Here is a 72089-nt window from a genome sequence, read left to right as displayed (position 1 = left end):
GACAATGACGTCTGTACAGTGGCGTGGCAGCACGCTGCCAGACATCCAAACATAGAAGACGGTCGCGCGCCGCCATGATGGCAGGAGGGGTTTTTATGGAGATGTAGCTCCAGCCAAGGGCGGGCGCGAGACGGATGTGACCCAATCATGATCTGTGACGTCCTGGCCCGGCCAGTCAGGATTCAGCACATCACCAGCCTCGTTATCTGGCCGTGTGATACCAGTGAGCGAATCAGAAGACGTCACGTGGGGCACATGCTCAACCTCCTGCCTCTGGGTCATAAAGGCGGGATCTTCGGTTTCACAATGTGCAGAGCTAAGGGAAGTCTTGCTGCTTCCCTGAGCATCTATCCTTTGCACACTGTGCAACCACTCCGACCCTCTGCGATGCTGAGCAGGAGGACACGTGGCAGGCAAGGGATGGGAGACCACTCCATTCCTTACAAGGAGTAAACCACTAGGTGTCACCCTTCTGCTGCATCTAGGAGGAGGAAACTCCTGCAGTCTCCCAGGCCTTTGGCGCTGCTGAGCAAGAGGGCTCGCGGCAGACAAGGAATGGGGGACCACCTCATTCCTTGCAAGAGGAGAGCCACGAGATGTAACACTAACGCATGTGTTATTTTGCAGGATCCTGTCACTAGATGTTTAGGGGCGGGCATTGGAGTCATGTGATCGGGAGTGAGGGGAACTAAACGTGCCAGACTGGGAGCCGGCTTCTTACAACTGCGTAGGTTCGTAAACAAGGTAAACATCGGGTAACTTGCTTGGATACCTGATATTTATCTTGGTTACGAGCGTCTGTACACGTAACCAACGTAAACATCGGGTAACTAAGAGAAGTGGTTACCCGATATTTACCTTGGTTACGAGTGTCCGCAGCTCTCAGGTGGGAGGGAGAGACAGAGAGAGAGAGGGAGGAATGAGAGGGTGGAGGGAGAGGGAGGAGAGAGAGGGAGGAGAGAGAGGGACTGATCACGCGAGGCTGGTTCTGGGCATGCTCAGTAGAGCAAGCAGGATCCTGTCTATCAGCATGCCAGCGTTCACCTGCGTTTGCATGCTGTTTAGTCAGGATCCAGCAATTTGCAGTATTTGGACGCAGCTCAAAAACGCTACAAGTAGCGTTTTTGAAAAATGTTAAATAAACTGCAAGTCGCTGGATCCTCACTATAACGCACACAAACGCAGGTGAACGCATGTTAACGCGAGTCCATTGCAAATGCATTGAAATGAAAACGCATTTGCACTGGATCCGCTTTTGCGTTAAAAAAATGTTCATGACGGATGTTAAAAAAACGTAGTGTGAAAGCAGCCTAAGGCTACCAAGATACACACCTGTGTCCTTATTCTGTCTCTTCCTGGTAGCAACGAATCCAACCGCTCTAATTATCAGTCCCTTAGATAACTGTATGATTTTACTCACTCTACCGGCTTCCACAGATAGTTCAACTCAGCCCAACGATGACTTGTAGAAAGACAAGGAAAAACGCTGTAGTTTTCTTCTAGAATCTTGTATTAAGTACAAAGTAAAGGCAGGTGAAAAGGAATAATCTGTACAGGGTTGCAGACATGTCTCTTCAGCAATGGTTCCTCTACTAAACTGAAGGAGAAGGGAGGAGCTTTCTATACAGAAGCCAACTAAGGGAGGTACATAGGGACAAACTTCATACAGTCTAATCTACCTAGTAACAATAAGGAATTTCCTGATAGGAGGAAAAATATGCAATGCAAGAATTATATACAACAGGTTGTTCCAATTCATGGGACACAACAGTCCTGGTATTAAAGGGAACCAAACATCAGCATTTTCCTATATAAGGTGCAGCCAGTGCAGTACTGGCACTATCAGGCACAGTGTGTACATACCATTAGTGGGCAGCTCGGATGTGTAGGCAGTGAAATCCAAGTTTAAAATTCATCATGTTTTTGATTGACGTGTGCACCTCTGCTGCTAATGTCCGGGCGGATATGCACGTGGATTCCTCCCTCCCTCTGGCTGTATGTAAATTTCTACTTTTCTGTTACACTGTGATGGAGTTAGCGCCTGCGCATAGCGCTCATCTCCGGCGCCATGTTTCTGAAGCCCACAGTATTATTGTGCATGAGAGGGCGGCCCATGCGCTCTCGCTTCTTCAGATCTGTTGTGACCGCGCGTGGTGTCACAACAGGACTTGAGAACAGCTGATCTTACCCCGAATAGCTGCAGCAGACATCTGCTACGATATCGTCTGCCGCAGCTAATCGGGGTAAGATCAGCTTTACTCACAAGCTCAATGAACCTCGCTTACTGTGGCCGGGGTAAGTAGTTCTGGTCATACACACACGGCTCTGCTCCATACACCTCGTACACACACGGCTCCGCTCCGTACACACACGGCTCCGCTCCGTACACACACGGCTCTGTTCCGTACACTTCGTACACACACGTCTCTGCTCCGCCACCTCGTACACACACGGCTCCGTTCCGTACACCTTGTACACACACGGCTCTGCTCCATACACCTCCTACACACACGGCTCCGCTCCGTGCACCTCCTACACACACGGCTCTGCTCCCTTGTACACACACGGCTCCGCTCCGTGCACCTCGTACACATGTAAGAGGTGGACGGACCCCTTGCACGGAGGCGCAGTTTCCCCCCTGAAGAGACCCCACGCTGGGGTAGCTAAAGATGTTAATGTTAATTGTGTTTTACAGTATTAACGGGTTTTCCCCCCCTAGATGTCAAGGTGGGACGGCTGTCCCCATAGGAACAGTACAGGAGAGAGGAGGAGCCGGACAGTCTAGGGGGAGGGTGGGAGGTTGCTGTAGAAAAAATTCAGAAGAAAGGAGTTTAGTTTCTGCTGGGACGGGGGAGAAGGAGCAACGGGGGCAGAGTGTGGGAGCGACTGTGGCAAATAGCCAGAGAGAGAAAAGGCAAAGTGTCCTGATCGGGAACCAGCAGTGTAAAGGTGGGACCCGAAGAGGCCTAGCCGGCGAAGCAGAAGTGTGTGGGTCAAGTCTGCAGTAGCCTGAGTGTGAGCCTAGGTGAAGGAAACGAGAGTAGCCGGGCAAGGCCCCGGAACAGAGAAAACAGGAACAGTTTCCCCGGCAGGAATTGTGATTTGACGCGGCAAGATTTGTGTACCGAGACTGTTTTGAAGTTATGTGTAATAAAATGCCTTTTGGTTCAGCTGATGCCTGCCTGCGGAGTTTTCCTGAGTCTGCCAGCGTGCTCCTGCCATCCACACTCTGCCCCACAAAACATTCCCCTGTCCCAATAGTGACGGCTGTGTCGGGGGTTAGCCTGATACATGAAGCGGCCATCACAACGACTCCCGAGGCCCCCCCGGCACACCGTTACACACACACGGCTCCGCTCCGCGCACCTGGTACACCCACAGCTCTGCTACATCCACACTATAATAACCAGCACAGCAGAGTCCTGCATACACTGAGGAGCTGATCATGTGACCCCTGACTCCTCCCCTCCATGTGACATTATCACAGGTCCTGTAAGCACAGAGCAGCCATATATCTAGTGTGGGTTGAGCCTAGAATGTACAGGCTGTAGTCAGGCCCAGGAAGTAGCCCGTACATTCTAGCTTCTTCAGTAGTGAAGCAGCTAGAATGTACAGGCTGCAGTCATGATCTGGAAGGAGCCCGTACATTCTAGCTGACTCACTACTGAAGAAGCTAGAATGTACGGACTCCTTCCTGGGCCTGACTGCAGCCTGTATATTCTAGCTGTTTCACTACTGAAGACACTAGAATGTACAGGCTCCTTCCAAGTGTATATTACTGAGGATTTCAGATATACAGGCTCCTTCCCGGACCTTACTGCAGCCCGTACATTGTAATACACACTTTACTGAAGACACTAGAATGTACAGGCTCCTTCCAGGTGTATATTATATTATTATTATTATTATTTATTATTATAGCGCCATTTATTCCATGGCGATTTACATGTGAAAGTGGTGTACATAAAAACAAGTACAATAATCATGAACAATATCAGACACAGACAGGTACAGAAGGAGAGAGCACCCTGGGCTCCTTCCAGGTGTATATTATTTTATTATTAGTTACTATTATAGCACCATTTATTCCATGGCGATTTACATATGAAAGAGGTATACATAAAAACAAGTACAATAATCATGAACAATATCAGACACAGACTGGTACAGGAGGAGAGAGCACCCTGCCTGTGAGGGCTCACAGTCTAATTACTGAGGATTTCAGATATACGGGCTCCTTCCAGGTCCTAACTGCAGCCTGTACATTCTAGCTGATTCACTACTGAAGACACTAGAATGTACAGGCTCCTTCCAGGTGTATATTACTGAGGATTTCAGATATACAGGCTCCTTCCCGGACCTTACTGCAGCCTGTATATTGTAATACACTCATTACTGAAGACGCTAGAATGTACAGGCTCCTTCCAGGTGTATATTATTTTTTTATTAGTTACTATTATAGCGCCATTTATTCCATAGTGATTTACATGTGAAAGGGGTATACATAAAAACCAAGTACAATAATCATGAACAATACCAGACACAGACTGGTACAGGAGGAGAGAGCACCCTGCCTGCGAGGGCTCACAGTCTAATTACTGAGAATTTCAGATATACGGGCTCCTTCCAGGTCCTAACTGCAGCCCGTACATTCTAGCTGACTCACTACTGAAGAAGCTAGAATGTACGGACTCCTTCCTGGGCCTGACTGCAGCCTGTACATTCTAGCTGGCTCACTACTGAAGACCGTAGAATGTATGTGCTCCTTCCAGGTACAGTTGTGCTCAAAATAATGATGTGTTTAAAAACATGAGTTAAGGCCAAAATTGTTATAATAGTTTTTATTTCCATGCATTGGGAATGTTGCACACTGTTTTCTAAATCAAAACATGCAGAGAAATGTATAGATTGTTTAACTACTTTACAGAAAATATAAAAAAAATGAACATTGGTTGTTAAAAAAAAATACCAGTGTCTGCATTTGCACAAGAGGAGATGGAATCCGGCAACAAAAAATGTCTTCATTCAGGGAAAATATCCATCATTAAAATCCCGTTTATTAGTGCTAAGTAACCACGTTCCCATGTCTGTACGTGTAATGGATTTTAATTAGAACTAATAAACGGGATTTTAATGATGGATATTTTCCCTGAAGGAAGACGTTTATTGTTGCCGGATTCCACCTCCTTTTCTGCAAGTTCTTTAGCCTTTGTTTTCCATGCGCCATCTGGCTTCTTCCATGGATGAACATTTATACTGAGTGGTGAGATGTATAATCTTGTTTACAGTGTCTGCATTTGTCTTTACATTCGCAAAATCTATCTTTTTATATAGGATTTAGCATTCCTCTGAATTACTAACGTAATATTTAGCTACATAACAATTTTTTTAGAACTGCTTCACATCTATGTTGCATAGTCACCAAAATCTGATGTCGTGCCCCTGCGGCTTCAGGCGCCACAGGGTACTGCATCTCACTTAAGGTTCAGTATTCATCATGGATACGGAGGAGTTCGTCGCCAGTAACAACCACCATCACACTCAACCAACACATATACATGTGAGTCCTGCCACTGGGACCGGACTAGGGTAGGTGCTGGGGTGGCCATAACGAGGTATGGGACCTCATGCCTGCTAGTTCAGGGACCCGGGAGTCGAGGCAACCACAGGGGAAGCGAGGAGCCATCCAACACATAATTGGCAGTCAGCACCAGACACTGTCCGTGTGAGGTCACACTTAGGTGCAGACACCCCCAGGAAGCAGAGACACGAATAGACAGGGGCCCGTGGTCTGGAGCTGGAGGCTCGACCTGGGTTCTTAGGAAAGAAGGGGAATCTCAGGGTATGCGGGGAGTGCAGAAGGCACCCGTGACCCGTGTTAAAAAGCATTAAAATTAATACATCTAGTTATCAAATATTTTATAGTAGGACATATAAGTTCATAGTTCTGTTTATGTTGGAGGGCATAGGTTATTAATAAAGTTTATAAGGAATAAATATTAAAATGCCCATATTGAATATACTTGAGTACTGACATGGAAGGATATATATAAATCCTCTGGTAGCTTCTAGAAGATTGTCACATGAACTATGTTCAACTAGAACACCCTATATGGACTGAGCAGTTGGTATATAACACACGATGGAGGGGGCCACTGGGGGCTCCTCCACATTGCCTGCTGTCAGAAGACTCCAGTGCTGCAAGATGTGACACGCTGTCCGGCCTAAGAGATGACACCCCCTGCTTTGCCATTCAGGACCCAGAGAGAGATGGGTAAAGATTTTCCATTGATCAGTATGGACTAAATGAACTCTTTTTTCCGTAAGCTGACAAAGTATATTGTTTTTCCTTTCTGTAACTGAACCCTGGCAACCATTTTTAAATAGATAAAATACATTTATTTTTACATTTTCGGAAGTCCTTTCTTTCATGCGCTTTTACGTATTTGAAGGAAAATATATTTAAGAGTATATTTTTTAACATTTGGTGAGCCACCCATTCGTGATTTTTTTTTTACATTTTTTTGTTGTTCCTTCACTTTGCATAAGGGGGGTCGAAGTATCTCCTGCAAAGGATCAGGAATCGACAATTTAAAAAAATCACGCAGAACCTAGGAAATACGTATAAGTCAAGTTGCATGAATGTTTTTGTTTTTTTTTTTTGAATGAACTTTAAAGACTGTATAAAGCCACAGAAGTTAACTTTTGACGTATTTTTGAGCAAGAAAGATAAAGTCAGTCCATAAGAAGTATTGGACGTGCTGAGCAAGGTGAATCAAGTCTTACAGGATCATCCATCAGATCATCTGATCATTTCAGGTAAGAAAATGGATTTTATCTCTTCATATGTTAAGCAAAGTAAACTTCAGTTCACTTATTCAGATATTTCTAATGTGGAAGAGCTTTGGTTACGCTTTTATGAGGAGTGTGAACTTGAGAATTCACGTATAGAATGTGTAAGGTCTTTTAATAGAGAGAAACAGAAAACCAGAAATGTCTGTCATTTAGTCTATGATTTTCACAAGTTAATCGTAGAAAAGTGTAAAAATGGTGGAAATAGACAACCTGAATTGTCAGGAGAGTCAGTGATAGAGAAATCCAAAGACTGCTTAGAACCTGGAATGTCAGTCAGTGATATTGTGAATTCTGACTGTAATGTTGGAAATGATAAATCAGGTTTAGACTGTGATTTTTCAAATCAGAATTTTGATAATGGCGGCAGACATGTGCTACATAATCAAGGTCACTTTCAGCATACTGGGAAAGAAGCAGGAAATGACGTAGAGAAGCCAGAAGGGGGAGGAGCCAGAGTGGGAGACGTGCAGAGAGGACACGTGCAGAGAGAAAATGGCGACGATCAGTTTCTAAAAATAGAACAGGCTAAGTTAGGGATTAAACTTAGAAAAAATTTATTGGACATATGCAAATTAATTCCCGCATATAATCCTAAAATACATGTTTGCAGAAATTCAGAGATATTTGAAAGTTCCATTGAGAAGTTAAATTTAACCAATAGTGAGACGAATCAGTTATTCCGTATGTGGATACCTCAGCATTTCTTTAGACAATTGGCATTAAAAAAGTCTTCTGACAATGAGACATTTGATTGTTCAAATGATAACGATATCATAAGGCTGAAAAATCTCATCTTCTGTGCAAGGAATGAATCTGATCCAAATTATGAGATGTTGAAGGAATTACAAATTGAACAGAATGAGAGTATGTTCTCATTTATGTCCGTTTTTGAACGTTTGTATAGGGCGGTCATTCCAAATGTCAGATTGGATGGAATGATTCGTTTATTCATCAAGAAATTTCATTTCCTTGACAATGCAGCCTGTGCGGTGGCATTGAATAAAAAGTCCCTATTCGAATGTACGACATTTATCGATTTTGTTAGAAGTCGCCAAAGTCAATCAAAACAGAAATTAATTAATTCTGAAAAACCAACACGAGAAAGGAAGAGATTCTGTAAAAAATCAACAGTGTCTCCCAGATCCAGATATTTCTGTGACAGGGTGTATGAAATTCGCAGGAAGATGCATACGTGTTACAAACCATACAATCCACCCCAATTTTTATCATCTAAAAGAAAAACCCTTGTCACCAGTGACGGGATCGGTCACTGGGATTGAGGATTCCAGACAAATGATGAGTAAAAGCTTTGAAAGACAGAAACAGGTGTCTTGTGGAGATCCTCTCCCTGGGCTAGAATTTGATAGGCAGCGACAGCTGGGAGACGTTCCTTCTCATTTAAGAGAAAAACTTGAATTACATAAGTTCAGGGATTCCTATAAGTTTAAAATGAATCTAATAAACCGAATCTTTGAAGAAAAATTTAGGTTTGGTCTTCAGCTACATAAAGTGGATTTCTGGGCAAATTAATTTTATTGTTTGATAAATGTGTTTATTCATATACAGTGAATCTATGCATGTGTGTATATATATATATATATATATATATATATATATATATATAAATATATATATTAAAGGTAGTGATAGTAAAACAAGGTCATATTTTCATTTAGTAAAATGATAGTTTAATGTTATAAATTAATAATTTGATCTCTGTATATGAATAATAATATTTAAAATAAAATAAGAGAAAGTAACAGATTTTAAGTGTTTTCATTTTTATTATAAATATGATAATAATTTTATTCTTTTATTTCCCTCAGAATTTATCAGTAAAAAAGATTGATGAAGTATTAATTTGTATCTATGCATTTGTTCTTGTCCTCAATCAGGTAACATATATTTTATTGGGTAAGGTTAATCGAAAGCACGATTAATAATAATTATTTATTTTCTCAGGTACCAATTGCCAGAGAACTATTACTTTATCGTTTCTTTTATGAATATACATACATCCTCTTTAGAGTTATTAGAAATGTAATCTGAGCTTTGGAGTGTAGTAAAACTGCTTGCTGTTTTGGAATGGTGTTCTTTGCACGTACCAGAGCATGTGACTTGAATTACTAAAGCTAATAATAAATGTTTGTTCTATGGTCAAATGTACAGCATTGGAATTTGTATTTTTTCGAGAAGTACTTCAAATTAGTAACATAATTTTTGAAATGCGCATAGAATAATTGGAAAAAAGGGATATGTGTCTGTCAGTTTCTATGTAGAAGTATATGTTAAAGAACCATGACAGTCTTGTGTGCATAGATGTGTCTATGAATGATTGATTGTTTGAGCAGCTGCTAATGTCTATGTTGAGTACTTTGGATCCAGAAAAAAAAAAAGGGAATTTTTGTTTTAACTTCGAGGTTATAATATATGTATATATACTATTAGAATAAATAGGTTATAGTACATAAGTATAAATGAAGGAATTTATATCGGATATATATATATTATTTTTAGACATATTTCTTTAATATAGAGATGTTAGGATCTTTTGTGTTAAGTCACTTCTTTTACTGATACATAGATTGGTAATCATTTTTCTTTTCAAATATGGAAGTGATATTTATAATATGGTCTTGAGGATATACAACACAAATTTTAATTTAATTTAATCTAAACATATTAATTTTTATAATATCATATTTCATGATATTGAAAGGGGGAGGTTTGGTCTCAATCACACATTTTATAGTTGATAAATATATGTGTTTACAGGATACTTTAATAATTAATATTTCAAGTACAAAGGAAGAATTGGGAATAAAAAAAAAAATATATTTGAAGTATATCATAATGTATTTATATACTAAGAGAAGTGTATTATTTGCAAGGTTACATGACTTAATTGCTGATATGATAGGTTTGGTAATCCTATAAGATACTGGTAACATTAAGGTTATGTATTATTAAAGACATAAGTGTGATATACATAGAAGGCCTTATTTTTATTTCAATTTTTATTTTTATTCTGATTTTCATTTTTCCTTTGATTCCTATTTTTTTTTTTTATATTAATTATTATTTAATATTCACATTTTTAATCAAAATCTTAATTCTACAATTTTTATTTTTTCTTCAGATTTTAAATATCTCAATTGAGAAAACATTTTAATATTTAGTTCAGTAATATCTAATATAAGAATATTACTTTATTAAATATGAATCATATTAAAAAGGAAAAGTTCCACTTTTTTGGAAGAAAAGATACTTCCTTCATCAATATATACAATTGTTTACTTTCTGGTAATACATTATTTTTATATTAGTATGTTAACACAATAAGGATGAAATATTACTTATAGTTACACGTTATTTTTATAGTAGATTATTTAATAAATAATAGACAAATCAAATAAATTAAGTTAGAGTAATAAAGATGGAAGATCGAGGTACATTTGGGTTTACCTTTCTAAATTTACAAATAATATATATTATATTTTTAATTAATAATAATTTATAATGGGTATTATTGTGTTTTGATGGAATCATCCAGTCTTTTCTAAAAGGTTATTTGCTTTGGTTTATAATTTTACAAATGATCTAACTAAAAAAAAGCCACATTGTTGCCTTTCATATTTATAATATGATACATGTTATAGGTACACATTATATTATTTCATATTTTATATATTATATTTTGGTTACATTCAACACATTGCCACCTATGGGTTTGGAAGGGTAATACACCAATGACAAAAAAGGTCATTACATGAGAATACTATTGTCTATACCATTATGCAGTATTATTACATCATTCTAAGTATCAATTATATTAATACTTCTACGATAATAATAATGACATGGTATTATAGTATTAGAGTTATGATACGCTGTGACATTTATTAGTGATAGTTATTGCCATATTTGGTATTTAGATTAGGGAATGAAGTCTTCAATCAAGATTATAGAAGATAAAAAGACTTTATAATTATCCTAAAGTTAAAAGGGATTCTGCAAAAAGGTCCAAAAGGTAACGTCTCAAATAAGACTGTGAAACATACAAAATACACTGACCGTGTTTGCACCTCAGAAACACAATGGTCTTATGGTTCAAGGATGGACAATGACACATGGTCTGTGCATTAAGACCTCCCTACAGATACTAAGAAGAGCAATGACGTGTTAAAGTTAACCCCTGTCGTGCTGACCAAGAACGTCTTAACATCTGTTCCAGGATTTGACAACAGGCAGCATGGAGGATAAAGGTGACTAATGTAAATTACACTGCACAGACATCAAAGACTTTTGCTATTCTTCTACACTCATGAACTGTGGTTTATCAACATTGGCTATGGACTTTGTAATAAAGAATAAAGTTTATGGACTTTGATCTAATGATGATAAACGCAAAACGGGACTGTATTAAATTGGTAACCATTCATTTTTATCAAAGGATTTATTTCTAAGAGACTGTGTCTATGCCGGATTACATCGGAGATAAGAAGACATCAACTCAGAGGACATCATATGGTGACCGGATTTGTTTTTTTTGCATTTCTTTTTAGGTCTAGCGAAGTATAGTTATATATTTTTATATGATTGATCAGTCATGGCCTATCATAACATGAATTCACATTATTATATTATTGAACTTACAACATGAATAATGCAAATTAATTATTCATCATTATTATTGATATTAATCCATTATCACCAAATAAGGAAAGAAGATTTGTTATTTTAATGATGTATTAATTAATTTTCGGGGTTGCTCCACCCGCTTCAAGGGGGGATTGTTAAAAAGCATTAAAATTAATAGTTATCAAATATTTTATAGTAGGACATATAAGTTCATAGTTCTGTTTATGTTGGAGGGCATAGGTTATTAATAAAGTTTATAAGGAATAAATATTAAAATGCCCATATTGAATATACTTGAGTACTGACATGGAAGGATATATATAAATCCTCTGGTAGCTTCTAGAAGATTGTCACATGAACTATGTTCAACTAGAACACCCTATATGGACTGAGCAGTTGGTATATAACACACGATGGAGGGGGCCACTGGGGGCTCCTCCACATTGCCTGCTGTCAGAAGACTCCAGTGCTGCAAGATGTGACACGCTGTCCGGCCTAAGAGATGACACCCCCTGCTTTGCCATTCAGGACCCAGAGAGAGATGGGTAAAGATTTTCCATTGATCAGTATGGACTAAATGAACTCTTTTTTCCGTAAGCTGACAAAGTATATTGTTTTTCCTTTCTGTAACTGAACCCTGGCAACCATTTTTAAATAGATAAAATACATTTATTTTTACATTTTCGGAAGTCCTTTCTTTCATGCGCTTTTACGTATTTGAAGGAAAATATATTTAAGAGTATATTTTTTAACATTTGGTGAGCCACCCATTCGTGATTTTTTTTTTACATTTTTTTGTTGTTCCTTCACTTTGCATAAGGGGGGTCGAAGTATCTCCTGCAAAGGAGTATATTTTTTAACAACCCGTTCCACGGCCCAGGAGCTGGGGTAAAGGGAAAGCATCGAAAGGTGACGCATAGAAGGAAACACCGTCCTCATCCTCCGAAGTATCCGGGATCGGCTGAAGCCCATCCCAGCGTAGCCTGGTGCTCCAAAAGCGATGTGCTACTACAGAGTAAAGACCTTGAACTGCATCGTCTGTGTCGTCCATTTTCTGCCGGAATTTCCAGCATCGAGCTACTGCATCGACAGAGACTACTACTGCCATCATCCTCCCTGGGGCATAGCTCTGCCTGTGGAGAGCTGTACCATCTGAGCTGCGTAGTCATCCACCCCAGAAGAGAGAAGCAATCCCGCAGCGGCGGCTAATAACTGGCCGCACACCACAGGTGGCTTCACAAACTACTACTCCCATCATCCCCATCCCAAAGCTTTATTGACAACGCCGGGGTCACGGAGCCGGGCGAGGCATCCCGGGAGAAGAACCGTGGCCTGGTGACGAGTAAGCACCCAACCCCACGGGTGCATCACTGGCACCTGTCAACTCTTTTTCCAGCCCAGAATGCTTTGACTACATCCCACAATTTATCTCCATTTGTTGGCTTTGCCTCAGAAACACCATTTTTGATGTCACCCCACAAGTGTTCTATTGGATCATGGGCTCATTCAGACGACCATTCCGTTTGTCCTGCTCAGTTCCTTTTTTTGCGGACCTACTGACAAGACTATCTTTTCAATGTGTTTTGTGTAGGATCAAATGCCATATAGAAGCACTTCTGTGTGCCATCAGTTCGATAAAAATACTCATCGGTGTCCGTATGTCCGTTCCATTACTATGGAATATGTCCAATTCTATTCCACAAATGCGGACCGTGACACAACACAAGTCAATGGGTATTCAAAATCCCCGTAAGATACACGGAAGTACTTCTGTGTGGCTTCCGTCTATCGGTGCCCCTGCAGTCTGTCTCACACTCCCCTGCCAGCCCCGCAGTGGCTCACAGCAGTATGCAAGCAGTTGAGGGGATGATAAGCACTGCCGTCTCAAGGTTAGCAAAGTTCATTACCTGTACTGATGAAGTCCGTTGAACTTGTGACGTCAGCGCTCATCATTGAATTCCATGCTCGCAGTTATATCACCTCAAGTCTCATGAGCGGCCCGAGGCTGTGAGTACCGGTGGGATCACAGGCTGCTCGCCATACTTTGCGTGCCAACGCTGCGGTCATTGAACTCAGTTACGAGCTCTAACATCAGAAGTTCAGCGCAGTTCATCACTGCAGCTAATTAACTGAGCTAACCTCACCTGGCCTGACCTAATGATGTTAGCTCAGGTCAATACACTGCTCTCCCAGTCAATGGTGAACATTCTGTTCTTCACTGACTGTGACAGTGAGTATGGATCGTCGTAGGAGACTCTTATTGGATTACACCTGACACGGATTTGTTTTTTTCTTTCAATAAATTGATGAAAGAGGGAATGTGTTGGGGATTGTTTTTTCAATAAAAAATTTGTTTGTCCTTTATTTTTTTCATTACTGACTGGTTTAGTGATGTCGGGTATCTGATAGATGCCATGACATAACTTAAATCTGTGCTTGATGCCAGCAGAGCTTACACAGCTGGTATCAACCCCATATATTACCAGATTTGCCACTGCACCAGGGCAACAGGATGAGCTGATGCAAAGCAACAGGATTGGCACATCTAATGGATACGCTACTTCTGAGGCAGCTGCGGCCTGCTATTTTTAGGTTGGGGTGTGTCCAATAATCATGGACCTCCTTAGTCTGAGAATACCAGACCACAGCTGTCCTCTTTACCTTGGCTGTTGATCCAATTTGGGGGCACCCCATAATTTATTTTTTTTTTAATTATTTATTTTTTGGCCAAGTACCAGGCTAAACACCCTTTAGTGCCACATCAAAGGCACTAAAGGGTGCAAGATTACAAAATGCAGTGGAGTGGGACATTATATGTCTTTCTCATCTATCTTTCTAGTTTTAGACTGTATGTAGCACTTCCGTGTTTTTTGTGGTCCGCAAAAAAAAAAGCACACAGACCGTATATGGAATGGAACGGAAGGAATGCGCTTGTCACATGGATCTTCCAATGGATGCATACGTTGAAACATAGGACCTTTGTTTGCAGACTGAAAAAACGGGACGGTCGTGTGAATGTACAGTACCCTAAGGTCCGGTATTGGACTTGCTGCTCCATAACCTCCATTTTGTTGGACTGGAAACAAAATTTTGGTTAAGGTTGTTGTCTTGTTGAAACACCCATTTCAAGGGCATTTGCTCTTCAGTGTAAGGCAACATGACCTCTTCAAATATTGTGATATATGTAAACTGGTCCATGACCCCTGGTATGCGGTAAATAGGCCAGTATCATAGTAAGAGGAACATGCCCATATCATGATGCTTGCACCACCATGCTTTACTGTCTTCAGCATGTCCTGTGGCTTGAACTCAAGGCCACTTTATACGCAGAGATAAATCTTTGTCAGATCTGTGGTTGCAGTGAAATCATGGACATATTGTTCCATTTGTACACAGCCACAAACCTGGCACTGATTGTCCACAATTTCACTGCAACCACAGATCTGCCGCAGATTTATCTCTGTGTGTAAAGTGGCCTTTAGAGTTTGGGTGTCGTCTGACAAACTATCTGTGGCCCTTCGAGCAAAAAAGAACAATTTTACTTTCATCAGTCCACAAGATGTTTCTCCATTTCCCTTTATGCCAGTTGAGGTGCTCTTTGCCAAATTGTATCCACTTCAGTATATGTCTTTTTTTTAACAGTGGGACTTTGCAGGGGTGGCACACCTCAAAATGCCTGGCGTCACGAACAGGATATGAGCAGGACCTACTTACCTGGGTGATATGCGCCTTGAAAACCGAAAACCGCGAGTTTCCTGCCAATTCCGCCATCTTTTCGCCGCAAAACGCCATCTTCTCCTCGAAAGAGCGCAAAGCAAAAGCCCTGCCCTTCGTCCTGAGTGTGAGGCCGGAACCGGAAGTTCCCAGAGGGCCACAGCATCGAGAAGAGTGCTGAGTGAAAACCAAGGGGGCGTGACGGCATGTAGCAGCAGCGGAAGAGAAGCAGGGACTCCAGTACTCTGCCATAACGTTCCTGGACAGCGCTGAGGCAAGATGGCGGAGCAGAGCTGGTCACCGGAACGTGCTGTTCCCGGGACCGCGACTTGGATCGAAGAAGAGATGGAGCAGCTGTGCAGGAGAATGTGGATGCAGTTCCTGTTTATACTGGACCACTTGAGGGAAGAGATGAGGAGCCTGGCGATGGCGGTGTGAGCCCATGCGATTGAGATCCCACGTGAAGAGAGGGTAAGCAGTTACCCAGTCCCTGTTGATTACCCTAATCCGGCCAATGCAGCTGTGGTATCCAGACTGCCCCCAACCCCGTCCTCGGTGGACGCCGAGCTACCTACTTCCATCCCGTATATAACATAAAAATCCAGAAATTATAGGCAACAACTCGGAAATAATGCATTTAAACTCAGAGCACAAGAGTCTTTAAATTTACCAAAATATAGAGATACCCCAGAGACACCGTGATGCAAATGTATAAAACATTTTATTTTATAGCGCACAGGGTATTACAATACATACAAAATAACAATCAGAAAAAGCCGGAATGAGTAGGTGAAGGAAGAGGGGAGACCCCACGTGACCCAGGAAAATATGTGAAGAATTATATCGGACCTGCTAGACCAGATAAATATATGTCTTATTGTAGTAGCCTCATGTCCATACAAAAGGCCCCACGTAGGGGCCAAAATGCCATTGTGCCGCTAGTTAGTGGCCCCATAACCTAAACCTATGGCCTTATACCAGATCATGACTCCAAAGGCCCATATGTAAAGCTGGTACAATGGCCAAAATACCCTCTGAGGCGAAGCTATAACCTCAAATACAATTAGGAGGTGCCCAAGCAGTGTCACATTGGTCAGTCATTAATGAGGCATGTAGGCTTACCACAAACAAGTAAAGCGTCCGGGAATCCTGGAGAACACGTGGGGACCGACGTCCCTTAACACGTGTTTCGTCAAGTGCTTCGTCGGGGGACGATAGTTAAAAAGTGCCAAGAGTGGAGCTTAAAAAGGGGGCCCTGATTAATGACACACCTCCATTTCCCCATGTGCACCGGAGTGAGTGGCCGCTGCAGACAGCGCCGTGGCTCAGTATCGGCGGCCGGAAGTCGACGGAGCGAGAACTTCCGGTGACGTCACCATACGATACTTCCGGTTCCCCGCCGCAACGAGCGTTGCCACGGACGCGAATCAACAAACGGAAACCACTGCAGTGCTGGGTAAGATGGACCTGCCCCTGATGGAAAACGCTAATCCAACCTCCATAATCCCATCAACAACAGTATAGTATATAATGTGCAAACATATGCTAGGCATTATTGTATATATAGAATGTCCCCTAATGACACCATCAGGGGAATACATGTTATAAAGCACATACATATAATGCATTGTTTATATACAGACACCATGAATGGTGCATAAAAGAGAAGGAAGAGGAGGAGGATAGGTAGAATAAATAGGCAGACGTCTGCAAAGGAGTAAGGGGTAAAGACATAGACATAGATATATAATCAGCAATTTCAGCATGAAAACAATTACAGATATTCCATGTCCATGTACATCGCAGTTCAATAGCCTCCCAGTTTCTGGTTCTGTAAATGTATACGAGTCTCCATTTCTTCCAGACCGGAGTTGATAACAGAACCCGAATGAGGGGGGCACTTAGACGGGAGGGAAGGGAGAGGGGAGGGGGGGGGGGAAGGGGTTTTTGGGGGGGGGGGCCAAGAAGGAAGGTTCATGACAAAACCAGGTCCCTTAAAATTGAACAAAAGAAAAGACACACTGTTAAAAGAGTCATAAGACCACCGATAAATACAGCATGAAAAGATAAAATACGAAATCCTAAAAACACACACAGGGGGCTACGCAGCTGTTCACACCTCTGTTGCATGGCCAGGGTGTACTCAACCACCCTGAAAGCAAACTTTCGAGTTTAATTGAATCCGACTGGGAGGAGCTCAACCTCCCTCTTTCTTCTCCTCAGTCGGACTCACTCAAGATACCATTATTATGGGGATAAAGGCGATGGTCACAGAAAAGGGGCAAAGGAAAGCCGTTCATTCAGCCCATCTGGTGCCTGAGTACCCAGAACAAAAATCCAACGGCACTCCATCTGTGCCAGCCGTTTTTTGAGGTCCCCGCCCCGAATTCCCAGATGTACCCTGTCGATACCGCGGACCTGGAGGGATGTAGGGTCACAATTGTGAACCTCCCTAAAATGTCTGGGTATCGTTTTTAGGGATTCGGGGTTGGTGGCCTCTTTGGCCGCCAGAACATCACGCACATGCTCCCTCGTGCGAATTCGGAGCTCACGTGAGGTCAGACCGACATATATCTTGTTACAGCCACACGTGGCGTAATATATTACGCCAGATGTGCTGCAAGAGATATATGCCCGAATGGAAAACTCCCTCTTTCCGTCCGCTGAGCAGAAGGTTGTGGCCCGAATGATGTTCTGGCAGCCCCGGCAGCTACCACAAGGGTAGCAGCCGACGCGTTGGGGACCACATCCAAAAAGGGGGGTTCTCTTGACCACATAGTGACTATGCACTAGTGCATCCCTGAGACTCCTGCCCCTCCTTGCCGTCATCAAGGGGCGTTCCGGTAAATAGCCACGAAGAGAGGGCTCAGTATGGAGGATGGCCCAATGTTTATTTAGTACACCTCTGATTTGGTCCCACTCTCGGCAATAAGTGGAAATGAATCTCGACACTGGACTGGATGTAGGTTTTGTAATTACATTCCCAGATAGGAGCTGGTCCCGCTGGGAGTGTTTCGCACGCTGGTAGCCTTTTTTAATGGATCTCTGGCTGTACCCCCTCATTATGAACCTCTCCCTCATATCCCCTGATTCAGATTCAAATCTATCATCCGACGAGCACAGCCTGCGTAACCGCAGAAACTGGCCCGTCGGAATGGCATTCACCGTCGACCTGGGGTGACCCGAGGTGGCATGGAGGAGGGAATTAACCGAAGTGGTTTTCCGGAAGATGGTAGTAGCGACAGCCCCGCTAGATTCCACCGAGATTCGAATGTCCAAAAATTCGATGGTCCTTGGTCCGACCTGATGAGTTAAATAGATGTTATAGCCGTTGGAGTTAAGGTGACGCACAAAGTCCTCCAGCTCAGAGCCGGTTCCCCCCCAGACGACCAAGATGTCGTCAATATAGCGCAGCCAACACTGCGCATGGGAGCTCGCCGGCACGCCGTCCCCGAAAACCTCCCTCTCCCAATAGCCGAGAAAGAGGTTAGCGTAAGACGGCGCGCAGGCCGCCCCCATCGCAGTGCCGCGCCGCTGGAGGAAGAACCGGTCTCGAAACACAAAGAAATTGTGCGTCAATATAAACTCCAACAGCTCCATGATAAGGGCGGACAAGGACCCATCGAGACTACTCGAATCCAGGTAGAATCGCACGGCAGCCAGCCCATCCCGATGGCCAATGCTGGAATATAGGGCCTCCACATCCATTGTTACCAAAATCGCCTCCTCCTCCAAGATAAGACCCTCCAGTCTCCTTAGGACGTCCGCAGTGTCTCTGACATGAGAGGGCAGCGTCTCCACCAAGGGGTGCAAGTAGTGTTCAATAAATTTGCATGTGACGTCGCACAGCCCTCCCATGCCAGAGACAATGGGACGCCCAGGAGGTATCTTTGGGTTTTTGTGAATCTTGGGGAGGAGGTAGAAAGTTGGAACAACAGGTGTTTTTACTAGGAGGCCCTCATAAATCTTTTTAGGGATAATCCCCTCCTCAAATGCCCTCAGTAAAATCAGCTCCAAGTCACTGGTGAAGCCACGTATGGGGTTGTGGTGGAGAGGTTCATATGCCTCCCGGTCCCTCAATTGCCGCCATGCCTCCCTCTCATACAGCTCCACTGGCCAAATTACCACATTCCCGCCCTTGTCGGCGGGTTTAATTACCACCCCATCCAATAATTCGATCTCCCGTAGTGCCTTTTGTTGTTGTCTAGTAAGGTTATTTTTACCCCCTCTCCGTGGGAGTTGCTGGATATCTTTAGACACTAATTCACAGAAAATCTGAATCGGGGGGCATAAAGACAGGGGCGGAAATGTGGCAGACCTTGGCATAGTGTGACGTGGGAAATTACCTGATTTGTGGTGGGCCGACTCCTCCTCCAGCTCCTCCAGCGCAGCAATAGCCTCCTGTTCCCGGATGGAAGTACTAGATTCCCCTGTGGCTCTTTTAGAATGTAGTTTATGTAGTACCAACTTCCGTAAGAACAGATGGAGGTCTTTGATTACTGAAAAGAGACTGAAGTTAGTATGGGGCACAAATGACAACCCCAACTTCAAAACCTCCGTCTGCGTGGGGGTGAGGACATGCTTGGATAAGTTGATTACCTCCATCTGTCCATCACCTCCTTTTTTCCGAGCCAAAGGAGGGGCCGACCGCCCACCACCCAGCGCCAAGGTCTGTTGATTCCGAGCCTGGACCGATCTAGTATTCGGTCTTATATTTCTGATAATTTCAGATGCAGAGTCTTCCTCCAGTGAGGACACAGACGAGGCAGACATTGACATGGACGAGGCCTGATGCTTCTTTTTATTTTTATTGGGGAAGGACATACCTCGCCAGCGGTATACCTGACCATTTTTATAGTCCGTGACGTTACGTTGGTATTTCTTCGTCTTGGTACTCAGGATCTCCTTTTCCCACTTAGTAAACTCTTTATCAAGTGAATCGTTGTATTTAGACAACTCCTCGTCGGTCCCCACGTGTTCTCCAGGATTCCCGGACGCTTTACTTGTTTGTGGTAAGCCTACATGCCTCATTAATGACTGACCAATGTGACACTGCTTGGGCACCTCCTAATTGTATTTGAGGTTATAGCTTCGCCTCAGAGGGTATTTTGGCCATTGTACCAGCTTTACATATGGGCCTTTGGAGTCATGATCTGGTATAAGGCCATAGGTTTAGGTTATGGGGCCACTAACTAGCGGCACAATGGCATTTTGGCCCCTACGTGGGGCCTTTTGTATGGACATGAGGCTACTACAATAAGACATATATTTATCTGGTCTAGCAGGTCCGATATAATTCTTCACATATTTTCCTGGGTCACGTGGGGTCTCCCCTCTTCCTTCACCTACTCATTCCGGCTTTTTCTGATTGTTATTTTGTATGTATTGTAATACCCTGTGCGCTACTTCCATCCCGGCAGCGGAATCATCAGCTCCTATATATGAAACTCCAGCTGCGGGAACCCCGGTTCTGTCCCTTGACCAAGTCACGACAGCGGTCACCCTGACACCGGCCAGACCAGACCCGGCCGCATTACCGGGCCCGTCTTCAGAGGTGGAGCACCCGGACTCTGCATCCCCGGCTGCAGAGCAGTGGGTTCTTCTGTTTAACAAGGCGGAAGTGGAGCCTGGAGAGCTACCGGTTCCACCGCCGCGCGACATCTCTACGGCTGTTGGGGCCGCAAGAGTGCACCTGAAGCCAGAGCCAGCTAGGGAGCCGAGGCCGGACGCTGACGCCCCCTACTGGGAGCGAGCACCACTTTAGCCGATTGTCAACAAGCAGTCCCTGGAGATTGTGGCTCTGGACCATGTCAAATTGACCCCCAGCAGGAGTGGATAAACGTATGCACTCACGATAGTCGACCATTGCTCACGGTTCTTGGTGGTGGTACCCGTTAAAGATTTGACTGCCAGCACCGCGTTCCAGGCACACTTCTGTAGGCCGCATGGGTACCCCGATCGAGTCCTAAAGGATCAAGGCCTTGCATTCAAGGCTGAAATCTTCCAGGAGTTCTGCAGTCTGTACGGGTGCAAAAAGATACGCACCACACCCTATCATGCGCAGACGAATGGGATGTGTGAGAAGATGAACCACGTAGTGATCAATCTGTTGAAAACCCTTCCTCTTGAGCAGCGGAACCAGTGGCCTGAACAACTACCAGAACTTGTGGACATCTATAACAACATCCCGTTGTGATCCACCAAAAGTACCCCAGCTTATCTGATGAGAGCTAGACCTGGAAGACTTCCCGTGGACTTGGAGATGGAGGTCGAATTGCCCGAAACCCACGTGCCCGGAGCGGATTGGGACTCGCGTCACCAGATCCAGTACAAACAGATTCAGAAGTCCGTTGATGAGAGTTTGAATCAAACCCGGGAACGGCAAGAATGAAACTTTAACAAGCAAGCAATAGCAACCACCTTCGCCCGTGGCGAGATTTTATTAAATAGGAACAGAAAGCTGCACAAACTAGATGATCAGTGGGAAAAGGAGCCATATGTGGTAGAGCCATCCAACTTTGATAACCAGAAGACCTGCCTAATCAGCAAGGATCAAGGAAGGACCACATCTACGGTATCCCGAGACCATCTGAAGAAGTGCCCAGATCCCCTTAAGGGTGGCAGATGAACCTCAGCCTCAAGTGGTGGAAGGAAAGAAGAGGATGATCCGTACCATCCTAGGTGACTTTCCGGAAGATTGGCCTATGCAGAATGGAGCAGTAGTAGTCCCTGTTTTAACATTCCCACAACCCGTGGAAGAACTAGAACAGGAAAGGCTTACTGACACTGCACCCACTCCAGCACCTAGAGTAGCGCCTGTACCCTTGCCACGCACACGTAGGGTCCTACCAGCTACACCCAACACTGAGGGCAAGGAACCTGTAGGAGTATTGTTGTGCCACCAGGGGGGGGATGAGGGTCTAGAGTTGAGGAGGTCAGCCCCCACGGAGGTATCGTGAAGAATGCTAGAGGTACCAGTAATGTTTAATGTTGTAACAGAAATTGCTAGGTATTGGTGTTTTGTTATTTTACTAAGTTTTTTATTTTTCATGTAGAGATTTTTAGAAAATGAGTGTGTCTAATCAACAGGGTCTAAATGAAAAGAGTGAAAGTTACCTGATTTGCGAGAAGATTGGCTATAATGTGTACAACCGGTACATGGACTTCGTTAATTATATATATAGGAAAAATGTACCACGGTCACAGGACTGGTTGTGACCCACACGAACTTGTGTTTTTGTAAATAGTTGCACCTCCTGTGCCCACCAGAGTCGTCTATTACAACGCCCGTGACCTTAACCTGGTCACAGACCCACAATAGGTTTGCAGGGGGTCAGGTTGTTTGGTTGGCGAGTTAATGGGATTCGGGACATTGGGACTGGACTGTTGCAGGAAGAGGCTGTAACGGGGCAGGTTGAGCCTCCTCTACTACTGAAACCGGTAGCGTTCCACCGTTGGAGAGATAAACTCACAAAGTTTCCCGTAACGTTTAAGTAACCAGCCTCCCTAATAAAGGGATGTATTGTGTAAATAAAAATGTTTCTTTTTTCTACTTCAGTTAAAAAAAAAAAAAATAATAAACTTCTGATGTACTGTAGCTCGGGGACGAGCTACGTTTAACCAAGGGGGAATGTGACGCCCTGGACAATCAGGTCGTCACAGGGTATTGTGCAATCTGCCCTTCTGTGCAATATCCACCTCCTCTTTGGTTATGGGTCCCTAACCAATGGTGTTGCCAAAACCAGCTAATCAAAATCCTAGGAACACTCTGCACCACACCCACCAGTGGACAGCATGACAAGGGGCACAGTATTGTCGTGGAGGACAGTCTTCGTTTTTTTACCATTACTGGGCTGGGACCAGGGCACGACGGGGTACGTGGACCCTAGGTCAGGGAGTAACTTCAGGCAACCTGACAATTCACCTGACGAGAATGGAGCCTTCAAGATCCGCTCTCCACCCGCTCCAAAATTGGGGTACTAGCGCAACGAGGGGGATAGGACTTTCCACTAAAACAGTCCAGGAAATCCCAAGCGTGAACCCTGAGAGCAAGCTCCCTCAGTTAGTCACACTGGGGAGCGGGACCAGATTAGTTTCAAGCTATAGGGGCTAACTAGAAGAGAACAAGGTGCCAAGAGAGAGGTCACAGATCATCAGGCAACACCAGCAGAAACAGGACCCAAAACGTGCTCCCCCTCAGCGGCGTCCAGAACTTTGGTTTACTAAGTTGTCGGTGTCAGCTTTATGGCCTGAGTGAGTACGTAAGTGACCCCTACCTCCCCAACGGCACGTCCCGCCACCATTACAGAGTCCCGGGCATTCCCCCTACCCGTGGAGGGTTTAAACACCTGGCTGCCCACTCCATCGCCACCGGGTACTCCCAGCTGCAATGGTGGTACTCCACCTTACCACACACCACGGGTGGCGTCACGAACTTTAAATACACCATCCCCTGTAAATATCCCCTTTATTCGAGCGGCCGCGCGACCCCCAGGTCCGGACGCCCTTGTGCCACCGCAGATCCGAGCAGCCCGGCTGCTGACGTGGGAGCGGCTCAGTCTCCATCTGCCTCATTATAGTGAATTTTCAGTCAGGGGTTCTGTCTGAAGCCCGTATTTCAGAGATTTTCACGGATTCTCCTGCTTAAGAGCTCAGCTCTGAGTTCAGGATAAATGTGTGCCGAGCCCTTTTGCGATCTTCGGGAGGAACAATGAACAAATCCACAGAAGGTCAATAATTTCTTTATTTAGTTTTTAAACAGTTCATTGTGCGGTATACATGATTAGACGTTGCAATTACACCAGTTTCAGATTTATATTGTGTGTCTTTAGATTTGGGTGAGAACCCCTTTTCTTAAACAAAAAACAAAAAAAAAAAACAACCTTTTTGCATCAAACTTTTGAGAGCTTTCATTTTTCTTTATGTCTATTAAAAGTCATCTAAGTGCTGTTTTCTGAAGCACTAGTTTACATTTTTATTGTTAACATTTACATGCACATACCATTTTTTAATTGCTTTATATTAAGATTTTTAGTAGGCAGAATGAACAAAAAAAAAAAACAAACCAAAATATTAATTAAGGACTTTCACACCGTTCCGCGTGTGTTACAAGTGAGAAGATGGCTTTATTCTCATGATTAAAGGGATACCGGATTTGTATTGTTTTTGGTGATTTTGCACAATAAAATATAATATAAAAATAATTATTTTGTTATATTCTATGAGCTGTATATTTAGTATTTTTCTCATGATAGAGTTGTTTGGCATCTTTATTTTTGCAGGACAATTAAATTTCTAGGATACCTTTTAATGCAGAAGGGGTTAAATATTTTTCCAGTTTTATAGTCGGCTTGTTCCTGATGTTTGCTGAACAAATATATCTACTTTATTTTATTTACATAAATGTACCTATTTAGTGACTATTTATAAAAAGATTTCACTTTTTTTTAACTAAGTGGGACCTTAACTTATTACGCTCATTGCTGATATAATGTATAGCAATTAGGGATGATCGAATACTTCGATTATTCGGCTTTGCAAATATTTTCCAAATACCTCGCCCCTATTCGACCATTTGTGAATATTTGATGCACAATGTAAGTCTATGGGAAACCCGAATAACAACTATTCAGTACTATTCGGGCTTCCCATAGACTTACCTTGCGCATCGAATAGTGGCGAGGTATTCGGAAAATATTCGCAAAGCCGAATATTTGAGGTATTCGATCATCCCTAATAGCAATGCTTCTGATTTGAAAATTATTATATCTGAGTTCTTCAAAGAAAAGCCTCTCAATACATGCTCTTGCCATAGTCCGACAGGATTTCCATAGGCTGGTGACCTGGTGGTTGTCATGAGGTCTCTTGAGGAGCGGCCAAAATACCTGTCGAGAGGCTCAGAAGTCTCATTAACAGTTACAGGAATGGTTTGATGCCTCGAAAGGTTGTGCAACAAAATATTAAGTTACGGGATCATCATTTCTGTACAGGCATGTATCAAGAGTTTCATTTTTTAAAATAATTCTGTGGAACCAGAAAAGTAGCAATGTCTGACTGTCATTTGCTCACTTTCATAGATTATTATTTTTGGTTAGGTTCAAGTTATTTCTGTGACCATTGTGGGTTTTACTTTAAATGAGGGGTACCAACAATTTTGACCATGTAGATTTTAAAATGTACTATATAATTAATCTGCTTTTAAAAATTTTTTAAAGAACATTTTTAATATGCTGTGAAAGTGGCTGTAGAGGTGAGACAGCGGCCGGATGCTGCATCGCAGGACTCTCCAGCACCACGGACAGCAGGAACAGGAGAGGTGAGTTTGTCCATGTGCAATCATGTATAACAAAGCACGCATGACGGATTTCACATGAACAACCCATATGTGCCATGAATCATGGCACACGGAGGGACATATGCATTATTTTACACGTCGGTGAAAAATGTCTGTTTTTCACTGACGTGTGAAACAGTCCTTAGGTCGGTGTCACACTTGCGATTGCCTTGCGTGTATCTCGTGGTGCATCACCAGTCACGGACTCGCACTCTCCTCACAGGAGCGGGTCGGTTGCATGTATCTCTATGCAGCTCAGACACTCCTGTGAGGAAAGTGCGAGTTTGTGAAGGGTGATGCACCGCGAGACTCACTCGAGATACACGCGAGGCAAACGTGACACCGGCCTTAAGGATATTTTCCTCCATGCAGCTTTTGAAAGTGAATATCATTGTTACAAAAGTATTTTTCTTGTCCATGTCATTCTTATAAGGACTTTACGCTTTACACAGACGCATCATAAACTTTTCCTGCATATGCATGTAATTAAAATGTAAATTTCGATATGGAAACTCTGACCAATTTTATAACTACATACTGAAGAGGTGCTAAAAGGGGAAAAAAAAACAAAACAAAAAACATTTCCATTACTCATCGAAATTTAGTAATTTTACTTTGAAAAATAAATTTGGCATAAACATTTTCACAGAAATATTTAAATAAAATGAACAGATTTAAATACAAATAACAGGACTAAATATTGTACAAATACAACTTTATTATAGTTTATCACAAATTAAACTTTTGTACAAAAATACATTTTTTTTACATTGTAAAATTTAGACTTTACTGTTTTATGTTTCTTATTTCTGATGCATTTAAAACTTACTTCAACTTCAGATATTAATGGCACAAAAACAGAATCTCCTTTTAAAATAAACTTTTTTCCTGAAGAGTGAAACTTTATAACCTTCCCCCCCCCCTCCAAAATTCATTACAAAGCAATAGAACAAACTCAGGATAAAGGCAACTGAATGGATAAAAATATGTACAGCCCCCCATGTAGGACGCGTCACCCACACAAAGCAAGGAGTACGGCAATTCAATCATCAATTCTGCAGCAGATCTGTGTCAAAACCTGAAAAAAAAAAGAAATTAAAATGATTAGAAGTGCGTTTAATTAATTGTGTAATTATGGGTTTCTAGTGACTGCAGGGGAGCAAGAAAGGAAAAAAAGTTGTATTATGTTCTATTATGAAGCAACTTATAACCCAAAATTGAATTTAACTCCCAAAAATCCTCTGAAATCTCTTTTGAATGCAGCAGCCGGCATCATAGCTCACTCAAAACGCTAAACCCATGCCTCTACCCTGTGCCAGCTGTTGCCCATCCGCTACAGAGTACAATCTAAAGTTCTCTCTCAACCACAAAGCAATCCACAGATCTGCACCACCTACATCCCCTCCCCATCTGTCCATCACCTACCCATCCTCTCCACAGATCTGCACCGCCCTACATCTCCTACCCCATCTCTGTCTATCACCTACCCGTCCTCTCCACAGTTCTGCACCGCCCTACATCTCCTACCTCATCTCTGTCTCACCTTCCCCTCATCCCCACAGTGCTGCACCACCCTACATCTCATCCTCATCTGTCTGTCACGCCCTAGGGTTATGGGGTACACGGTCCTGGGCCTGGTTTAACTGGGGAAGTATCACAGGTGTAGTAGCTGGGACCCGGTTCCGTGACCCTGGGGAGGGGGGGGGGGGTCGCTTTTAAAAAAAGGAGGTATTTACAGGAAGTAAAATAATAGTTTGTCGTGATGCCACTTGCGGGTTGCAGCCTTAGAGAGGGAGCCGCCGCTGCACACTCTCCACTGTGGCTGATGATAATGGCAGCTGCAAGTAGGGCCTGGCCCCAGGGGGTAGACGATCGAAAATACTTGTAAGTCCGCCACTGACGCCGGGGTGCAGAAAGAAGGTAGACCACACAGAGGGGTTGCAGTGTAATTGGTGTTTTACTCACACTGTTACTGGCAACCCGATGGCGGCTGGTCTTCACCACTGGTCCCCTTAGTTTCCATGCCAATATCGTAACCTGGTGGCTTACTTCCCCTGCACCTGTCTCTGGTTGGTGGGACCCTGTGGCTTAGAGCGTTTGGGGGTCCCCTCCTGATTTTCTTTCAGTATTAGTCCGTATGACAGGTAGCTTGAACCCTGTGGGTTGGTTCCTCTAGTCCTGTTCCCCCCCGGTTCTCCCGTTGCTACTGTGTCCCGAACTTTACAGTCGGTGAGGTCCCGGATGGCCCCCTTATCGTGCAGATTTTTATCAGGTATGCCTGGATCGTTTTTCTGACCTAGGGCTCTGTACCCCATCGTTGCTATGGTTCCGGATTACTCCACCGGCAACCACACGCCTGAGCCCTCATTACCGCTACACTCCCAGTCAGTACTCTGCATCTGTCCTCTTTCACGTCCACTTACTGACTGCCCTGGCCACTCCTCCCTGGTCATAGTGTTGTGGGCTGGATCGGTTCCACCTCTAAGTGGCCATCCATTGGATCCAGAGGGAGAGAGGGAGAGAGGGCTGATCATGCCAGGCTGATCACGCCAGGCTGATCACGCCAGGCTGGTTTCTGGGCATGTTCAGTAGAGCAAGCAGGTTCCTCTCTATCAGCAAGCCAGTGTTCACACACGTTTGCGTGCCGTATAGTCAGAATCCAGTGAAAAAACAGTATTTGGACGCAGAAAAAAGTTAAAAAACTGCAAGTTGCTGGATCCTCACTATCACGCACGCAAACGCATGTTGACGCGAGTCCATTGCAAATGCATTGAAATGAAAACGCATTTGCACTGGATCAGTTTTTGCGTTAAAAAAAACATTAATGACGCATGATAAAAGTAGTGTGAAAGCAGCCTAAGTTATAGATCATAGGGAAACTAAAGATACTGTACAGTAAACATCTCAGAAAGTCACAATTCTAAGGCTACATGCGCACACTGTCTTTTTGCTGCGTTTTCGGCTGCAGTTTTGTTGTCAGAACTTTGACATTTGACTTCCCAGCTAAGTCTATGAGAAGTCAGATTTGCTGTGCACATTGCAGTTTTTCAGCGTTCTATTTGTCAAAAGTTTGTGACAAAAAAGATGCTGCATGTTCATTCTTCCTGCTTTTTTATCAACATTTGTTACAAAAACGCAGCAAAAACGCACCTACAATTACAAGCATGGTTTGTCACATTTCCAGGCTCTCTGACAAGGTGCAGTTTTGGCTGCAGTTTGTGAACACAAAAAGATGCGTGTGCATGTAGCATTAGGCACTTGCACCATTGTATAGCCTAGAAACAAAAAATAAAAAAAACCTTGTTAATGTGACAGTAAATAATAAATATATAAAACAAAAACTTCTAGATTAATATAACTGAAGCTAAATTAAAAAAAAACAAAAAACAAAACAAAAAACACATTTGGCACCTCTATGCGATGCCCAGGACAGCCCACCCTCCTAATATTACACCACCCCCACTATCCAAGCACAGGCAGACCCCTCAGTATCATACACACCCCACATCCAAATCACAGAAGTCACCAGCAGCACTGCCCCCCCCAGCAGCCCTAGCCCCCACCACAGATGACCCCCAGCAGCACTGATCCTCCCCCCCATTGACCCTCACCGCAGATGGCCCCCCCCAACAGCACTGCCCCCCACTAACCCCCCCTCACCCTCAGCAGCACTGACCCATCCCTTCATACCCAGAAGAACTGACCCCCATGACAGATAGCCCCTAGCAGCACTGACCACCATGTCAAGCAGCACTGGCCCCCACCACAGATGGCCCACAGTAGCAATGACCCCCCCATCCCCAACAGTGCTGATCCCCAGCACCGATCCCCTTCCCTCCCCTGCAGCGCTGGCCCCCCAACAGCGCCGCCCCACCACCACAGATGCCGCACCCCCCCCCACAGACCACCATCCCCACAGCAGAGAACCGATGCCCCTGCCCCCAGCACAGGACCGACCCCCCATCCCCAGCAGAGGACCGTCCCCCATCCCCCCCCCCGGCCCCAGCACAGACCGACCACCATCCCCAGCAGAAGACCGGCCCCCATCCCCCCCCCCCGACCCCAGCACAGACCGACCACCATCCCCAGCAGAGGACCGTCCCCCATCCCCCCCCGACCCCAGCACAGACCAACCACCATCCCCAGCAGAGGACCGGCCCCCATCCCCCCCCCTGACCCCAGCACAGACCGACCACCATCCCCAGCAGAGGACCGGCCCCCATCCCCCCCCTGACCCCAGCACAGACCGACCACCATTTCCAGCAGAGGACCGGCCCCCATCCCCCCCCGACCCCAGCAGAGGACCGGCCTCATCCCCAGCAGAGGACCGGCCCCCATCCCCCCCTCGACCCCAGCACAGACCGACCACCATCCCCAGCAGAGGACCGGCCCCCATCCCCCCCCCTGACCCCAGCACAGACCGACCACCATCCCCAGCAGAGGACCGGCCCCCATCCCCCCCCTGACCCCAGCACAGACCGACCACCATTTCCAGCAGAGGACCGGCCCCCATCCCCCCCCGACCCCAGCAGAGGACCGGCAACATCCCCAGCAGAGGACCGGCCCCCATCCCCCCCTCGACCCCAGCACAGACCGACCACCATCCCCAGCAGAGGACCGGCCCCCATCCCCCCCCCAACCCCAGCACAGACCGACCACCATCCCCAGCAGAGGACCGGCCCCCATCCCCCCCTGACCCAGCACAGACCGACCACCATCCCCAGCAGAGGACCGGCCCCCATCCCCCCCCGACCCCAGCACAGACCGACCACCATCCCCAGCAGAGGACCGGCCCCAGCACAGACCGACCACCATCCCAGCAGAGGACTGTCCCCCATCCCCCCCCAGCAGAGGACCGGCCCCCATCTCCCCCCCCCCGACCCCAGCACAGACCGACCACCATCCCCAGCAGAGGACCGGCCCCCATCCCCCCCCCCGACTCCAGCACAGACCGACCACCATCCCCAGCAGAGGACCGGCCCCCACCCCCCCCCCGACCCCAGCACACACCGACCACCATCCCCCCCGACCCCAGCACAGACCGACCACCATCCCCAGCAGAGGACCGACCCCCCCTGACCCCAGCAGCATTGTGTCACTATATGACATATTGCTTATTTGTGCCTATAAAGCCGTGTTCACACGTTGCAGAAATTCTGTTTCTTTTTGTTTCTGTCTGCACCAATCTACACAATAACTATCTTCTCTGTTTTTTCCATTTTTGCGGTATTTTTTTCTGCCTTTTCTCCATTATTTAATGTGTTTTTGGTTCAGATGTGAATCTGCGTTTTTAAGTGTTTTTTATTGTACAGAGAAGCTTTTTCCTGCATTTTTTTAAGCTCCACATAGAAACCTCCAGAGACCCCCCCCGAAAACCACAGAATTCAGCAGCGTCTTTTCATGGAATCACATCCACTTTACTTGGACAATTAAACACAGCAGAATAAATGTGCAAAAAAACAGCAGGAAAAAAATGCAGCATTTACACTACATGTGAATATGGACTAATTGTCCAAGCAAAGTGGATGAGACGTCATAAAATCTCCGCTCCTGGTGCGTGGAAAGACGCCGCTGAACGGTGCGGATTTGGTGTTTCTTTCTTTATAAGCTTCAGGATTCACATCAGCAACAAACATGTATCAAATAAGGGGACAATGCATAAAAAATACCGCAAACACGCAATAATCAGAGAACATTGTTATTGCACTCGTGGCACGGACACCTGCAGAAAAAATGCAGCATTTACGCTATGTGTGAACACGGCCTCAGTGATCCATTTTTATTACATTTTTTTTTATGGGATTTAATAAAGAAAAATAATAAATTGTGCCATTTTTTTCCCGCCATTTCCCGATCCCCATAAATAACCTGATCGCTGTGTTGTTCAGGTCATTACGATTATAGGGACACCAAATATCAGTTATTTGCTGATTTGTGATGTTTATTATTTTATAAAAAAGTGTAATAAAATTACATTATTCTATTTTTTTTATTATTTTTAGTAAGTTTATTAGAAGAAAAAAAAATCCTCTTTTCCTCTCTCTCTAGAATACAGGAGATAGAGACGCTGCTCTGTACAATGTAGCTGTGTCCTGTGTAATCTGCTGTGTAAGAGGCTGCATTGTAGGTTCATTTATGTAAAATCCTCCCCCTGATATCATCAATCCTAGTGGCTCAACAGCTAGAGCAGCTAGGAAAGCCAGGAGGCTGCTGGACACAAGTTTTGAACGTTGCTGGTTTGAATCCAAGGTGGTGAAGATAAAAAAAATATGTATTTGTATTTTTTTCCTCATTTCTTTATAGTAGTTTTATGGGAACAAATGAATCTGACTCTTTCCTTCACCTACAAAGAGATACAGTATTTATCTATCTATATCTATCGATCTATCTATCTATCTCTATCCCTCTATCTATCTATCTCTATCCCTCTATCTATCTATGATTCTATCCTGTATCTATCTATCTATGATTCTATCTATCTAACTATCTATGATTCTATCTATCTCTCTATGATTCTATCTATCTATCTATCTATCTATCAATCTATCTATCTATCTATCTATCGATCTATGATTCTATCTATGATTCTATCTATCTCTCTATCTATGATTCTATCTATCTCTCTATGATTCTATCTATCTATCAATCTATCTATCTATCTATAGATCTATGATTCTATCTATGATTCTATCTATCTATCTATCTATGATGCTATCTATCTCTCTATCTATGATTCTATCTATCTATCTATGATTCTATCTATGATTCTATCTATGATTCTATTTATCTATGATTCTATCTATCTATGATTCTATCTATGATTCTATCTCTATCTATTATCTGTCGTGTATCTATATATCCCTCTATCATCCATCCCTCTATCATCCATCCCACTATCATCCATCCATCCCTCCCTCCATTCATCCCTCCATTCATCCCTCCATTCATCCCTCTATCCCTCCATTCATCCCTCCATTCATCCCTCTATCATCCATCCATCCCTCCATTCATCCCTCCATTCATCCCTCCATTCATCCCTCTATCATCCATCCATCCCTCCCTCTATCCCTGCATTCATCCCTCCATTCATCCCTCTATCATCCATCCATCCCTCCCTCTATCCCTCCATTCATCCCTCTATCATCCATCCATCCCTCCCTCTATCCCTGCATTCATCCCTCCATTCATCCCTCTATCATCCATCCATCCCTCCCTCTATCACTCCATTCATCCCTCTATCATCCATCCATCCCTCCCTCTATCCATCCCTCTATCACTCCATTCATCCCTCCATTCATCCCTCTATCATCCCTCCATCCCTCCCTCTATCCCTCCATTCATCCCTCCATTCATCCCTCTATCATCCATCCATCCCTCCCTCTATCCCTCCATTCATCCCTGCATTCATCCCTCTATCATCCATGCATCCCTCCCTCTATCCCTCCATTCATCCCTCTATCATCCATCCATCCCTCCCTCTATCCCTCCATTCATCCCTCCATTCATCCCTCTATCATCCATCCATCCCTCCCTCTATCCCTCCCTCTATCCCTCCATTCATCCCTCCATTCATCCCTCTATCATCCATCCCTCCCTCTATCCCTCCATTCATCCCTCCATTCATCCCTCTATCATCCATCCATCCCTCCCTCTATCCCTCCATTCATCCCTCCATTCATCCCTCTATCATCCATCCATCCCTCCCTCTATCCCTCCATTCATCCCTCTATCATCCATCCATCCCTCCCTCTATCCATCCATTCATACCTCCATTCATCACTCTATCATCCATCCATCCCTGTATCCCTCTATTCATCCATCCCTCCATCCATCTTTGCAGCTGAATAATGTGCTTCTGGTGTCTCACCTGCAGTATTCAGGGCAAGATAACAAAATCTTCCTATGGGTTTCAATACAGGCAGTAGCTCAGTGGTAAAGCTGCTGCCTTTGAAACAATGAACTCACAGTTCCATGGGTTCCAGTCCCGGCTCCCCTGAAAATCCAGAGCCGATGATAATTTAATTTATTCACTCCACTGAGGGGAGGAGTCGGGACATCAGCTGTGAGCCGCGGGAGTGCGGGACAGATGTGAAAAATCGTGGCAGTCCCGCAGAATCCGGGACGGTTGGGACGTATGTGTATGTAGTGGATACCCCCTTTTACCACTTTATTAATCCCCAAAACACCCGTGCAGGTCCAACATAATCTACACGAGGTCCCACGACAATTCAATCCCTGTTACATGTAAAGTTACAGCGTGCGATCATGGCACATGACTATCCGCTATGAGGTTCAGGCAGAGACTGAGCAGCGATCAGTGGTGTTGTCACTTAGGTTAGCCACGGCCACAGCTGGAGGTTCCCACGGTCCTCCACTTGTAACTGCAGGTAACTTGACCTCAGGTGACTTCAGTGACCTCACCTGAGTTCATTCACCGCTCATCACGCGACTCACTCAGTCTGTGCTGACCATCACAATGTACGTAGGAAATACTGTGGATAGAAGCGCAGAATAGGGTCTTACCAGGTAAGGTAACAGATAAACCAAGGTAATATAAACCCAGAACTGCTTTTGAATCCAGTAATTTGCATGATTTCACGACAAATTTCATTACCACATTCAGTAATGACAGTGTTTTTATTAGAAACGTTTTGGAAAAACATTGGAACATGTTATTGAAAGATCCTATTTTAAAGGATGTTATGCCTACTCATCCGGGTATCACTTTTAGAAGGGCCCCTACCCTGAGAAATACTTTAGCCCCCAATAGGTTGAGAAGTTCCATGGGTATGACGTGCCCACGGGTTCTTGGGGATTACTCGTCACCGAGCCGGTATTGGTTTGGGATGTCACAGCGATCGTGCCCAGTTCCATGACCCCAGTGGTGTCAATAATAGTGGGGATGGGGTGTGGAGTTTGTATTTGTGGCGACATCTGTGGTATGCGGCCAAGTATTAGCCGCCGCTGCGGGAGGTCTTCTCTGGTGCAGATGATCATGCAGTTCGGATGGTACAGCTCTCCAAAGGCAGAGCTCAGGCCCCAGGAAGAATGTTGGGAGTAGTAATCGCCTATGGCGCAGGGGTGCGATGATGGGAGCGCCAGCAGTGATGGGACAACACAGAGATTGAGGTCAAAGTTCTTTACTCACTGAGATTACACCGCCTTTGCAGTGCCGTGCTCTGTTGTTATGGTCTGCAGCCAATCCAGGATAGTTAGGAAGTCAAGGCTGTTGTTTCCTTCTCTGTGTCCTTTCCAGTGGTCTTCCTTCCACCTCAGCTTATGGACTGTGGAATGGGTCACGGGTGGTTGCTGCACTCCTCATGAACCCTGGGATTCCCCTTCTTCCTAAGAACCCGGGTCGAGCCTCCAGCTCCGGCTCATGGGCCCCTTTCTATTCTGTCTTCTTTTCCTGACGTCTCTGCCTGATGCCTTCTCGACCCCCTTCCTGGGTGTCAACCTAGCACTAACTGAATTTTGTGTGAGATGGCTCCTAACTTCCCCTGAAGGTGCCCCGCCTCCTGGGTTGCTTAACTAGTGGGCAGGAGGTCCCATACCTGTGATGGCCACCCCCGTCACCTACCCTGGCCCAGTCCCAGTGAAAGAGCTCTCGTGTTATGTGTTAGATTTGTTATGGTTGTTTACCGGTGATGACCTCCTCAGTATCCAAGATGAATACTGCACCCCAGATGAGGGCCGTCTCAGATGCCAATCTTATTTTATTGTATACCTGATAGAATGCGAGTGTAATAAACAGTATGTGGGCAGGACCTCTCAAACACTCCATGCGAGTGTAATAAACAGTATGTGGGCAGGAGCTCTACGGTAGTTCATAATAAAAATATGGCTTTAAGGGTGACCCCATCGAACAGATCCCTCCTAATACCCCTAATAGAGTGGAGGTATTAAGTACAAAAGAAACATTCTGGATAAACAAATTAAATACTTTGAAGCCTATAGGTTTAAAATGAGGTGACAGATCTGTGTTATAAATATCATTTTATCAATATATTTTTATTCAATTTAATAGTTTTCTTGGTTTTATATTATCATATTTATATTATGATAATTTTATATTTTAATTCAGGTCTCGATTTTTAAATATGTTTCATTTTAATAATGTTTATATTTATACATTTATATAACTATAAATTGTATATGATTGATGTTAATGATTCATGTTTCTAATTGAGGGAAGGGGTGCGTGATTATGGGGTCCTGTGTGTGGTTATTCCGGCACTGTCCTTCGCACTGTAGCCATACAGGAGGGCTTCTCGTTTGAAGCTTATGAACTTTCCGTAATCTGTGCAGACGCAGTGAGGTAATAACCACGGTCTGAAGTCTTTTAACCCCCATGCATGCGCGGTGTGGTTCTCTCCCACGGACCTGAACTCCTGTTACCCCTCACGCATGCGCGGCGTGGTTCTCTCCCACGGACCTGAGCTCCTGTTACCCCTCACGCATGCGCGTTGTGGTTCTCTCCCACGGACCTGAGCTCCTGTTACTCCTCACACATGTGCGGTGTGGTTCCCTCCCAGGGACCTGAGCTCCTGTTACCCCTCACGCATGCGCACTCCTGCTTTGCTCGCTTTCTGAACCTTCACAGTTAGAATCACTATACTAAGGAATACAAATATATGGTGCACATCAACTCTCCCCACCAATAACTAATATTATTTAATTCTATTAAAATTCATTATTTCAACATTCCTTTTGTTTTTAAAACTGAAGAAATGTTCATTAATGACTTTCCTCCATGGATTTTTCTTCATTGCTTCCTGAGCGGCTTCATCTGTAATTGCACAACATGAAAACCCGCAGGCGGACCGCCACCTCCATGGCTTCTAACTGGGTCTGTTTAGGGCCCTTATACAAAAAAATGTTTAATTTTCACATATTGCTTTTTTTGCTTATATGAACTCCTTCTAGTACGTTACCCTCACATGTACGATTGCCGCACGCGATCTCTGCACACACACTGTATATTATGTCTGCACTACTATATGAAACCTCTCAACACTTCTTACCCATAAGGACTTTCCTGCTCGTGGTCTCTGAACATTCGCACTGGATATCAATTTTTGCATAACCCGTCACTATACACACGCAATTTTTTATTTTTCTTCCGTTTTCTCCTTTTCACTTTTGATAAATAATGCACAATTGTGAGATTCAAAGTTTTTCATTATTTTTATTTTTTTCTTCTCTCTCTGTAATATCATCAATTTATTTTGTTTTTAACACCCCCCCATTTTTTAACACAAAAAATACCATAACCTTTCTTATCTTCCCATTGTTTATGCTGATCCCCTATATAGGGCTGTGGATAGAGCCTCCAGCCAGTGCATTACTACGATCCCCGGTAAATCCCACAGTTCTAGACTCTCAGCATTCTGTTATATTTCCAAGAAATATTTTTGCATTATTCTTTTTCTCTTTTTCTTTTTTGCTTTTTGTTTTGTAATTTCTATATTGTTGCGATATTTGTTACTTCCAGGACTTTTAAAGTCGTCTTTTAATACATTATGCTTTAAATCTTGTTGCCGTCATTTGATAAGTCGATTGTCTCGCCAGTATTTGAAATACAGCGGACGATCCTCTGAATTATCTGTATATATATATATATATATATATATATATATATATACAGTATATATAGGTTCTTTCCTCTGTAGTAGATTGTTGATTTTCCCTTGATGTCCTGATGAAGGAGACAGTGTTCTCTGAAACGCGTTGACCTGAATAAAAGCATAAAAAGATGAAATAATCAACATCTGATTTTCTGGTGATAGCGCGGCATACACCCGATCTCTCCCCAATACGTCTATTTTCTATTTCCAAGGCTGCGGCTGCTGCCATCTTTTATGTGCGTTTAGGAGATGTGTCTGGCACAACCCTAATAGGGGAATGAAATTACCTTGGCTTATCTGTTACCTTACCTGATAAGACCCTATTCTGCGCTTCTATCCACAGTATTTCCTACGTACACTGTGATGGTTAAGCAGAGACTGAGTGAGTCACGTGATGAGCTGTGAATGAACTCCAGTGAGGTCACTGAAGTCACCTGAGGTCAAGTTACCTGCGGTCACAGATGGAGGACCATTGGAACCTCCAGCTGTGGCCGCAGCTAACCTGAGTGATGTCACCACTGATCGCTGCTCAGTTTCTGCCTGAACCTCACACCAGGCAGTCATGTGCCATGATCACGCGCTGTGACTACATGTAGCAGAGCTTGAATCGTCGTGGGACCTCATGTGGATTATGTTGGACCTGCACGGCTGTGTTTGGGGATTAATAAAGTGATAAAAGAGGGTATCCGCTACATACATGTTGTGCACACTTGGCTCTGCTACATACACATCATGCACACACGGCTCTGTTACATACACAGCTCCGCTACGTAGATGTCGTACACACATAGCACTGTCCCGTACACATCGTACACATGTGGCTCTGCTCCATATACGTCATACACACATTTTCAGCAACTTGCGTTCAAGACCGATCAGGTCCAAACGTCTTTATTTTAAAGTCGCTCAATAAATCTTCTCCTCACCTGAACTTATCAATAAATAATTCAATAAAGCAAAGATTGAAATAAGAGTGTGAAGGAGTTACATACATACGCAACAGGGGTCACATACATACGCAACAGGGGTCACATACATACGCAACAGTGGAGTACTATAACCGTCCACTGACACCGCGCCTCATCCCATCTAGGACTACACTGAGGAGCTGATCATGTGACCCCCTGACTCCTCCCCTCCATGTGACATCATCACAGGTCCTGGAAGCACAGAGCAGCCATATATCTAGTGTGCGGCTCTGCAGGTGGAGGTGTGTGGAGATTCCCCATTACTGGGGCAGGCGGCATTAACCCCTTCAGCTCTGAGACTTTCTTGGTGTTTTTCTGTCTCTGATTTCTATGAAGCGTGAGGTTTTTGTTCCTTTTCCTCTGTTAGATACCGACTCCCCAACTATGAGAGGCCGGAAGTGAGGAAACCCGTCTGCCCTCAGTCCTCACCCCTTTCTGCCCTCAGTCCTCGGCCCCTTTCTGCCCTCAGTCCTCGGCCCCTTTCTTCCCTCAGTCCTCGGCCCCTTTCTGCCCTCAGTCCTCGGCCCCTTTCTGCCCTCAGTCCTCGGCCCCTTTCTGCCCTCAGTCCTCGGCCCCTTTCTGCCCTCAGTCCTCGGCCCTTTCTGCCGTCAGTCCTCGGCCCCTTTCTGCCCTTAATCCTCGGCCTTTTTCTGCCCTCAGTCCTCGGCCCCTTTCTGCCCTCAGTCCTCGGCCCTTTCTGCCGTCAGTCCTCGGCCCCTTTCTGCCCTTAATCCTCGGCCTTTTTCTGCTCTCAGTCCTTGGCCCCTTTCTGCCCTCAATCCTCAGCCTTTTTCTGCCCTCAGTCCTTGGCCCCTTTCTGCCCTCGGTCCTCGGCCCCTTTCTGCCCTCGGTCCTCGGCCCCTTTCTGCCCTTAATCCTCGGCCTTTTTCTGCTCTCAGTCCTTGGCCCCTTTCTGCCCTCAATCCTCAGCCTTTTTCTGCTCTCAGTCCTTGGCCCCTTTCTGCCCTCGGTCCTCGGCCCCTTTCTGCCCTCGGTCCTCGGCCCCTTTCTGCCCTCAGTCCTCAGCCCCTTTCTGCCCTCAGTCCTCAGCCCCTTTCTGCCCTCAGTCCTCAGCCCCTTTCTGCCCTCAGTCCTCAGCCCCTTTCTGCCCTCAGTCCTCAGCCCCTTTCTGCCCTCAGTCCTCAGCCCCTTTCTGCCCTCAGTCCTCGGCCCCTTTCTTCCCTCAGTCCTCAGCCCCTTTCTGCCCTCAGTCCTCAGTCCTCGGCCCCTTTCTGCCCTCAGTCGTCGGCCCCTTTCTGCCCTCAGTCCTCGGCCCTTTCTGCCGTCAGTCCTCGGCCCCTTTCTGCCCTTAATCCTCGGCCTTTTTCTGCTCTCAGTCCTTGGCCCTTTCTGCCCTCAGTCCTTGGCCCCTTTCTGCCCTCAATCCTCGGCCTTTTTCTGCTCTCAGTCCTTGGCCCCTTTCTGCCCTCGGTCCCCGGCCCCTTTCTGTCCTCGGTCCTCGGCCCCTTTCTGTCCTCGGTCCTCGGCCCCTTTCTGTCCTCGGTCCTCGGCCCCTTTCTGTCCTCGGTCCTCGGCCCCTTTCTGTCCTCGGTCCTCGGCCCCTTTCTGTCCTCGGTCCTCGGCCCCTTTCTGTCCTCGGTCCTCGGCCCCTTTCTGTCCTCGGTCCTCGGCCCCTTTCTGCCCTCGGTCCTCGGCCCCTTTCTGCCCTCGGTCCTCGGCCCCTTTCTGCCCTCAGTCCTCGGCCCCTTTCTGCCCTCAGTCCTCGGCCCCTTTCTGCCCTCAGTCCTCGGCCCCTTTCTGCCCTCAGTCCTCGGCCCCTTTCTGCCCTCAGTCGTCGGCCCCTTTCTGCCCTCAGTCCCCGGCCCCTTTCTGCCCTCAGTCCCTGGCCTTTTTCTGCCCCTACACAGTATAATGCTCCCCCAGAATGTTCTCATTATATGTTTCCCCTTGTTATCTCCAGTAATTGTATTATTGCATTGGATTCTTTATGATGTTACATCGTCATCTTCTCCCCATTCAGGTCCCTACAATATCGGATCCTCTCAGTGGAGATTTTCTATAGAAGAGAATTCTCCTGATTGCCCCGTGAAGGATGGATATGGACAGGGACAAGATGGCGGAGAGGATATTACACCTCACCCTAGAGATCCTCTTCCGGCTTACTGGAGAGGTGAGAGATTCTGATGACGTCACATTACATCATTCTTATCTATGGGAATAACAGATGGACAGAACTGGAGAGGTGAGGACTCTGGAAATGTCTGGAGTGATATTTATTACTGTGTCTCTCCATAACCAGGATTACACAGTAGTGAAGAAGACCTCTAGTGAGTGCTGTCAGGCCCCTGTGTCTGAGGGATGGGGAAGACCCCTGAGCCCAATCACGGGGCCTCCACCTCACCCCCCGATACATGAGGACATCAATGACCAGAAGATCCTAGAACTCACCTACAAGATGATTGAGCTGCTGACTGGAGAGGTGACACTGCTGGGAATGCTGGGACATTATACAGTAACGCTATGAAGGGATCGGGGGGTGACGGTATCATTGTATGTGTCAGGTTCCTATAAGGTGTCAGGACGTCACCGTCTATTTCTCCATGGAGGAGTGGGAGTATTTAGAAGGACACAAAGATCTGTACAAGGACATCAGGATGGAGTTTCCCCAGCCCCTCACATCACCAGGTAACAGACAGGACTAAATACACACGGCCTATAATTATCTGTATGTAAGGAATGAATTCAGTCCCTGTATGTGTCTCCTTCAGTTCTATCCAGTAAGAGGACAACACCAGAGAGATGTCCCCGTCCTCTTCTCCCACAGGACTGTAAACAAGAAGACCCCGATGTTCCTCAGGATCATCAGGTAGATGGAGAGAGGTTGCTATGAAATCTCCCTATGATGTGTAGACGGCTGTGAAGGTCTTGTGCTCAGTCTTGTTTTATCCTCCAGTATTATATGTGTTATACTTGTGTAATGAGAGTGGTGGAGATGGCAGGATTAGGAGATAAGAGCTTTGATTCCATTTAGTTCTCGTTCACACTACTGTATTTTCAGTTCTGTCCATAAAATAACACAACGTCTCGTCCTCAGACCATTGTTATTGGATGTGGCGGTGCAGATGGGGATTTTCTTTCTCAGTGACAGAATCTGTGTGAGAATAATCCCAGCATCCTCTAGTGCCTTCCGTAAATCGGAGGAGACTCGTCCATTCAGGTCTGTGTCTGCACAAACCATCAGATTCCCACCAGCTCCACCATACAGCAGACATTGTCTTTATCCGGCCATGTGATCCCGGCATTAGAGGCCGTTACATCCTGGGAAGAGAGGATTTACTGTATCTAGAAAGTGTAAAATCTTTCCCTTCTCTGAATATTTCTGCCTCCGGTCACATCCCGTCTGCCGGTATAACGGGCTCCGCACCACAAAACTTACATCCAACTCATCAATTGTGGTGTTTTCTAAGTCACTTTTTTATCTTCTTGTATTAATTAATGTTTTTTGTTCCAGATTCTTCATATTGGTCCAAGTAGATAATGAATTTTGCGCACAATAGAAAGGCTTTGTATTTTTTCCTTTTGACTTGTGTTTGTGACTTTTTAGTGCAAAAAAACCTCATGTTTTCTGGTGACAAGTTTGCACCAAAGTGTTTGGTCTACATAAAATATCTCGGGTGTGGACTGGAGACATACCGTTCCTTGAAAAACTATTCACATCCGGTGAACTTTTCCACATTTTTTCACATTACAGCCACAAACAAATGGATTTTATTGGGGTTTTATGTGATAACAACACAAAGTAGTAAGTAAGTTTATTCTTGTAAAGTATAAAGGAAATTATACATGGATTTCTAAACATTTTAAGAAATATAACTCTGAAAATTGTGATGTGCATTAGTATTCAGCCCCCTGAGTGAATACTTTGCAGGACATCCTTTCACTGCAGTTGCTGCTGCCAGTCTCTTGGGGAATGTGTCTACCAGCTTTGCACATCTACAGGTGACATTTTTGCCCTTTCTACTCTATAAAACCGCTCTATCTCAGGTAAATTGGATGAAGGCGTCTGTTAAGCAATTTTCAATTCTTATGTTTTGCTTTTAAAAATGTCCACTCTTCAATAAAGGCCAAATTTGTGCAGTTTATGACTTATAGTTGTCCTGTGGACAGATTCTCCCCTTGAGCTCTGGATTGCTCCTGCTTTTCCACTGACCATAGGCCTCTTGGCAGCTTCTCTATAATTAGTGCTCTCCTTGCTTGAGATGTTGTTTAGGTGGACGGCCATGTCTTTGTCGTTTTGCAGTTGGGCTATATGTGACAACTCAGCATCTGGAGATTTGTGTGAGGAGTGAACTATTCTTAATTAGGCCAGACATATTGTGCCTTTGATTGCCAAATCAAGAGAAGTTAGCCATTGTTTCATGTCAGACTGACTGGAGCCCTATTGTCTGTTAACCTTCGTCAGGCTGCATAATTTTACAACGTTAACAGCGACCCCTTATCTCGGAAGGGCGTGGAGATATTTTATTGACATTTGGCCAATATATTCTGGACCAAAACTGCAGAGATGTCACGAAATTTCAGCCCTCTACGGCTTTTGGAAAAAAAAAAATTATTGCAATTTTAAAACGGAATAGCTACAATTGTACCTACTTAGCCGGACGAAGGTTAAATGTTGATTGCCTCAGCCTCTTTGACTATGTCAATTAGAGAAATATTATGCAGTCGAATTTAATTGAACCAATGAGAGAACAGCCATCTCCCACCAATCCTGTAAGATACAATACTCTGAAATGAGAACTGAGGGTATAAAAAGGACTTTGCTCCTCTTTCCACATTCATTTTGCAGGACTTCAGCCTAAAATCCACATTTTTAGCTGCAAGATCACAGATCTGCTTCGCTGCTCAATGCTGAGCCCACAATTGTGCCTGGAGAACCCAGGTGAGGACAATTCAGTTGCCTGGCTACATATTTTGCTGTGCTCAGTCATCTTTCTAAGCTTGCCGCTAACTCCTCTCAGTGGGTGCTCATCAAAAGCGAGGCGCTGCTGACTGGGATAGTTGGCCCAGAAAGCCCCGAAGTCGCAAAGATTCTAATCCCTCGCGAGCCAACGGATGGGTGAGATTCTGTCGCTTGTACCATCTTGTGATCTTTCTGGAAATGTACAATATGATTTTTCCTGTTGGTGAACCAGTAACATCCTTCCAAGGTGTGGTTCCCTCACCCTGTGTTGTCTGAGTAGTGCTCTGCCCACAAGGAAGGAGTATGGACGTTCAGTGGGATGAGCCCTCGTCAGAATGGTCTTTCTGAAGACAGCCAGGCCAGCGGACGACCGTACCCACTGACCCTCATGTCTCCACACTATACTCCTGCTATTTTTGGATGATGGATTGAAAAGTTCTTAGAGAGATGTTGAGAGCTTTGGCTATTTTTTTTATAACTGAGCCCTGCTTTACTTATCTCCACAACTTTATCCCTGACCTGTCTGGTGTGTTCCTTGGTTTTAAAGATGCTATTTGATCCCTAATGTTCTGAAACAAAACTTGTGAAACCTTCACAAAACAGCTGTAGTTATACTGAGAATAAATTATACAGGTGACTCAATTTACTAATTATGTGACTTCTGGAGGCAATTGGTCACTCAGGGACATCATACTACAAGGGGCTTAATACAAATGCACATCACAATATTAAGATTTATATTTTTAAATATTTAGAAAGCCATCTATCATTTCCTTTACACTTCACAAATACTTGTTACCTAATGCTGGTATATCACATAAAATCACAAAATGCATTTACATTTGTAGGTATGACGCTAAAATAAGTGGAAACGTTCCGGGGGTGTGAATACCTTTACAAAGGGCATAATTCCTTCATGACTCTAAAAATATTAGACTAGTTCCCTGGATCAATGTCCCATCACAAAATCTAGTACTGATAACCTGCAATAATATATGGTACTTTTTATGGAAGGCATCCAAGCCCGTCTTGAATTTTTGTAGTCTATCAACATTTATCACATCGTGCGTCAGAGAGTTCCATATTATCCCTGCTCTTACAGTAAAGAATCATCATCTGTGATTATGATTGAACCTCCTTGTCATCATTGCAGGCCTCAGTTGTAAAAAGCTCATTAGAAATATCTCAGTAATGCCCTTGATAGACTTGTACATTGTAATAAAATCGCCCCATAGACTTTGTGTTTCCAGAATGAATAACCCCAGGCTTGCTAACTTGTCCTCCTATTGCAGACCTTCCATTCCTTTAAGGCCATGTGCGCACGTTGCGTAAATACATGCTTTTACGCTGCGTTCTGCACCGCAGCGTAAAAGCATGCGTCCTGCGTCCCCAGCACAATCTACATAGATTGTGCAAATTCCATCCGCACATTGCTTTTTAGAACGCAGCGTTTTGCATGCTGTCAAAACGCTGCGTTCTAAAAAGTAACATGTCAATTGTTTTGTGCGTTCTGGATGCTTTCTCCTCTCTGTCTATGGCCTCTGCCACACTCATGTGAAAATCACGCACGTGCCGAGAGACACGTATTTCCCCTGCGTGTTGCATGCAGGTAAGTACGTGTCTCTGGTACGTGCGGGCCACGTGTGTTCTACGTGTGCTATCCGCGATAGCACACGTAGAACCGGTAATTTACATACTCACGTGGTCCTTCCTGCTGTCCGCGCTGCTGTCTGTGGTGCTGATCTTCGGCTCCAGCCCTCCCGTCTCCCCGCTACTGCTGCTGCCAGGCAGTGAAGTGAATATTAAATGAGAATAATGAGCGGCGGTCGGCAGCAAGTGGCAGCAGAGGCAGGAGGGCTGGAGAAGGTGAGTAAATGTTTTGGTTTTTTTTTTCACTGACACGTGTTTTTTCTCCGGCGCGTGTCACACGGGACTGCATCCACACTACACCCATGTGGTACAGGTGCGGGCCGTGTGACACCCGCGCTGCCGGAGAAAACACTGACATGTCAGCGTGTAGAAAAACGCACACACGTACAAACGCACACGGACACACGTTCCGTGCGGTTTTACGTGTGTGTGCCTGCTACCATAGGGTAGCATTGGTGTACGTGTCTCCGTGCCGCCGGTACGTGCAAAAAATGGCAAACACGTACCGGCGGCACGGATGTGTGTCGCTGGCCTATGGGAGAGGCAGCATCCAGAACACACAAATTCTGCAGGAATTCTGAAGACACCAAACTTTCAGAACGCAGATTTTCAGCTGCGTTCTGAATCGCACAAGCAGTGACTTTACGCTGCGGTGCAGAACGCACTTACGTGCGCACATGGCCTAATGGTCGCTCTTCTCTGCACCCGCTCTAGTTCAGTTATGTCCTCCTCATTCACTGGAGCCCGAAATTGTGCAGAATATTGTAAGTGTGGCCGCACTAGTGACTTGTATAGAGGCAAAACTGTTCTTGTCCGGAGCATCTGTGCCTCGTTCACTGCATCTTATTATTTTATCTGCCTTTGTCAGCAGCTTCCTCGCACTGGTTGGTTTTCTCGTCTACCCACACACCCACGTCTTTTTCATTGTCATTATTATGCAGAAATTTTGGAAATATTTAAAAAAAATTGCAGTTTAAAAATCAGACAAAAAAATCTGGAAAGCTAAAAACCTGCAAACATACAAAAAAAAACAAAAACAAGCAAACAGATGAATATTATAAAATAGTCATGAGCTATACATGTAAAGTAAAAGCTGCTTCTTAATATTATTGGATCAAGAATCTTCATTTCGGTTTCTGCAGCCCAAAACCAGCAACTGTTTTTGTAACGCCCTGGACTATTCGGGTCGTCACAGGGTACTGCACAAACTGCCCTCCCGTGCAGTATTCAACCCCCATGGTTCAGGGAACCTAACCTGCAGTACTGCTTCCACCAGCATTCACAAATCCTACAAACATCTTGCACCACACCTGTCAGGCACACCAGTGGACTGCTTAAGCAGGAATAGGGCCGCCCACCTAGGGGTCAAGCAGGGAGGTGGGAGGTGTCAGTTCAGTCGAGTAGTAACCCTCGAGCTGTGAGGAGCTCTGAGGAAGCTGGGAGTTGGAGCTCCCAGGGAAGAAGCAGACTGGGTCGCAGACGGTGGTCTGGACCTAGAGGAGTAGGATCTCGGTCGCAGGGGATTAAGGCTAGGTGCCTAGAACCCGTCGAGGAGGACTGCCAGCAGCCTGGTCTTATCACCGGTCCAGGACCGAAGGCACGGTGAGGTACACGGACCTTAAGTCGAGGAGAAGCGTCAGACAACCCGGCAATTAACCTGAGGAGAACGGGGCCTTTATGGACTGTTCCCACCCAGCTCAGAGATTGGGGGCACTAGCGCAACGAGGGACATAGGGCTTTCCTAGTAAGCGGCCCACTGAAATCCCAAGCGTGAGCCCCTGAGAGCAGGCTCCCTCACTTAGCCACAGTGGGGAGTGGGGCCCGGCAAGCGCCAAGCTACCGGGCCACAACGGACTTTCTAAATTTGTGCCAGGAGCCAGGTCACGGACCACCAGGCAGTGTTGCAGGGGACGGGACCCAGACGAGCTCCCCTCGAGAGGCAACGGCAGTCAGAGACTTGGTTTACCCTGTTGTCAGCATCAGCTTCATTGCTGAATGAGTACCCGACTGACCCCCGCACTGCAACCCCATAACCACTATCCAGAGTCCCGAGGCCTACCCCCCCCTAAACGTGGAGGGCAACGTCACCTTGCTGCCCAGCTGCCCAATTCCATCACCTCGGGTACTCCCAACGGCAGCGGCGGTACTCCCAATTACCGTACACCATGGGTGGCATCACAAACTATACCAATGCCCTGTAAATATCCTCCTTTCACATTTGAGTGTGGCCCGGCCCCTGGGTCAGGAGACCCGCGAGCCACGAGTAATCACCAACCCCCGGATCCGAGCAGTTTGATCCGCTGCAGGGGCGGCACACCTCCTTCATGCCATATATGTTAGCGTTATTTCTGCCGCCAGTGATCGGATATAAAGTCTCCAGTAATTATAATACTGTACAGGATTCTTTATGATGTCACATCAGGGCCGGATTATAGGCGGGGCAGGCGGGGCTCCAGCCCCAGGGACCCCACCACAAGAGCTTCTGAGGGGGCCCCCACCACTATCAGTGTGGCCGCCATTTTATTAAAGCCGCAGTGTTGAGGACCGCACTGTGCCTTTAAATATTTTCAATCCCGGCCGTCACTGTGCTGCAGACATGCCCACTGCATGCTGTGTGGGCTGCGTCTGCAAGGATGACGTCACCGCGCGCCTGATGCTGCTTCTTCGTGCCGTAGAGGAGCTTGTGCGAGGACTGGAGCAGAGGACTCAGTGGGTGACGGTGAGTGTGACGTCATCCATCATGGTGCCGGGCAGGAGGTTGCAGTGAGGAGGGAGCAGGACGGGATTCCATAGTGTTAGCAGCAGCTCTGCCCGGGATCAGTGTGAGTTATTGCAGGAGTGTGAACTGCTGCAGATCAGGTCGGGCTGTCAGTGTCGGGTCATAAGCCTCATCCCTCCCCTGCAATAACTCACACTGAGCTCCAGCACAAACATCACTAGACAGATGATGATGACACACTGATCACATCTGAGCCTGCAGCACACATTACACTATATGGCCCATATTACATATAGGATATGTTAGGTGCTGTAGGCCCAGGTGTGATCAATGCAGGACATTGTACATCTGTGTACATGGTATACCATATCCAGTGTACAGAGCAGTGTGATATACTGTGTACATGGTATACTACATCCAGTGTACAGAGCAGTGTGATATAATGTGTACATGGTATACCACATCGAGTGTGTAAAACCACAAAATAATAGAAATTCGAGGTAGGATGACCAGAAAACCACATGAACTAAACCTCAAAATAAATATCTTTATTAATAATATTGCTTTAAAATATAGACACCAAATGTCTTCCAGACAACAATAAACAAATACAAAGTGAGTGAAGCTTAGTTGAAAAATAGAAAGACGTGAGGGATTGAGTAATAGATCAGTGAAAGGTATCGGGTTTCAAAGAACCTAGGCTATATCTCCAAATAACCCTTCCTACCAGCGGAGGGTGTCATAATGTTTAGGACCCCCCCCCGCTCCAGATGGCTGGCCCTCACTCTCCCTATTTTCTACCGGCTTGTGTCCACCACCAACAACCAGGTGCAGAGTGTATATAAAGACAAACTACATGTAATACACAATAGCGTTAAATGTAGGTTTTTTCACTGAATAAATATTCAATCTGAAAACTTGATATTTGTTAGAAGGGAGCGACAGGGTCTGCCACGCAGGCTCCTGCAGCTCCTCCCGACGCGTTTCCCCCCCTTCTAACGCAATGAAAGGGGGTTCATCAGGGGTAGAAGACACCTGTAAGAAAGACAGACATGTGTCACTATTCAAATTCAGGAATATTATGCTTCCTTGAACCAAAGTGTGCAGCGAAGATGACTTACTTAAAAAATGGTTAAAGCCAGTGACTCAATAAGTCTTCTGACCAGGATAGGTGCGACAGGTATTACTGTATCCTTTTTCACAAGATCCCCTATTATTCCATCAAGATAAGTGGACTTATAAGAGGGGTTATGTCTTTGGACTTACTGCAGAGCAAAAAGATTGAAGAGGAAAAAGTCCCTTAGGGCAACATACAGATTGCACAGAGTCACTATGACAAGGATGGTAATAAACACACAGCAAGAACCTGATTTCTCCTCAGTACGCCATGGCCCAATGGATGTGTATTGGTCTCCAATTTACATGAAAAGAGAACCCTGTTTCCGCCACTTTTTATGCGATCCCTAAGATCCATAAGGGGCTACACCCACTGAGGGGCCGTCCTATTGTTTCAGGAATTGACGCCATCGCCCAGAATTCCAGCATATACTTGGACACGATCCTGCGCCCCTTTGTTACTAGCTTGCCTTCATACATAAGGGACACTAGTGATCTCATATCCAAGTTAGAGGGCATTGTATTAGAACCAGATACCATACTAGCATCTATTGATGTAGAGCAGCTCTACAGTAGTATCCCTCATGACAAAGGGTTGGAGGTGGTGCAATTCTTCCTCTCCACGCGCAGAAACCAATGCCGTGAGCATAGCAGATTTATTACCAACTTGCTACGTTTCATTTTGACACACAACTACTTCTCTTTTGACGGCAAGATATACCACCAGCTCAGGGGCACGGCGATGGGGAGCCCTTGTGCTCCCACATACGCCAACATGTTCCTGGGCTGGTGGGAGGATACCCACATGTTCGTGGACGTGGATGTCATCTTTTCCCCCCATATACAATTTTGGGGGCGTTATATAGATGACATCCTCGTCCTCTGGACAGGGGGCGAGTCATTGTTTGTGCAATTTTTGGACAAATTGAACTCAAACAACATCGGTCTGAGATTCACCTTCGAGATGAGCTTCAATTCCTTGGCATTCCTAGATTTGAAAATCACTAGAGACTTGGAAGGGAATTTAGCCACAACCATTTATAGAAAGCCTACAGCCACGAATAGTCTCCTGAGGTGGGAGAGCTACCACCCAGCACCCCTCAGGAGGGGTATCCCTAAGGGACAGTTTCTTCGATTAAGAAGAAACTGTTCCTCCCTTAGTGATTTTGAAGGTCAGGCACAAGAGATGAAAAGACGTTTCCAGCAGAGAGGTTACCCACCAAGGGTTATTGAACCTGCGTATAAACATGCGCAGTCTCAGTCAAGGAGGGAATTACTCAGGCCAAAAGAAAAACTGGGTAACAATGAGACCACAAGACTAGGTTCTTTGAAACCCGATACCTTTCACTGATCTATTACTCAATCCCTCACATCTTTCTATTTTTCAACTAAGCTTCACTCACTTTGTATTTGTTTATTGTTGTCTGGAAGACATTTGGTGTCTATATTTTAAAGCAATATTATTAATAAAGATATTTATTTTGAGGTTTAGTTCATGTGGTTTTCTATACCACATCGAGTGTACATAGTAGTGTGATATAATGTGTACATGGTATACCACATCGAGTGTACAGAGCAGTGTGATATACTGTGTACATGGTATACCACATCCAGTGTACAAAGCAGTGTGATATACTGTGTACATGGTAACCACATCCAGTGTACAGAGCAGTGTGATATACTGTGTACATGGTATACCACATCCAGTGTACATAGTAGTGTGATATACTGTGTACACACGTCAGATGGTATATAATAATGTGTATATTGTATAACATCTGGTGTCTGTATCACAGTAAACCCGGTACTATGTGAGGATGCCTAACACTATCTGGGTCTGCACTGTGCTATATACTGGCTGTATACTATATGAGGGTGACTAATACTATCTGTCTCTGCACTGTGCTATATAGGGGCTGTGTACTACGTGAATGTGCTTAATATTATCTGGTCTGCTCTGTGCTGTATAGGGGCTGTGTACTATGTGAGGATGCCTAATGCTATCTGGCTCTCCACTGTGCTATATAGGGGCTGTGTACTATGTGAGGATGCCTAATGCTATCTGGCTCTGCACTGTGCTATATAGGGGCTGTGTACTACGTGAGGATGCCTAATGCTATCTGGGTCTGAACTGTGCTATATAGGGGCTGTGTACTACATGAGGGTGCCTAATGCTATATGGGTCTGCATTGTGCTACAGTGCCTACAAGTAGTATTCAACCCCCTGCAGATTTAGCAGGTTTGATAAGATGCAAATAAGTTAGAGCCTGCAAACTTCAAACAAGAGCAGGATTTATTGACAGATGCATAAATCTTACAAACCAACAAGTTATGTTGCTCAGTTAAATTTTAATAAATTTTCAACATAAAAGTGTGGGTCAATTATTATTCAACCCCTAGGTTTAATATTTTGTGGAATAACCCTTGTTTGCAATTACAGCTAATAATCGTCTTTTATAAGACCTGATCAGGCCGGCACAGGTCTCTGGAGTTATCTTGGCCCACTCCTCCATGCAGATCTTCTCCAAGTTATCTAGGTTCTTTGGGTGTCTCATGTGGACTTTAATCTTGAGCTCCTTCCACAAGTTTTCAATTGGGTTAAGGTCAGGACTGACTAGGCCACTGCAACACTTTGATTTTTTTTCCCTCTTGAACCAGACCTTGGTTTTCTTGGCTGTGTGCTTTGGGTCGTTGTCTTGTTGGAAGATGAAATGACAACCCATCTTAAGATCCTTGATGGAGGAGTGGAGGTTCTTGGCCAAAATCTCCAGGTAGGCCGTGCTATCCATCTTTCCATGGATGCGGACCAGATGGCCAAGCCCCTTGGCTGAGAAACAGCCCCACAGCATGATGCTGCCACCACCATGCTTGACTGTAGGGATGGTATTCTTGGGGTCGTATGCAGTGCCATCCAGTCTCCAAACGTCACGTGTGTGGTTGGCACCAAAGATCTCGATCTTGGTCTCATCAGACCAGAGAACCTTGAACCAGTCTGTCTCAGAGTCCTCCAAGTGATCATGAGCAAACTGTAGACGAGCCTTGACATGACGCTTTGAAAGTAAAGGTACCTTACGGGCTCGTCTGGAACGGAGACCATTGCGGTGGAGTACGTTACTTATGGTATTGACTGAAACCAATGTCCCCACTGCCATGAGATCTTCCCGGAGCTCCTTCCTTGTTGTCCTTGGGTTAGCCTTGACTCTTCGGACAAGCCTGGCCTCGGCACGGGTGGAAACTTTCAAAGGCTGTCCAGGCCGTGGAAGGCTAACAGTAGTTCCATAAGCCTTCCACTTCCGGATGATGCTCCCAACAGTGGAGACAGGTAGGCCCAACTCCTTGGAAAGGGTTTTGTACCCCTTGCCAGCCTTGTGACCCTCCACGATCTTGTCTCTGATGGCCTTGGAATGCTCCTTTGTCTTTCCCATGTTGACCAAGTATGAGTGCTGCTCACAAGTTTGGGGAGGGTCTTAATTAGCCAGAAAAGGCTGGAAAAAGAGATAATTAATCCAAACATGTGAAGCTCATTGTTCTTTGTGCCTGAAATACTTCTTAATACTTTAGGGGAACCAAACAGAATTCTGGTGGATTGAGGGGTTGAATAATAAATGACCCTCTGAATAAACTTTTCACAATTTAAAAAAAAAAAAAAGAAATAACATTCTTTTTTGCTGCAGTGCATTTCACACTTCCAGGCAGATCTACAGTCCAAATGTCACAATGCCAAGTTAATTCCGAATGTGTAAACCTGCTAAATCTGCAGGGGGTTGAATACTACTTGTAGGCACTGTATATGGGGGCTGTATATGACATGAAGGTTCCTACTGCTATATGGGTCTGCATTGTACTATATGGGGGCTGCTTAATGTAATATGGGGGCTGCATAGTGCCATATGGGAGCTGCCTAATGCTACATGGGGGCTACATAATACTATATGGAGGACTATGGGAGCTTCATAACACTATATGGAGGAATATGGGGGCTTTATACTACTATTCCCCCAGAGTTGTATGTCCCCTCCATCCCAGAGCTGTATACCCCCAGAGCTGCATGTCACCCCCCCACCTCAGAGATGTTTGTCCCCCCCACCTCAGAACCACTGCCCCCCATTGATATATACCCCTTTCCTCAGTAATATGTATGCCCCTCAGTAATGTGTATGTCCCCAGCCTCTCTTGTAATGTATATACAGTGTTAGTGTGCTCTGTGTGGCCATGTCTGTTAGTGACTGCCACCAATCAGCGTGGCACAGACACATGCCCAGGAGGAGCTGGATGGAGACAAGGGGGGAGGTGAATGAGACTGTTGCCGGCTTCCCAATATTAGAAATATATATAAATATTTAAAAATGTGTCTGTGTGTGCATGTATCATGTGTATCTATGTATGTCAGTGTATATGACTGTGTCTAGATTTATGTCTGTTTATATGTTTTTGTGAATTTCTCTTTAAATATATATGTGTACGTATGCCTGTATGTGTCCGTATCTGTGCATGTCTATGTGTGGATGGGGCCCACTGAGACTCTTTCGCCCAGGGCCCACAAAAACCTGGAGCCGGCCCTGCGTGTACCAGTCATGTATTCTCCTGTACACTGTATATGGAGGGCACAGTATGCTGAGGAGGGGGAATGTGAGATGGAGGTACCATGTAGTGACTGGATAGTGAAGGAGGTAGGCAGTATAGTGAAGGGGCAGCATGGTGGCCAGTGTGAGAGCACAGTATGGAGGGCACAGTATGCTGAAGAGGGGGAATGAGAGACCGAGGTGCAGTAAACAGAAGGGGCAGTATGGTGGCCAGTGTGAGGGTACAGTATGCTGAGGAGTGGGAATATGAGATGGAGGTACAGTATAGTGACTGGATAGTGAAGGAGGTGGGCAGTATAGAGAAGGAGCAATATGGTGGCCAGTGTGAGGGCACAGTATGGAGGACACAGTATGCTGAAAAGGGGGATAGTGAGACGGAGGTACAGTATAGTGACTGGATAATGAAGCAGGTAGGCAGTATAGAGAAGGGGCAGCATAGTGGCCAGGGTGAGGACACAGTATGCTGAGGAGGTGGAATGTGAGACTGAGGTGCAGTGTAGAGAAGGGGCAGCATGGTGGCCAGTGTGAGGGCACAGTATGGAGGACACAGTATGCTGAGGAGGGGAATGCAAGACTGAGGTGCAGTATAGTGACTGGATAGTGAAGGAGACAGGCAGTATAGAGAAGGGGCAGCATGGTGGCCAGTGTGAGGGCACAGTATGCTGAGGAGGGGGAATGTGAGGCAGAGATACAGTATAGTGACTATATAGTGAAGGAGGTAGGCAGTATAGAGAAGGGGCAGCATGGTGGCCAGTGTGAGGGCACAGTATGCTGAGCTGGGGGAATGTGAGACGGAGGTAAAGTGTAGTGACTGGATAGTGATAGGGCGGCACGGTGACTAAGTGGTTAGCACTGTAGTCTTGCAGCAATGGGGTCCTGGGTTCAAATCCCACCAAGGACATCATCTGCAAGGAGTTTGTATGTTCTCCCCGTGTTTGCGTGGGTTTCCCCCGGGTACTCCGGTTTCCTGACACGCTCCAAAAACATACAGATAGGGACTTTAGATTGTGAGCCCCAATGGGACAGTGTTTCTGATGTATGTAAAGCGCTGCGGAATATGTTAGCGCTATATAAAAATAAAGATTTCATTTCATTTCATAGTGAAGAAGGTAGGCAGTATAGAGAAGGGGCAGCCTGGTGGCCAGTGTGAGGGCACAGTATGGAGGGCACAGTATGGAGGGCACAGTATGCTGAGAAGGGGGAATGTGAGACTGAGGTGCTGTATTTATATCTTAATGCTACAGTTCGTGCTCTACTGTTATGGCTAAAAATGTTAACGTTATTGGGCCCCCACCAACCTTAATCTGGCCCTGTGTCACATCATCATCTTCTCCCCATTTAGTTCCCTACAATATCGGATCCTCTCAGTGGAGATCTTCTATATAAGAGAATTCTCCTAATTGACCCATCAAGGATGGATGTGGACAGGGACAAGATGGTGCAGAGGATATTACACCTCACCCTAGAGATCCTCTTCCGGCTTACTGGAGAGGTGAGAGATTCTAATGACGTCACATTACATCATTCTTATCTATGGGAATAACAGATGGACAGAACTGGAGAGGTGAGGACTCTGGAAATGTCTGGAGTGAGATTTATTACTGTGTGTCTCCATAACCAGGATTACACAGTAGTGAAGAAGACCTCTAGTGAGCGCTGTCAGGCCCCTGTGTCTGAGGGATGGGGAATACCCCTGAGCCCAATGAGCCCAATCACGGGGCCTCCACTTCACACCCCGATACATGAGGACATCAATGACCAGAAGATCCTAGAACTCACCTACAAGATGATTGAGCTGCTGACTGGAGAGGTGACACTGCTGGGAATGCTGGGACATTATACAGTAATGTAATTTAACTTTATGAAGGGATCGGTGGGTGACCGTATCATTGTATGTGTCAGGTTCCTATAAGGTGTCAGGACGTCACCGTCTATTTCTCGATGGAGGAGTGGGAGTATTTAGAAGGACACAAAGATCTGTACAAGGACGGCATGATGGTGGTTCCCCAGCCCCTCACATCACCAGGTAATAGACAGGACTAAATACACATGGCCTATAATTATCTGTATGTAAGGAATGAATTCAGTCCCTGTATGTGTCTCCTCCAGTTCTATCCAGTAAGACGACAACACCAGAGAGATGTCCCCGTCCTCTTCTCCCACAGGACTGTAAACAAGAAGATCCCGATGTTCCTCAGGATGTGTTTCCTCCAGCTCTATCCAGTAAGAGTTATCTACTCATGTACTCTCTGCACTAATTTTGTGTTTACATTTTTAGACTTTCTGCTCTGTTTTTTTTTTCAGCTGTGTTTTCTTTGCTTCTGCTTCTTCTGCTGTTTGTTTCTAGTCCCTTCTCTATGTTGTTATTAGGGCAACTCAAAGACCTGCAGAGGGTTCATGAACACCCAGTTTCCCTAAAAATAAGCCCTAGTTACAGTCAGGGCCAGCGTTGGGAGGAGTGAAACTGTGCAATTTCTCAGGAACCCCAGTCTCTTAGGGTTTCCATCAGTTGTATTCTAAGGTTGATTGTTTAAGGACCTTTTATGAAGTCATGTGACATGATGTATCCAAAGGTCTTTTAATTCTAGGAGTCTAAAAGAACTGACCAGGACACAGGCTGGCATGCAGGACTGGTATTAGGGGAAAGGGTTGAGCAAACTGGTCAATTACACAGGGCCCCCATTCTCCTAGCGGCTAAAGTGTTTATATGCCAATTATAGGACTGCTTAAGAACCTTTTTGACATCACCTCATGTCACCCAAGGTCTCTTAATTGCAGGAGTCTAAAGCTGAAGAGGAGACAGGCTGGTTGTGTGTGTGTGTGTGTGTGTGTGTGTGTGTGTGTATGTAGATAGCTGAATAATAGAAAAAAAAAGTTACAGCCGCACACTTAAATACCAAATTTTTAAACTACCAAAAAATATCTAATAAAATTATTGCTTTAGAGAATGTGAATGGGTGCAAAAAAAAGGCATATCATTCTACTTTATCTACCTATGCTAGCGGGGTCTCTATGTTGGTTCCTAGATCCGCCCAATATGAAGTAGTGGAGACATGGATAGACAGAGAGGGACAATATGTAATGGTGATCTGTAAGTTGCATGGACAATTACTATGCATTACTGCTATGTATGTTCCGCCGCCTTACACTAATGCCAAAATTATAGAGGTGAGAGAGCGCTCGGCTAAATGGGGGAATTTGCCATTCTTGTTGGTCGGTGACTTTAATAATGTCATAAGATGCATATTGGGACAGGAGCAAAAAATCACGGGAGACGCGAAGTGATCTAGCGACAGCGTTTGGTACCTTTATCCAAGAATTGGGGTTGGTAGACGTTTGGAGGATAAGAAATTTGGGGGTGACCTGTTTTTCCTGTCACTCTCCGACCCTTGGTATGCTTTCACGTATAGACCTGGCCTTGGGAAATGATCTGATGGATTCTGGGATTGCGCATATTGAATATTTGACTAGAGTAATATCGGATCATAGTCCAATCCTGGTATCTATTAAAAAAACGAGGAATGGGGGAGAGGCTAACAAGAGAATGGAAGTAAAGGCTGCTTTACACCAGGCAATCTATCGTGCGATAGATCGTCGGGGTCACGGTTTTTGTGACGCACATCCGGCATCGCTGGCGATGCCGGCCTGTGTGACACCTCCTAGCGACGCAGTATCGTTCACAAATCGTGAGTCGGGTACTGCTCGTTAGGTTCCATAATATGGTTTACTTTAGTTGACCATCGTTTCCGTGGTAGCACACGTCGCTCCGTGTGACACCACGGGAACGATGAGCAGCTCACCTGCCTCCCGCGGCCGCCGCCGTCTCTATGTGGAAGGAAGGAGGTGGGCGGGATGTTTACGTCCCGCTCATCTCCGCCCCTCCGCTTCTATTGGCCGGCGCCCGTGTGACGTCGCTGTGACGCCGAACGTCCCTCCCACTCCAGGAAGTGGACGTTCGCCGCCCACAGCGAGGTCGCACGAGAGGTAAGTATGTGTGACGGGGTTTACTAACTTTGTGCGACATGGGCAGCGATTTGCCCGTGACGCAAAAAGGACGGGGGCGGGTACGATCGATTGTGAAATCGCACAATCGGTCGTACCGTGTAAAGCAGGCTTTACACCCGGTTTGGTTAAATAGTATTGACATGGATGGTATATCTAGTGAGATGCTGGAATATTTTACCCTTAAGGCCCTGTCACACACACATAAATCTGTGGTTGCAGTGAAATTGTGGACAATCAGTGCCAGGTTTGTGGCTGTGTACAAATGGAACAATATGTCCATGATTTCACTGCAACCACAGAGCTGCCAAAGGTTTATCTGTGTGTGTGTGTGTGACAGGGCCTTAAATAGAAGTAGTGCGGATCCTTTGGTAGTTTGGGACGCCATGAAGGCATACCTTAGAGGCCTTTTATTTAGAGACGTTTGCCGGTGTAAGTCTCGTAGTAGACAAGGGGAAATTGCTTAGAGGCTTTGAAGGGAGCAGAAGCAGAGATGGTAGCACAGCCCACACCAGAGTATAGGCAAAAGCTAAAAGCAGCTCAGGAAGAAATTAATAAAGTGCTATTGAAGAAAGCAGCTAGGAAACAGGCTTTTCAGAGAGAACTTCTATGCGGAGGGAGAAAAGGTGGGACACCTGTTGTCGTTGGTGACGGCAGCCCAGAGAAAACCATCCTTTGTACACTGCATTCGCACCACAACGGGAGATTTGGTCACGGAGGGTAAAGATATTCTGGACACGTTCGCAGCCTTTTATGAGGAATTGTACTCCACTAGAGGGGAGTCGAGACAGCAGGACCTAGAGGTTTTCTTAGATACAATGACATTACCCAAAATAGCAGAGACCGAGAGACACAGTCTGGAGGCCCCTATTACACTTGAGGAGATGGAGAGAGCTTTGCATGGCATGGCAAATGAAAAAGCCCCAGGGGTGGATGGATTGCCGGTGGAGGTGTACAAATCTCTGGAAGAAATACTCTTACCTAATTTGTTGAATGTCTTGGAGGAGGCAAGAGAGCAGGGGACACTGCCAGCATCTATGAGGGAGGCGATAATAACAGTAATACTTAAAGAGGATAAGGATCCAAAACTCCCCGAGTTATACCAGCCCATTTCCCTGTTAACGACTGATGTTAAAATTTTGGCCAAAGTACTCTCTAATCGATTAACAGAAGTGATATCTGCTCGAATTCAATTCAGGTTTCATGCCTAGTAGATCTACAGTGAAAAATATACGAAGATTATACCTTAACATGCAGCTACCGGTGGACAATCCGGGACAGAGGGTGATAGCTTCGTTAGATGCCCATAAGGCATTTGACAGTGTGGAATGGGGGTATCTATGGAAAGTGCTAAGACACATGGAATTTGGCCCTAACTTTACATCTTGGATACAGCTGCTAAAGTGAGAATTAATGGAATGTTGTCACACACAGTGGAATTACAAAGGGGTACTCGTCAGGGTTGCCCGCTCTCGCCTCTCCTTTTTGCTCTAGCGGGGGAACCACTGGCGGCTGCTATACGGCAGAACAGAGACAGAAAGGGATTTGTATATGGCCCTCTAGAAGAAAAGATAGCCCTCTATGCAGACAACATTCTGTTATTATTGGGAGACCCAGGGGCATCATTGAGCCATGCCATGCAAGGTGATCGAACGGTTCGGAAGGATCTTTGAACTGACTATAAATTGGACCAAATCAAACCTATTCCAGGTGGACGCGGGAATAGACTGGTCGACCTCGGGTGATGAGGTTAACAGATTACGGGTTGTGGACCAGTTTAGATATCTGGGCATACAGGTATCCTTACCAATTGGGAATTACATCACTATTAATCTAGTCCCTTTGCTGAAGCAACTGCGTAGTAAGATAACTGCTTGGAATAAGCTTTATCAGTAATAGGACAGATTAACCTTATTAAAATGGTACATATGCCCATGATATTCTACGTGATACACAATACTCCGATCTGGATCCCTCAGAGTCACTTTAAGGAGATTGATTCTATGTTCCGTGCGCTAATATAAAAGAACAAACAAGCCAGACTCAAACTTGAAACGTTGCAGAGACCAAAGGACCAATCTGGAAATATATTATCTGGCAGCTCAGAGTCAACATTTCAGGGGATGGGCGAATTTAGTGGTGGTGGACCCAGCATCTAGATTGTTGGGGCATGTTTTACATCGCCGACCATTGGTGTTAGGATTGGAGGACGGATCATTTGGGAGACTAGGGAAAACAAGCCCTACACTTAATTTAATGAACAGAATTTGGAGAAAGATCAAGCAGATGAGGGGGATTACGGCAATAACTGAATTCACTCCGGTGTGGGAAAATGGTAACTGCTCTGAGATATATGAGATAGGCAAAATTAAGGAATGGGCACATAAAGGTATATGGTATATGTGGCAAATTCTAGACCAGAGACATTAGAAGCTGTTTACACAAATACAAGATGAATTTGGGATATCTCCATCCGGGTGTTACCACTATAAACGAATGGCACATGCAGTAGCGGCTCAGAGGGTTAAGCAATCATTGCTGGTTCAGGCAGACCTAGTATTGAAATATGTGTATAGTAGTGTGCCCACAAGAGGAATCATATCAACTATATATAGGGATCTATTGCATACATATTTGCTTAACCACCCAGTAAGAACTAGAACTAAGTGGGAGGCAAAGATAGACGGGATCACTGATGAGGTGTGGGAAAGTGTCCTGGAGTACATACCGAAATTGTCAATGATTGTCCCATCTGTATGTGGTGAATAGGGCGTACAGATCCCCGCTAATTATGTGTAAAATGGGACTGAGGAGTAACTCTGACTGCCCTAGGTGCAATGGAGACGATGCTGGCATCTTCCATATGTGGACGTGCCCCAGGTTGACGTCTTTCTGGATAACTGTTCTTAACAAAATAGAAGGAGCTTATAGATACAAACTTCCCAAACAACCTTTGGTATGTCTCCTAGGTTATGTGGAGGAAATCAGAGTAGACAACATTTTTAAAATAGTGATAGCCAGATTGCTGTATGCGGCCAGGAAAGTAATTGCCAAACATTGGATGCATGGGGACATACCGACTAGAGGGGAATTTATCGCATATCTTAGTCATATTGCTCGGATGGAGAGAAGTATATATGGGAAAAGGAAACAACTTGCACTTTTTGATAGACTGTGGAATCCGTGGTTGCAGTATGGATAAATATTAGGGCTGGGAGATGTTGGTCTCTGAGCAGGGATACCTGATTCTGCACATTCCAATATATGTCACTGAAAGGCACAAATGTGAGATCTTTTATATAGATGTGGGTAATATGTACGCTGAGGGGGGAGGGGTTGTTGGGGATGGAAAGTTTATAGTTATGTTTATTATTGCTGAAAATTTGACATTGGCTTTATATATTTAATGAAAAATAGAAAATATTTGATTAAAGACAACAATGACTAGCCAAGCAACTTCTGACTCTCTCATAGACTTCAGTAAAGCACTGGGAAAGACGCCTGTGTCATGTAAACACAACCCAGGCTTCATTGTTAACCGTCTTCTGGTACCATACCTAATGGAATTCGTGCATCTTCATGAAAGAGGTCATGCATCTAAGGAAGACATGGATTTTGCAATGAAATTGGGAGCCCGTTACCCAATGGGTCCTTTTGAGCTTTTGGATTATGTTGGTCTTTACAATAGTAAATACATAAATACATCATTGATGGTTGGTACCAGATCGAACCTGAAACCCCTTTTTTGCCTCCAGTGAATTGCTCAATAAGCTTGGAGAGAAGACCAGAGAAGGATTTTATAAGGACAGATAGTTGGCCTGGCTGCACTGCAGAGCTATATTGTTATAGTCTCTTGTTTTCTTTGATTACGATGACCGTTGTTGTTTTTACATTGCACGTTTTTCTCAGCACTTATTAACACTCTAGTGCCTTAGGGGTACTTCACACACAGCGAGATCGCTACTGAGATCGCTGCTGAGTTCCGGTTTTTGTGACGCAGCAGTGACCTCATTAGCGATCTCGCTGTGTGTGACACTGAGCAGCGATCTCGCCCCTGCTGTGAGATCGCTGCTCGTTACACACAGCCCTGGTTCGTTTTTTTTATTGTTGCTCTCCCGCTGATAAGCACACATCGCTGTGTGTGACAGCGAGAGCAACAATCCTGAATGTGCAGGGAGCAGGAGCCGGCGTCTGACAGCCTGCGGTAAGCTGTAACCAAGGTAAACATCGGGTAACCAAGGTGGTTACCCGATATTTACCTTCGTTACCAGCCTCCGCAGCTCTCAAGCTGCCAGTGCCGGCTCCTGCTCCCTGCACACGCTAAGCTAAGTGGTGTACGCTGGTAACTAAGGTAAACATCGGGTAACCATACCCGATGTTTACCTTAGGTACTAGTGTCCGCAGCTTCCAGACGCCGACTCCATGCAAGCACAGCGTCGCTTGCATGTCGCTGCTGGCTGGGGGCTGGTCACTGGTCGCTGGTGAGATCTGCCTGTTTGACAGCTCACCAGCGACCATGTAGCGACGCAGCAGCGATTCTGACCAGGTCAGATCGCTGGTGGGATCGCTGCTGCGTCGCTAAAGTGTGACAGTACCCTTACAGTCATGATTCTCTATTTCATCAACATCCTTTTGTACCGCTGATTCCAAACATTGATACGTCATAGCCGTTCTACAGTCAATAATAAATGAATGTACAAAAATAAATTGTGCAACTTTTGGAGGTTTCACGCCAATTTTAACCAGCTTTGCCAAATTGGGCAGAGCTAGGCCAGAAGAAGGGTGTGATGCCACTGCTTCTCTAATTCATAACAAACTGCAGCGTTCCCTATGCCAGAAATTTCACGCCAGTCCCTGACATCAATTTCATTGTACATCGCCGGTCTTGATGAATTGGAGACCTAATGTTTATCTGCACAGACAGCAAGACCCTGCTACCTACTTTGGTTACAAAGCCTAAGGATAGGCCCTCAATGTTACACTCCTGGACAAACCCATTAAATATTTGGCATCTGTCTTCTTCGAAAAAAAACCTTTTTGAAATTGTCTATGTTGTGGATCAATGTCACAACGAGATGGTTGCAGGCATCGCCAACTGTCATGGCGGTATCAGGATCTGTGGAAATTACAGATTCTGACACTTTGCTTGCTAACTTCTCTGATGTCTGTGAGCAACGCAGGGAGACGCAGGTGTCGATCCACATACTTAATAGAACTATCAAGAGTTATTCTCTGCTGGGCTCCTTGTTAATGTCTTTGATCACATGCTGTAGGGGACCTAGTATCATTCGCTCCCCTTCTGTATATGCTGGCTGGACTATTCCATTAACGCCAGCTATAGTTTACCTATACAAGTGTGGTGAGGTGTTGTGATACAAACTAGTGGTTGTTGTGCATTATTGCTGTGAGCAGTTGTGGTGTTAACCCTTGTTATTTCTGCCTTCCTGCTCTTGCTTTTCTTCTTAGTCTCTCACTATTTATTTCTGTGAGTTTGCAGTGTGTCTGAAATTTGGTTTTACCGTCTGTCTTAATCTGTATTTCCATCCTACGCCTATCCCTTCCTTCCACGTTCAGGGGTAATCCAGAGGTTAGGGATAGCTAAGGTCTACTAGCATGAGGGAAAGTATAGGAGCCCCCTGTCCCTCATTATCCTACAGTCACATTGCAACAATCAGATTATTTACTGTAGCACATTCCAAAGAACAAAGATCTAACTCTTAAGGTACCGTCACACATAACGAGATCGCTAGCGAGATCGCAGCTGAGTCACCGTTTTGGTGATGCAGTAGCGATCCCGTTAGCGATCTTGTTATGTGTGACACCTACCAGCAATCAGGCCCCTGCTGTGAGATCTCTAGTCGTTGCAGAATGGTCCAGGCCATTTTCTTCAAAGGCGATGTCCTGCTGGGCAGTACCCATCGGTGTGTTTGACACTGTGTGACAGGGTCACAGTTACTGCTGAGATCGTTATACAGGTCGCTACTGCGACCTGTATTGTTTCTGCATCGCTGGTAAGATGTGACTGTGTGACATCTCACCTGCGACCTCCCAGCGACTTACCTGCGATCCCTATCTGGTCGCATCGTTTTCGGGATCGCTGGTAAGTCGTTGTGTGTGACTGGGCCTTTAGATCTCGAAATTGGAAAACAAATTCACAATAATTTGTTTCCTAATTTAATTTCTGATGTTATGGTTAAAAAACTAAATCTACTTTCGAAATTATGTGATTAAAAAATAATAACATTGTGTTTATTTATAGTCGATGACTGTATCAGGAGTTCAGATGGACATCTAATATCTTCAAAATTTAAAACAGATGATCAAACTATCACACATAATACATATGAAGAGCATGCTGCTGTCCCAGATATACCTCCAGTCCTTCCTTGGAAAGCTTTATCATCTGATCTTTTCAAACAAGTCCAAAATTCCGATTTATCACAGAATTGTAATCAAAATAAAAGTTACAGAAGGGATGTGGAACATGAAACTGCTCCTACAAGGGAGAAACCATTTTCATGTTCAGAGTGTGGGAAATGTTTTATTCGGAAATCACACCTTGTTAGACATCAGAAAAATCACACAGGGGAGAAGCCATTTTCATGTTCAGAATGTGGGAAATGTTTTATTTGGAAATCATATCTTGTTTTGCATCAGAGATCTCACACAGGGGAGAAGCCATTTTCATGTTCAGAGTGTGGGAAATGTTTTATTCAGAAATCAGACCTTGTTAGACATCAGAAAAAACACACAGGGGAGAAGCCATTTTCATGTTCAGAGTGTGGGAAATGTTTTATTCAGAAATCACAACTTGTTGAACATCAGAAAAATCACACAGGGGAGAAGCCATTTTCATGTTCAGAATGTGGGAAATGTTTTATTCGGAAATCACACCTTCTTGGACATCAGAAAAATCACACAGGAGAGAAGCCATTTTCATGTTCAGAATGTGGTAAAAGTTTTATTTGGAAATCAGATCTTGTTTGGCATCAAAGATCTCACACAGGGGAGAAGCCATTTTCATGTTCAGAGTGTGGGAAATGTTTTATTCAGAAATCACACCTTGTTAGACATCAGAAAAATCACACAGGGGAGAAGCCATTTTCATGTTCAGAATGTGGGAAATGTTTTATTTGGAAATCAGAGTTTGTGAGACATCAGAAAAAACACACAGGGGAGAAGCCATTTTCATGTTCAGAGTGTGGGAAATGTTTTATTCAGAAATCACACCTTGTAGTACATCAGAAAAATCACACAGGGGAGAAGCCATTTTCATGTTCAGAGTGTGGGAAATCTTTTATTTGGAAATCACACCTTGTTAGGCATCAGAAAAAACACACAGGGGAGATGCCATTTTCATGTTCAGAGTGTGGGAAATCTTTTATTTGGAAATCACACCTTGTTAGACATCAGAAAAAACACACAGGGGAGATGCCATTTTCATGTTCAGAGTGTGGGAAATGTTTTATTCAGAAATCAGAATTTGTTTGGCATCAGAAAAATCACACAGAGGAGAAGCCATTTTCATGTTCAGAGTGTGGGAAATCTTTTATTTGGAAATCACACCTTGTTAGACATCAGAATAAACACACAGGGGAGAAGCCATTTTCATGTTCAGAGTGTGGGAAATGTTTTATTCAGAAATCAAACCTTGTTAGACATCAGAAAAATCACACAGGGGAGAAGCCATTGTTATGTTCAGAGTGTGGGAAATGTTTTATTCAGAAATCACACCTTGTTAGACATCAGAAAAATCACACAGGGGATAAGCCATTTTCATGTTCAGAATGTGGGAAATGTTTTATTTAGAAATCACACCTTGTTGTTCATCAAAGATCTCACAGAGGGGAGAAGCCATTTTCATGCCCAGAATGTGGTAAATGTTTTACTAGGAAAACTGGTCTTGTTTACCATGAAAAAAAAAAAAAATCACACAAAATAAACCATTTTTATGTTCTGAAGGTGGAAAATGTTATTCTCAGAAATCGCATCTTGTTAAACATGTGAAGAAACCGCACAGGGAAGGAATTTTTTTCATGTTGTGAATAATTGAAATGTGTAACTGGTAAATCAAGTCTTGCCGACAATCAGAAAACCACCAGAGCGGAGCAGCCATTCTTGTTTTCAGAATTTGCCAAATATTTTTTTATCATTAATCAGGTCCTGTTGTCAGATGAGTCACATGGGAGAAGCCATCATGATGTACTATAATTCAAAGGGTTTATCCAAAATTCGGCTACAATGGCTCAAGTAAGAATTGGTGAGGGAAAGAAAAATTCTCTCTCTTCAAATGTTGTCATGACGCACTGTTATGGGGGATCTGCTGCTGGTGCAATGTGTTTGATGACTTTCCCCTTAAATAGTGCTTATAACAAATCTGTGACTGCTTTTTTTATTTACTAAAACAGTGAAGAGCCGCAGATTAGTGAATTTTTTAAATATAATGCCGTGCCAAAACTTTTTGAAGTGTTCCTAATGTCCCCCAAAAGGAACTTCCAGATTGTGAGATCCCACAACCCTCAGCGATCACTCTCACAGTGAAAGAGTGAGCTTTACGACCACAGCTCGGCAGCATCCTTCTTAAGCAGTTCAGTAAAACCTTAAAAAAAGTATGTGACCGCGCTGGATTAGTTGAGAGAGCAGTGTCTCGTGCTTAGAGCTTGGTAGTACGTGGCCGCAAAGAGGCGTGGCTACGGGACTCGGTAGTTTAAGAATGTTGAAAAATACCAATAGTTTAACGATGCCATAGAACTGTTAGGTATTGGTGTTTTCGTTTATTGTTTTTCACAGTTTATTTTCCATATAGAAAAGGTTAGTGAATAAGTGCATAGTCAATCAGGGTTTAAATGAACGCAGAAGTTACCTAATTTGCAACCAGATTCTTTACAGTGTGTACACCCGGTATATGGACTTTGTTGTTTACATATATATAGTAAAAATGGACCATTTTCACAGGACTGGCGTGACCAACACGAACTTGTGTATTGTACATAGTTGCACCACCTGTGCCAACCAGAGTTATCTAACACAACACCTGGGACCTTAACCTGGTCACAGACCCGTGGATAGGTATCCAGAGGTCAGGTTGTTTGGGTGGCGGGTGTCACAAACCACGGGGGGGGTCACTCAGAAATCCCCCGTGCTGGCCACCAATGTCACGATTGGGGGGTAACCAGCAGGAGTCACCCCTGCTTTATACCGACCGGCAGACAGAGCACGTGACGCGCTCTCTAGCACCCCTCTTACAGTCAGGCCAATTATGGAATTGCCCTAAAATAAGCAAGGAGGCCGCTATTCTCCTGTGCCGATGATTGAAGGGTTCCCGGTGAGAGCAGGGTATATATTCCTCCGACTTCCGCGGACGGAATATATAAGAACCTCCTCGCCTCTCACTGGCCGCCCCACAATGATCCTTTTATGTAATAGACACTGCACTCTCTTGTTGATAGAATGAAGACAAAAAGTTTTTTTCTTTGCAAAAAAGTGATCATTTATTTGATGGCGACAAAAGATGGTGGACGTTTCGGCCCAACGGCCTTTATCATGTATAGTCGCTCCACAAGAGGGCTGTTTCAGAAGAGAAGAAAATAATGGAGCAGGATGGAAGGAGTACCACCAAGAATAGTTTATGATACAAGATTTTCCAGAGGATGAAGTCTAGAAGCAGATTAGATTTCATTTTGCTGGAAGGAATTTGTGTACATGTATTCCAATGGAAGAGATTTCCAGCTTTTATCTTTATATATTCATGTGGATCACATAGAAGTTTGGGTGGTTGTAAGAGAACATGTATATAAACACCATCTGATAAAGGCTCCTGCAGACTTCTCTCATGTGGAGGAGGAGGTTTTAGACATTGGTGGGGTGGATATTTTCCTTCTGCACGCCACCTTCCCAGGATATGGCCGTCAGCCGAAACGTCCACCATCTTTTGTCGCCATCAAATAAATAATCACTTTTTTGCAAAGAAAAAAACTTTTTGTCTTCATTCTATCAACAAGAGAGTGCAGTGTCTATTACATAATACGTTCTGGGACTATTGACCCCATACTAGCACCTCTAATGAAACCATACTCTAGCTGAGTGCACACCAATACCCTATAACTCTGACCACAATGATCCTTGGCACACACTCGCTGCCACCAACCGACTTACGGTAACTATTAGCCGAACACACAGGCGTGGGATTCAAGATCGAGATAACACAACAGCCCAAGATTAATTATATAATTTAATCCGCCTAAGCCACACTAGAAACTACAATATATACAATAGGGGATCTACAGAATATACATAGGTCAGAGTACAGTTACAAGCAAGATATGGATTACAAACAGGTATACAATTCAATCAGTTACCTTGTGCGTCTGGCCACAGGGGGGCGCTGTAGACCAGGTTTCTAGGATCTTTCCCACAGATGTTTCCTACACGTGACCCCCGGCGAAAGAACCCTGGGAAATGGCCGAATTGGGGTTATCAACCTGGTCAGATCCCTGTCTCCTCCTACCTTCGTGACCTCACAGGGAAGCACTGCCACTCCCCCGGCCTTGAGTTAGAATAATATTTCCAGGGGAATATTAATCATAACTTTGCCTGGGAATATCGTAGGCGGACGCCAATGCTCTCATTGTGACCGGTATGAATTTAGCTGCAAAACGAGAGGACTCATGGATTGTCTGCCAGTTCCCCACCGGCCGATATCACGTTTGGGGTATTTCCCAAGGTCCTACTCCCATATAAAATATGGGCCAGCACCGTCCGCATGCGGGGACGTCGTTTTTATGCTTGCCATATTTATGGGAAATATGGTTCACGAGATATTAACCATATTTTACTGGAGTCGTTCTGTCTAGGTACTTCCAAGCTTGCTAAGTAGATAGCAGCCCCTGCTACAGGGTCACGGCAGGGAGTCATCCTGTGTCCACTGTTCCCAGATCATCTAATCTCCATATCACAGGAGATGGCCATTGGATGTGTTGCTAGGATGTGACACCTTCCCAGATGTTGGACATATGAGAACAAGAAGGGAGGGGCGCTACCATGGAGTGATGAGAGCGATTATGACTGGAAATCATAATTCCTCTTCATATCCCAGGATTTTCCTCACACCTCCCCCCTTTTGAGGGCGCTAGGGGGCAGCACACTCCAGTGTTCCCCCGTGCGCCCGTCCGCGACCTCTCCTTGTCGGGACAGCCCGTCAGCGTTACCGTGGTCACTGCCCCTTTTGTGGCGAATGGTGAAGTTGTATTGCTGGAGCGCAAGGCTCCATCGCAACAACCGCCCATTCGTCCCAGAGACAGTGTGCAACCATCTGAGGGGATTGTGGTCCGTCTCCACGATGAAGTGGCGCCCGTATAGATAGGGTTGCAGATGCTGCAGAGCCCACACTATGGCTAGGCATTCCTTTTCCATCGTGGAGTAGGCCACTTCCCTCGGTAACAGCTTCCTGCTCAGGTACAAGACTGGGTGCTCTTGGCTCGCAGAGTCCACCTGGCTGAGCACCGCACCAAGGCCGAAGTCACTGGCGTCGGTCTGTACTACAAACGGCCGCGTGAAGTCGGCTGCCTGTAGCACGGGCGGGCTGGACAGGGCGTCCTTTAGGGCTCGGAAGGCTGTCTCGCAGTCCATTGTCCAATCGACTGCAGAGGGCAGCTTCTTCTTGGTGAGGTCAGTCAAGGGCTTTGCCAGGCTACTACAGCTTGGAACAAACCTCCTATAGTACCCGGCGGTCCCCAAGAAGGACATCACCTGCTTCTTGGTTCTGGGGGTGGGCCAGGATGCGATGGCCTCCACTTTCTCAGGCTCGGGCTTCAGAGTTCTCCCACCTACCTGGTGACCGAGGTACTGGACCTCGCTCATGGCCAACTGACACTTTCCCGGCTTGATGGTCAAACCTGCCTGGTGGATCCGCCTGAGCACCTGTGCTAGATGCTCTAGGTGATCTTCCCAGGTGGGACTGAAGACAGCAATGTCATCCAGGTACACGGCCGCGTACCCTTCAAGTCCCTTGAGCAGGGTGTTGACCATCCGCTGGAAAGTGGCAGGGGCATTCCTCATCCCGAATGGCATCACCGTGGACTCGTACAGTCCAAATGGGGTAATAAAGGCAGAGCGTTCCCTGGCCTTGCAAGTCAGGGGGATCTGCCAATATCCCCAGCTCAGATCCATGATGGTCAGGTACTGAGCCCCGGCCAACTGATCGAGCAGGTCATCGATGCGTGGCATTGGGTACGCATCGGCGACCGTGACAGCATTGAGCCCCCTGTAGTCCATGCAGAACCGAGTGGTTCGGTCCTTCTTAGGGACGAGGACTACAGGCGAGGCCCAAGCGCTGTTGGATGCCTGGATCACCCCCAGCTTCAGCATCTCGTCAATCTCCTGGCGCATGTGTTGCTGCACCTCCAGGGAGACCCGATATGCTGAACGCCGGATCGGGGGATGATCCCCAGTGTCCACGTGATGGACAGCCAAGTCAGTCCTTCCGGGCTGGTTGGTAAACAACCCCCGGAAGGGGTGTAGGGTGGCCCACAGCTGGGACCGTTGGTCCTCCAAGAGCTGGTGGCCAACCTCCACATCCTCAATGGATCCGCCTGCCCTAACCTGGGCTAGCATATCCAAGAGGGTTTCCGCTTCTCCCTGCTTGGGTAGGTTGCACACGGGGAGCGCACATGCCTCTCGCTCATGATGTGCCTTCATCATTTTCACATGGAAGGGCTTCCGCCTTCCACGGGCAGGGTCCAGGGTGACCAGGTACGTTACAGGGTTGAGCTGCTGGTACACGAGGTATGGGCCTTCCCAGGCTGCCTGAAGCTTGTCCTGTGGTACGGGGACCAGTACCCACACCTTTTGACCCACTTGGTAGGTCCTCTCACAAGCGTTCTGGTCGTACCAACGCTTCTGATCGGCCTGGGCTTGAGCCATATTGTCGTGTACCAGTTGCATCAAGGCCTGCATTTTGTCCCGGAAGCGCATGTCATACTCGATAACCGACACTCCAGGGGTGGCCAAATCCCCTTCCCAAGCCTCTTTCACCAGAGCCAGGGGGCCCCGCACACGTCGCCCGTACAGGAGCTCAAATGGTGAGAATCCCGTTGAGGCCTGTGGAACCTCCCGGTAAGCAAATAACAGGTGTGGGAGATACCGCTCCCAGTCACGCCCGTGGGAGTAGACCAACATCTTAAGCATCTGCTTTAAGGTGCCATTGAACCGCTCGCACAGGCTGTTAGTCTGTGGATGGTATGGGCTGGCCACCAGATGTTGCACCTGGACTTGCTTACAGAGGGCCTCCATCAGCTGTGACATGAATTGGGTCCCCCGGTCAGTGAGCATTTCCTGGGGAAAACTCACTTGGGAGAAAATCTCCAGCAATCCGGTGGCCACCTTGTCAGCCCGAATGGACGACAAGGCCACTGCTTCAGGGTACCGGGTGGCATAGTCCACTACCGTCAGTATGAAGCGTTTCCCGGAGCTGCTGGGGATGGCCAGTGGGCCGACCAGATCCACAGGCACCCTCCTGAAAGGCTCATCGATGATGGGCAGAGATACCAGTGGGGCTTTGGGGTGTGGCCCCGCCTTCCCCACTCTCTGACAGGTTTCACACGAACGGCAGTAGGCAGCCACATCGGCCCCCATTTTTGGCCAGTAGAAATGCTGGTTTAACCTGGCCTTGGTCTTAGCGATCCCTAGGTGTCTGGCCATCGGAATCTCATGTGCGATCCGCAACAACTCCGTCCGGAACGGATAGGGTACCACCAACTGTCGGTCCCTGGGCCACGCCTCTGGTGAACCCTGCTGGACCGTGACCCGGTACAGCCGTCCTTGGTCCCAGATCACTCGCTCCTGGTCCGAGTCTGAGGGAGGCTGTGCCGCCTGCTCCTTAAGAGCTTTCAGGCTGTCGTCAGCTTCTAACGCTGCCTGAAATCCCTGACTAGATGTGGCCAGAATTGACGAGACTGTCACATCTTTGGTCAGTACCCCGGGACCTGTGTCCTGGCCTCCGCCTGACTCGGCTGCCACTTGGTCAGAAGGGGAAGAGCTATCGGACCTCCAGGAGGCCCCTTGGCTTCCAGCACTCCCACTGCGGGTGACAGCGGCCACAGCCGCTGCGACCGTGGGTCGTGCCTGCTCCTCCTCCGTTCCTGACCAAGTCGCCGGTTCAGGCAGACCTACCTGGCTTCGTGACACCTCGGTTGTGGGGGAACCCTGCACCGAGATCTTACCTGGGAGCACTTCCGCTCCTGGACCGGCCCCAATCTCACCTGCCTGTTCCCCCCCCTGCAGCAACAGAACCCCGCTGTGAAATCTCTGGGGACCCCACATTTGCTGCGGTAGCCCCCACCCCACACACTGGTTCTCCCCCTGCAGCACCCTGCTCTCTGCTTATCCCTGCAGAGGGCAACAGATCCCAGCTCACTGGCTGATCACTTGTAGAGGCATTGTCACACCTTTCCCTGACCCCCTCCCCTGTCACAGCTGCAGCTGTGTGTGTGTCTATGCAAGCAGAAAAATCAGAGTTCACTCCCTCCTCCCTTTCATCATTCATAGATAACACATTAACATTGTCAGGAGGCATTTCAGTACTGGCTGAAGGTTCAGCCCTTGGGGGGGCCCAAACTGGGAGGTTATCTGCCCCAAATCTGTCCAAAGTAACACTTTCGCGAGCATCCGATCAGTTACCCCCACCTCCCTCACCCCTCGTCCTGCGCCCCAGTCCAAATAAAGCTTGGCGACGGGCAGTGCTGGGTCAGTGCCTCCAATTCCAGAGACAGCGAGGGTTTTTCCGGGTACCAAGTCTTAGGGGGACACCATCTCAGGCCGCACCAGAGTCACCTCTGAGGCGCTGTCTCGCAGTCCTATGGTCGTAGACCGGCCGACGGTGACAGGTTGGAAGCTGTCCAGGGACCTACCACCACCCCCCTTTACACAGTGCACCGTGGGCGGTTTTGGGGACAGGGCAAGGG

The 72089-nt window shown here is 45.7% G+C and overlaps 2 protein-coding genes across 2 annotated transcripts; both read left to right on the top strand.

The window, feature by feature from the left end:
- Nucleotides 1-40407: 40407 nt before the first annotated feature.
- LOC142312417 (uncharacterized) lies at nucleotides 40408-55579 on the top strand. The gene is made up of 6 exons (XM_075351357.1): nucleotides 40408-40784; nucleotides 40868-40965; nucleotides 54470-54619; nucleotides 54749-54937; nucleotides 55030-55153; nucleotides 55237-55579. Exons 1-6 carry the CDS (start codon nucleotides 40652-40654, stop codon nucleotides 55383-55385), a joined length of 843 nt encoding a protein of 280 aa, XP_075207472.1. The 5' UTR covers nucleotides 40408-40651; the 3' UTR covers nucleotides 55386-55579.
- A 7793-nt stretch (nucleotides 55580-63372) lies between these two features.
- On the top strand, nucleotides 63373-65064 carry LOC142313080 (uncharacterized; the record flags this gene model as incomplete). The annotated part of the gene is made up of 1 exon (XM_075352065.1): nucleotides 63373-65064. A coding segment is annotated over one exon (1566 nt), but the record flags the coding sequence as incomplete, so codon positions are not given.
- Nucleotides 65065-72089: the final 7025 nt, after the last annotated feature.

Source organism: Anomaloglossus baeobatrachus, chromosome 5 (assembly GCF_048569485.1).
Source record: "Anomaloglossus baeobatrachus isolate aAnoBae1 chromosome 5, aAnoBae1.hap1, whole genome shotgun sequence".
NCBI classification, from domain to species: Eukaryota; Metazoa; Chordata; class Amphibia; order Anura; family Aromobatidae; genus Anomaloglossus; species Anomaloglossus baeobatrachus.
Note: the sequence above shows the minus strand (reverse complement) of the source record. Positions and strands in the feature narration are given on the sequence as shown.

What these genes read in the sequence shown, in the direction of transcription:
- LOC142312417 (XM_075351357.1), top strand. Translation starts at nt 40,652, where the DNA reads ATGTGTCAGGTTCCTATAAGGTGTCAGGACGTCACCGTCTATTTCTCC. An exon ending in TCTTCCGGCTTACTGGAGAG is followed by an intron (nt 54,620 to 54,748) that starts GTGAGAGATTCT and finishes CTCCATAACCAG; the next exon opens with GATTACACAGTAGTGAAGAA. An exon ending in TTGAGCTGCTGACTGGAGAG is followed by an intron (nt 54,938 to 55,029) that starts GTGACACTGCTG and finishes TGTATGTGTCAG; the next exon opens with GTTCCTATAAGGTGTCAGGA.